Source organism: Zingiber officinale, chromosome 7A (assembly GCF_018446385.1).
Source record: "Zingiber officinale cultivar Zhangliang chromosome 7A, Zo_v1.1, whole genome shotgun sequence".
NCBI lineage: Eukaryota > Viridiplantae > Streptophyta > Magnoliopsida > Zingiberales > Zingiberaceae > Zingiber > Zingiber officinale.
The window spans coordinates 111228820-111300908 of NC_055998.1; the positions used below are offsets into that span (position 1 = coordinate 111228820).

General features: G+C 38.7%; 3 protein-coding genes across 3 annotated transcripts in view; 1 reads left to right on the forward strand and 2 right to left on the reverse strand.

Annotated features, from left to right (window-relative positions):
* Window positions 1–2606: 2606 nt before the first annotated feature.
* On the reverse strand, window positions 2607–34790 carry LOC122000379. Its single transcript, XM_042554789.1, has 2 exons — window positions 34274–34790; window positions 2607–3083 (listed from the first exon to the last, which is right to left on the reverse strand). The coding sequence occupies exons 1-2, from the start codon at window positions 34714–34716 to the stop codon at window positions 2924–2926; spliced, it is 603 nt and encodes a 200-aa protein (XP_042410723.1). The 5' UTR covers window positions 34717–34790; the 3' UTR covers window positions 2607–2923.
* Window positions 34791–43768: 8978 nt separating this feature from the next.
* On the forward strand, window positions 43769–45687 carry LOC122002006 (pentatricopeptide repeat-containing protein At3g12770-like). The gene has a single exon (XM_042557020.1). The coding sequence runs from the start codon at window positions 43821–43823 to the stop codon at window positions 45513–45515; it is 1695 nt and encodes a 564-aa protein (XP_042412954.1). The 5' UTR covers window positions 43769–43820; the 3' UTR covers window positions 45516–45687.
* A 25211-nt stretch (window positions 45688–70898) lies between these two features.
* The window catches only part of LOC121999611 (zinc finger MYM-type protein 1-like), a 1831-nt gene continuing 640 nt past the window's right edge, over window positions 70899–72089 (reverse strand). The window contains exons 1-3 of the mRNA XM_042554270.1: window positions 71479–72089; window positions 71262–71384; window positions 70899–71165 (exon numbers count right to left, since the gene is read on the reverse strand). The exon at window positions 71479–72089 is cut by the window's right edge and continues 640 nt beyond it. Of these exons, the coding sequence (XP_042410204.1) occupies window positions 70899–71165; window positions 71262–71384; window positions 71479–72089 (1001 nt within the window). The remainder of the gene's footprint in view (window positions 71166–71261; window positions 71385–71478) is intronic.

A 72089-nucleotide genomic window follows, 5' to 3' on the forward strand; every position in this document is an offset into this window, starting at 1 on the left:
GTGTCCTAACTTTGATATCACTTGTAAGTCCTGGCGAGGTCGACTAGAGGAGGAGGAGGGGGGGGGGGGGGGGGGGGGGGGGGGGGGAATAGCCCTGAAAATTAAGTTAGAAAAATCTCTTGCTATTTGAAATAAGCAAGGACATAATATTAGAAAAACCAAATAATTAACATAAAAGATATGACTAAAAGGTAAAAAAACTCAAAAAAATTACTTGATTATAACCTACATGGTTGTTAATTCAAGGCAGTTGAAAATCTCACTAAAAATGCTCCCTCGTTGAAGGTGAAGTAGCTTCTTACACACTTAGAAAGCTCAGGAATTAGAATTGAAATCAAAACAATTGTTGTTCGATAATTCCTAGCTCCAGGGGACTTTTTATAACCTCCCGGACTAAGTTATCATTGCTTGGAGGCGCCTCTAAAGCCATTCAGGGTGCCTCTAAGTAGATAGAACTTTATCCACTTCTCAATGGTCAGCCAACAACTATTGTTCATTGGAGGCACATCTATGGAAATTCCAAGGGGCCTCCAAGAGAGGTGCCAGGGCGCCTCCAAGAGAGTTCTAGGGCGCCTCTAAGTGAGGCGCGAGGGCACCTCCAAGTGAGGCACAAGGGCACCTCCAAGTGAGGCACAAGGGCAGCTCCAAAAGGGCTCCAGGGCGTTTTGAGCACTATTCATCCGAAAATAAACAATTTCAATCATTTGGGTGAAGCTCCGGTCATCTGGAGTTGAGTTCATCCAAATCAACTCCGATCTTCTCCTCGAATATGCTTCCTCCTCAGGTTCTCGTCCCTCAAACCCTCTGTGCGCGTCCTTCTCATCCATCGGTGTATTCTTTCGTAATTTTTCGTCCCTTGGATGCACCAAGCCTATTGACCTGTTTTCCTTGCCACCCTTTTCGCTCACTGTGTCTTCCGCTCGACTTCTAATATTCCTAAGCTCCTGCACACCTAGACATAAGATATCAAAATATTACATAACCTAACTTAACTCAATTGATCATATCAAAACTAACCCAGGGTACTTACAAAAAGATGTCAAGATTTTCAATTCCTACCAAATACATGATAAATCTAGTAGGAAAAAATTTATTTTCAAAATCAATTTTGAAGGGTTAAAAATTTATTTTATCTATTATTTTTAAAAATGTCAATTATTTAAATTGCTTGTGGTAAATTTAAAATAAAAGAACAAAATTTTGATTAGTATATCTTCTATTAGAATTTTTTTAGAAACAATTTTTCTCTAAAAGAATAACAGTATGATGTTGTTAAGTAAAATTTTGAAATTTTTGCCAATTTAGAAAATTTTAAATATTTTTCTAAGCAAAATCACATTTATGAAAAATAGAAAAATTCTGAAATTGAATTTTTAACAAAATTTATTTTTCTGACAATGTATTACTGATTTCTCATACTTAGAAAAAATTTCAAATTTTTTGGTTAAACAAAAAATTTTCTATAATTTTTTTTAAGTTCGATTTGGTTTATGATACATAAAAAATTATTTCAAATGAATTTTCACTGCAAAATTTTTTCTATGTTAGCATACAATGCACTAAATTCCTGGAAAATTAATCATATTTTTTTTTCTGATATTTAAAAGACTTTTGAAAAAAATTAACCCTAAATTTTTTATGTGTTCAAAGGGAGATATATTGAGTTAGAGGAAAAGAATGCATGAATGTATAACTCGAGGGGGTCAAATTTAATATTTAATATTTAATATTTAGAGTTTAGAGATAAATTTAATATTTAATATCCCAAGTGGTTGAGCTACGTCCGTTTTGATACGAGTTCAACTGAATTAAATTAGATTTTATGGATTTAATTTGTGTGCCTAAGTATGCAGAGATTATGGAAATACAAAAACATTCGAGATGGTAAAAGACACAAGCGGTCATGAAGGATGGCACGGAAAAGAGCTGACATACTTAATGCATATGAAAGACGAAAAGATGCAGAAGAGTACTTCTATGGGGCGAGGGCTCATATGATGCATCAGAGGGATAAGAAACAAGAAGGAAGACTGTTCAAAGAGAAGAACGGAATTGAGTTGGGATGAGCTCTATTCCGGCCGACTAGACAATCACCTAGGCGACTAAAGAAAAAAATTGTCAAGTCCAGACGTTAATCATTCCAACCTCGGAGTCCAGGCACTTGGAACATATCTAAGCTTCCGGATGCCATCGCCACGTTAGTACGAGTCATTGTGAAACAGATCAGGACAGCGCCCACATTAGCAGATTCTAGGTACTCCACCACTTCCAGGCGATCGGAAAGCAAGGATTCATCGAGAGCCATTAGTGGACCGTTGCTAGAGTGGATAGATGTCGACAAATCCAAACGCTCGGACCGCTAATTTGAATCTCGCATAGGAATATCATACATTCACGGTGTTCGAATCACTATGATGCTAGGCTCTTTGTGAGAATGCAACTGTGCTTCCCATATTTAGGAGCCATCTATGTTTCCTATATTTACTTTGATAGTCGATGATAAATTTTTATGGAATTGGACTGATCACTTCTATGATTAACCATGCGAATAACTGATAGCTGGATTAACAACAAAAAAAAAGTACCAACTTGCATCTTGAAAACACAGAAAATGTCAGTTCTCATCTACAATCATCCGTAAGCTATGTCTGATTACTCCGACAGATCACCAAATGGTCTACAATATTATCTCAAGCTTACAGTAATGCCTTTTATATTAAAGAAAAAGGGGGAAATATGTTTATAAGATACATTGGCACTGTGCATGGTTAAATTACAGCTCAAGTGATTGGTTTCCTGTTCCTTGCCTGCGAATAACAACTGCTTCTTGCTTTGCGAATGGTCATACGATCCCTCAGAATAAGCAAATCGTTCGTCTCCCATGTAAGGCATTAAGAATGGAGTTACTACACGTCCACTAAATCTAACCAAGAAGCCAGAAATTTTTGTGAGTCCTAGTGTTGAGGAGATAGCCACCATTTTGCCCCTTCTTCTGAACGCCTACGCAAAGGCATTCACTGTTCTCGATCAGGAATTCTGCAATGCTTGTCCCTTTGCTCGAGATGCTTCCACCTATCCTGCACCTGAGTTCAAAACGTTCATAAAACTCCACTTCTGTCAACTAATACTGAAGTTGCTTATTATCCATGTAGTGGCAAAGGAAATCATAGTTACTTATGCAAAATAACACTATATAGACTTCATAAAAGCAAACTATATTCTTGGTTCCCTATTTCTCATGCAATGTAAAACTTAATGGCTCATTTATTTTAGTTAGATCTTAGAAAAGTGTAGGAGGTATAAAGGGAAATGAGACAAGGATAATGTAACAAATTTCTTCCAAATAAAATTCTCTCGTTCTTAGTTCTATACTTAGTATCTCCAAGAAGTGATAAGTAAAGAAATCTTCTCTTATTTTGTGTGTTAGAAAGGTTAAACAAACTTAGGATATTTTAAAACAAAAAATAAATGTAGATATGCCATATACGGGATACACTTATACATGGATGAACGATATTGTTATTTTGGTTCAAACTAGACAAAGTGTTGAGTAATCCACCATGGCTACGAGCAGAATTCTTTTGGCAAGCAAACTTCCTACCACCGGGTTGTCTATCTGACCATTCACTATGTATACTCTCTTTCAGCTGGAGACACGAAGGCATACTCCTTTCTGGTTCTTCAACACGTGGACCAAACATTCAAATTTCTAAAATTAGGTAAAAGGAGGCATGGTGGCAAAAGGCGAATACACTCGCCCCCAGCGCCCCCGCCAACCCGTCCCAAGGCTAACACGGAGGAGGTAAATCACGAACGGTTACTAGCCTTTGGAATAGTGACTAGCACATACGGGAGACATTTACCTCGGCTATGTCGAGATTCAAACCCCAGATCTCATGGTGGCAACACCTTATGCGCTAGCCACTAGACCGTTCCAAGGGGGCAGGTAAAAGGAGGCATGGACAGCAATGAATGGGACTAAACAGTTCAGCTTGTGTGTAAAGAATTAATGACTTTAAAGGGTCCTCTTAAACTACTAAATAGGGAGCATTAGGGCCGCATCTCAGCCCGAGCAAAAGTTGCATCCAGGAACTCCCAAGAGTTGCAGATGCAATTTCGTGCACAACCTGGAAAAACACGACTGAGGGATACCACGGTGGAATTGAGAAGGAAAGCCTATATGCTGGGAGAAGCAGAAAGAATGTTATATCAACAAAAGGTCAAAAAACTGATTCCTAAAAAGCAGTGATAGATGCACGATGATTTTTCATGACCTGTTCAAGTAAAATGGGATACGAAACCAAGTGGTTTCCATGTACAAAGTAGATGGTGATCACATGTGCTCTCAACAAGAGGTTACTGAAGAATTTGTGGCTTTCTGTAGAACTTGCTGGGAACAGAATCAGACTGCACTGACTTTGATGAACAAGCTGTTGCTGCTAGACCAAAAATAAATTAACAACAAGCTGAAGATCTATGTAGGGAGATGGCAGCTAAAGAGATGAAAGACGTGTTATACAAATAGTAGATAACAAATCCTAGGACCGGATGGCTATTCTTCTTGCTTCTTTAAACAGTCAAGGGAAACTAATAATAATCACTTATTGACAGTGATGTTATAATTCTTTGCCTCAAGTTCACTGCTGAAACTCACAAAAATTGTGCTTGTGCCTAAAGTGAGCAATGCACAAGGGGTTGAGAATTATAGACCTATTGCATGTTGCAACATTTGATACAAAGTTATGTCCATGAGTATGGCTAGCCGGCTTGCCAAAGTTCTACACAAGCTGCTTTCATAAAAGGATGAAGCATTATTAATTATGTCCACTTGGCATAAGAATTGCTTAGACAATATAGCAAAAAACTTATATCCTTCAGGTGCATGCACAAGATTTGACGCCGAGGATAGAATACTGATTATTTTGTGGGCGAATTTTCTCAGAGGAATTGCAAAGAAAGAAATAGAAGGAAGAAAATTCAATAGGCGTAGAGGAGTCACCTCTAGGTTTAATCGAAAAGAAATTTTATTAAACCAAAAACAAGATGTCTAACATCAACCCAAACAAGTGTTTAAATAGTCTAAATATCCTTTAAAAAGTGAAACTAACAAAACAAACCCTAAAAGATCAAAATTAGGTCGCTTGGCGACCTGGTCCACTTGAACCATGGTAGTGCCACATGACCATGCCCTAAGGCACAATTGTGCCAGGGAACACGACCAAGCAATTTCGATTTGTCAAGGAACATAATGCAGCATGGTCGTGTCAAGGCTGGAAAACTCAATTTCACCTCGTAAGGACATAGAATGAAGCACGCCCATGACAAGGAATACGGGTTGGCCATGTTTGCTGCTGGAAACCTCGATTACACCTCGCCAGGGCATAGAATAAAGCACACTCGTGTCAGGGGACCATGAACTAGTTGTTCTCCTTGATCCTCTTGCATCAGTCATCCCAAGTTAAAGAGAACTCATCCTCGAGTTTAGGGTAAGGTCATCCACATCCATAGAGTAAGGACTTAAGTACTTCTCATTAAAGAGGTTAAAAGTCTTCAAATGGCTATGGAGGCGCAACCTATAGGCGTTATCATTGATTTTCTATAGAATCTCACATAGTCCAATTTCCATTCCTTGAGCTTGTTATCCTCGTCGGTAGGGAAAGGATCTCGGATTAATACAACCCAAACAAAATCACTAGCATCAAAAAGTTCCTGACAATGATGATCATCAACTCGTTCCTCGTATTTGGTATTGTTATCATGAATAGTCTATTTCACATGCTCATGAATATCCCGAATATGCTCTTCCATCTCATCTACTTTTGGATTAAAGTGTCTCATGCATGGAATGGGGGCTAAATCTAGTACCCTGGATGGGTTCCGTCCATAGACAACCACAAAAGGGCTTGAACGTGTAGTTTTGTTCTTTGATCGGTTGTAGGAAAATTTTGCTTGAGGTGATGCTAAATCCCACTGCTTTAGTTTAGATCCTGCCAAACATCTCAATAGGTTACCCAAACTCTGATTCATCACCTCAATCTAACCATCTGTTTGTGGGTGGTAGGCACTGCTAAAATTCAAATGTGTCCCCAATTTTCCCAACAGGCACTTCCAGAATTTACTGATGAATTTGGTATCATGATCTAAAGTGATGGATTGATGAATACCATGTAAATGTAAAATATCATTGAAATAGAGATGGAAAATCTGTACGACATCCATAGTCTTTCGGCAAGCTACAAAATGGATCATTTTCGAAAATTTGTTAACCACAACTAGGATAAAATTAGAGGATCATTGGGTGTGGGACAAACCCAATACAAAATCCTTGCTGACGTCAACCCACGAAGCTTCATGAACTGATAAAGAAGTGTACAAACCTGCATTGACGAGGGCTCTCTTAAATTGGCACACGTGACACTAATCCACAAAATGAGTTACATCATTGGTTAACTTGGGTTAATAAAAATCAAAAGAGATGAGAGTTAATGTCTTGTCTCGGCCAAAGCGACTTTCATTATAAAGCACACTCATAATCTGCTGTCGCAATGAACGGAATACACAACCATAATCCATGAAAAAGAAAATCATTATGTAGAACAAAACCATGGTGATGACCTTCTTTCACCTCCTGAAATATCCTTCCAAAGGAAGGGGTCAGCTGTATACATGTCGGCAAAAATCTCAAAGCCTATAACCCTAGTGCTCATGGTAGTAAGTAGTGAAGAATAATGACTCAGGGCATCCGCTATAGGATTTAAATTCCTTGTTTGGTGCCTCAGTGTAAAGGTGAATTCCTGCAAGTAAGCTACCCACTTGGCATGTCGCCTACTCATCTTGTGTTAGTCGTTGATGCATTTCAGGGCCTCGTGATCGGGAAATAGAATGAACTCTCTCTGTACAAGGTAGTGTTGTCAATGCTTCACGGACTGAAATATGACAAACAACTCCAAGTCATAGGTAGAGTAGTTCCTCTTGGAATCCGATAGCTTCTCACGAATATAACCCTTGTCTAACAACTCCAATATTTGTCGTTGTAATTCTTCGATTTCCTTAGGACTGAGTCGATACGCTGGTCGATTAAGCAAACTCAATCCCGAAACAAGATCAATCTAGTGCTGGATATCTCTCATAGGTAGTAGCCCAGGAGGAGGATCCTCTGGCATCAATTCTACAAATTCTTCGAGCAATTGTTGCACCTCTAGTGGTAAATCAAGACCCATAGCTATCGTATTGTACTTGTCAGGTCGTAAGGTATAGACAATATCTCCCTGTGCCACCTCATCTAAAAGTATGGATATAGAAAGGAGGTTAGTGTTAGAGGTTATTGGGATAGGAGTGGTGTCCTCTCGTCGGAGTGCTAGCGTGATTTTCTTTCCTTTGCCTAAAAAGTGTATGTGTTCTTCCTCCCATCGTGAATGATACTGCGATCATACTGCCAAGATCACCCTAACAATATATGATAAGCATCTATCGCCACGATATCACGCCAAGCATCGTCATAGTATCTGCTGTAAAAAAAAGGCATGAGGCGTCTCCGATCTACTATTACCTCACTTCCTTTACTCAACCACAATAACTTGTACGGTTTAGGATGGTGATCTATCTCCAATTGTAATTTTTGAATAGCTTTCTTTTACACAATTGCCACTGTCAATAATCATTTTGCAAACTTTATTCACTACTGTGTTGGTCGCGTGAAAAATATTAGTCCTTAGCCAATCATCCCTCACATCATTCTTGTGAGTTAGCAAGCTCTTACGAACGATTAACGTCACATGGCTATCACCATATGGAACCTCATCAATCTCTTCATCGTCATAAACCGGATAGCCAACTACTTCAGCCTCGTCGTCCACATCTTTCTCAATCAATAAATTCTTACCCCTTTGGCTAGTAAATTTCTTGCACTAGGTGGTCTTATGTCCCAGTTTACAGCAACTAAAATATTTGATAGGAGTTTTAGGATTAACATGTGGTGTCTATTGCATAGGACGTGAATCCAAGGGCGAGTTGGCCGACCGCTTTGATCACCTCTAATCATTAGTTTTAAATTTTGTTGTGTTTCAACTGCCAATGCACATTGATAAACCTCTAAAATAGTCCATAATGAATGAAGGCTGAGAATATCCTGAAAAGACTGGCGCAATCCTCTAAAATATTGTGTCACCAACTGTTACTCTATGTCATACAAATCATTCAGGGCAATGAATTGGTAAAATTCCTTGGTATATTCTCTTGCATCCTGCCTCAATGCATGAAGTCACTGAAAATATAAACTAAGTGTATCCAAAGGAAAGAAAGTGACCTTTCATCTTGTTCCAATCAGTGATCTTGGACTTTCTTTATTTCTCTCGTGAGTGTCGCAACTGTTCCAGCATGCGGATGCTTGACCCTTGAGTTTGATGTGTACCAACTTCACTTTCACACGATCGGGCACCTCCTTATAATAAAAAATTCTCTCAACTTCGTTGAGTCAATTAACAAATCCTTCCGCTTGTAATGTACAAGAAAATTCCAGTAGATCAACTCAAAAATCAAGCTCACGATGGTGATATGGGTTTTCGAAGACGGAATTAGAATCAAGATCTCGCATCGCTAAGCGCTGAGTCAATTATGCAATTTGTCTTTGTAGATCCTCAAGCATCTCGTCTTGTGCGCTACGATAATGGTGCAGGGATTCCTCAGCTAGAAGGGACCTTGGATGGGGATCCATTTAGATTGGGCATCTTGGGAGTCTTATATTAGAGCAGAGTTTTGCACATTCAAATCAGACACCTCGTCCGACATGGGAGTGCTTCTTCGATCATGCGACCTGTTGCTGATACTCCATGACTACTTGGTTGAGGGAGACCTGACACTGACCATCGAATATACACTCATACAGGACCTTGCTTCTAGCTGGAGCAGGTATTTGAGTCTTCTTTTAGGGTAGCTTGTTATTTTTTAGTCCGTGAGTCGAGAGGGTGTACATCTTGTTATAGTGATAGATATAGAGCCTCGTATAACGTTATTTTGTTTGACATGAGACCAGAGTTGTGAGAGGTGAGAGTATACATTTTGATCCAGGAGATGTGAGAGTATACTTCTTGGTTTTTGGTTGTGAGGGTATATGTTTTGTCATATTAATAGGGGTTAGGGTAGTGGCAGGTATAGAGCCTTGTATAGCCTTATTTTGTTTGTTGACACAAGGTTATTGAGTTGTGAGAGGTGAGAGTGTATACATCTAGGTTTGGGATGTGAGTGCATAGTGATAGGTACATAGCCTTGTGTAACCTTATTTTGATTGGCACAAGGAATACATAGGAAAAAGAATCAGCGGCATACATGAGCTGGCATCTAGATGTGCATGGAGTTTGAGGTTGGTCTACAGTAGTAGTGGTACCACTTTGTGGTGGAGGAGAGGATGAGAGGATGGACAGCTATGAATAATAGGCATCTATGTGGATGTGAGGATCAGAGGTATGTAGATGTGATCAGGGACACCTATGCTGAAATTCCACGATTATTAGAGGCACTTAGGCTGACCTTTAGAGGTTATTAGAGGCACTTGGGATGACCTCCAGAGGGGCATGGTGTTGGCCAAGGTTGGGGTGGAGGAGATTGGGAGGATGGTATACATTGCTAGCATACATCAGTTGTTATGGGTTAACTTTCATATGCACATGGAGCAGATGACACATCTCTTGCTATAGAGATCAACATTCCAATGAACATTAATCTCGGCGGAGGAGATGGAAGGCCGGGAGGATGACAAATGGAAGATAGTCGGATGCATATAGTCAACCGATAGATCAGTAGCAGATGGCAGACAGGATATCCATGGATGCGTTAGGCTGCCACTTGCACATGGCATTCCCTGAGAGATAGTTGGTGACACATGCCACAAGAGGCGACTCCATCACTTGGTGAGAGGATAGAGAGACCTACATGACCCCAACAAGTTATGATATACGGGCATCTTGCATTATGACTGCCTGGCTGTGAGAGTGGATGGGATAGGAGGATTATCTCAGATGGCCCAGATATACTAGATGACACCTGACTTGCACAGAGACTGACATCTGTTTTGTGTTGTTTGTATTTAGTGGGTTGTTTGATTGACAGTGTTCATTAGCAATGAAGCTGGTATTATGAGAGTATATGGTAATTATGAGGATACACACACATGTATCATTTCCCTTAGACATCTACTCAGATATGATATTTCATCAGAAATGAGCAACTATCTTTGGGCATATGTATGTTGTACATTTTTATGATATATATATTTACCTTTCATAAAAAAAAAATAAAGGCTCTGATACCAACTGATCTCAGGGATAGAATAGCGATTATTCTATAGGTAAGTTTTTTTCAGAGGGATTGTAGAGAAAGAAGTAGAAGGAAGAAAAGTCGATAAACGTAGAGGAGTCGCCTCTAGGTTTAAGTGAAAAGAAACTTTATTAACCAAAAACAAAATGTCTAACATCAACCCAAACGAGTGTTTAAATTGACTAAAAATCCTAAAAAAATAAAACTAACAAAACAAATCCTAAAAGACCAAAATTAGATCGTTTGGTGACCCGATCTGCTTGAACCATGGCGGAGCCACACAATCGTGCCAGGACACGGCCAAGCCATGTTCTTTGCTGGAACGTGCTGTTTCGCTTCGTTAAGGAATAGAATGCAATACGGCTGTGTTGGCACCTGGAAAACTCGGTTTCACATCGCTAGGGCACAAAATGAAGCATGCCCATGCCAAGAAACACGGGCTGGCCATGTTTGCTACTGGAAACCTCGATTACACCTCGCTAGGGTAGAGAATGAAGCACACTCATGCCGGGGGTCACGAACTAGTTATTCTCCTTGATCCTCTTGCATCAAGATTGATCTGCGAAAACTCTATGACTAGTAGCTGGGGAGTTTTTTCATGAGGTACTCATCAATGTTGGGCTTCCAAACAAGCTCATTCAGTGAGTAATGAAACGTGTGACCACAATTTCGTACTCAATGGCAATAAATGGAAGTTTATATGAACATTTTTCAGGCAAGAAGGGAGTACAGCAAGGAGACCCACTATCACCAACACTCTTTATATTATGTTTGGACTACTTCTCTAGATTGGTGAAACTAGACTATGAATTTTGAGTTCAATTACCACCGTATGTGTGTTGAACTGAAATCACGCATCTAGCTTTTGCGAATGACTTAATACTTATGTCTTGAGGGGATGTTACATTAGTTGGGATTCTTCTAAAATGCCTTAAGAAATTTGGAGAGATTGCTGGACTGAGTGTTAATGTGATGAGATATTTGCTTTACATAGTTGGTATTGTTGGGCCTAAGTTGGAGGAAATCATGGAGTTAACACAGATTTCGAAAGGTACTATGCTTTTCCGATACCTAGGTATAGCTTTAGCAGCATAGAAAGCTCAAAGTGGCACACTATGCTCCATTTGTTGACAAGATAGCTGCATATATATATATATACTTGGACCAGCTGAACTCTATCTTATGTTGCTAGAGCTGAGTTAATCTGATCTGTCCTTGAAAGAGTAGAATGTTTCTGGATGGCCAGATTCCCAATAACCATTTCAAAGATTACCAGGTTATGCAGAGTGTTTCTATGGGGAACAAAGAAACTCTTAGTGGTATGGAAAGATGTGTGCTGTCCAAAGGAAGGAGGATTGGAAATAATGGCGTTATTCACAAAAGTTTTATGAAACATACATGCCAAGGACTCCTTGTGAATTCAACGGATCAACAGTGTATACCAAAGGTCAGTCAGTGTGGACATGGGAACCAAAGAAAGGGGACTCCCCTTTATCAAGAGGGAAGCAAAATTCAGAAGAATAGTCTTTTTGAAGCAGCTGGAAATGAATTTGCCATAATTCAATTACTGTCAAACTAGTGTAAGAAGGTTGGAATTAATAAAGTGAAGGCTTATGATCATTTTAGGCCAAAATGCAGCAAACTAGCATGTGTGACAGCCACACAAAACCCCCACTTTATCCCCAAACACTCATTTGTGTTATGGCTAGGAATCAAAGATTGGTTACACAGGACCACAAACTATTGAAGTATGAGTTGTACAACTAGGAAGCAGACACAGGATCATCTAATTTTTTGGTTGTGAACTCAGTAGCACCATATGGAATCAAATCAGGCATTGGTTGGGTATTAGTAGACACATGACAATGACGAACAACTCTCTCAAATGGTTGAAAAAAGAAGCTAGAGGTACCTCATGGAAGAACAGAGCCAAAAAAGATTGCATTTGCCTATACACTATATCAAATTTGGCATGCTCACAAAAAATTGATTTTTGAAGCAACCCATATCCCCATGAACAACATCATACATAAGATACAAACAGGTTTTGTTTATCTCATACCCTGAGTTCCAGAGGTTTTTTTGACTAAAAGACAGCTAGTTCACGCTAAGTGGTTATGGAGGGTGTAAAGTCATATTGATTGTTTCATTTATTATGCATTGTACCCTGACCCTAGGATAGTGTAATCATTCTGTATATAATTTTCTTGAGAAATGAAAGCCACAATATGGAAAAGTAACTTTCATGAAGCTTCAAATATTCTGGAAATATTTGACAATGCTAATTTAAGACTTTCTCAAAAAAATCATGAATTTTTTTTATCAAGCTAGAGGTCATAGAAATGTGATTAAAGGAAAACATGAATTTTCTTCAGGGTAGTTGCTGCAATGGAATAACCTAAGGAATTATCTATTTACATTTTTTATAAACTAGTATAAGTTCCTCAAAAAAACCAAGTTGATCAAGATTTCAAATCAACTCCCTAGATCAAATTTTCCATCCCCAGCCCAATATTGGAGCCAAGAAGAAATGATACATGGAAAGGGGAAGTTTTTATCCAACGAAGTGACAAAATAAAAGCAAAGAGAGGAATTATAAACAAGAAGGATATCAATTATATAGTGCTTTTCCGTCACATTGTTGCATAAGAAGACAAATAATGAGTCGAAAAACTATAAATTCATATGAAAAGATGCAATTTTTCAAATCAGTCCATTAAAATTGTAAAGAAGTGTGCTCTAAAGAAGAGGGAGACAAAGTTTCTCTTGCATGACTGAATAACAAGAAGTTGAAATTTTGAGATATTTGGACAATGGTTGTGATAGTCATGTGATGGTAAACACAAGCTTTTTTGTCAAAGTTGATGACAACTTCGCATCATGGTGTTGTCACTTGTCAGATCCAAAAGCAGGACTCATTATTGTCAACAAAAAGGAGGTAACAAGAAATTTATAAGTGATCATCAGTTCCTAAGTTGACCCATAATTTTATGATTGTTGGACTGACATTCTATTATCTATAATAATAACAATCCACAGAAATTTATAAGAAAAATACTTAATATTGCCAGAATTTTAATGAATTCAAATAATTTCTATTCTAAATTAAGAATACAACCATTGCAAAAATAATTTGAGCTAACTAAATCCAAATTAAAATTTTAATTAATTTTTAGTTTTACCCATCAAATTTAATTGTGAAAATTATTGTTAATTTTGTAATTGATATCTCTAATTTATTGAATAAATTAACTTTTAATTTATTATAATAGAATAATTAGCATTATTAATTCTTATATCTGATTAATTAATTATGATAACTTATCTTAAACCCTTCAATCAAACTAAATGCATCATATGTCGAGGTTTTTAATTCTCACCATGTTACTATATAGGTTTTTAAACATAATGGCAATGGCAACGAGAGATCAAACTATTTGATACCACATGAATATCTTTTTCATTGATTTAGGTACACAAGTTTTGATTGGCCTCTAGCAAGACATCAAGCAATTATTCTAAAAGTGATCAATCCAATAAAATCTTTTGGTCGAATTATTGCCATATATATAACATATTCACCTTATCATCTCACATCAAGATTTGACCTTAAAACTTGGATGAGTATTTGTCCCATGTCCAAATGACCATTTGATATACATAATCCACTAGAAGGAGAACTAACTTGAGAACACTTTTTAACTTTTTTATATTGGGATTGCAAGGTTACAAACAAAGTCTCACATTGAAAATACATGGGAAAGATCATGAGTTTATAAGGGAAAGATATCTCATTGGTATGAGGCATTTTGGGTAAAGCCAAAAAATAAAACCATAAGGGCTTAGGCCCAAAGTGGACAATTTCATATCACTGTGAAGATATATGAATTCTTTTGAACCCAACATTTTACACTATACACAAACTTGTACAAAGTGATCATTGATCAAATCAATCATGCGTGTTCTCCCTTTTACCAAGAGTGATAAGTCTTTGTTAGAAGTTGAATTAAATTTGAATACATGAACCATAATAAATGTTTGATGTACATGAACCAAGTGAAACTTGAATCTTATAATTCATGTATCTAGATAGAATAAGTTCATGTATCTAATTGATGAAGCATGGTCTAGTAGTTTCTATTTAGTATAAATAGTCATGTAGTGTAAAGTTGCAAGACAAATCATTTTTATAATACAAGTCATTATACTACTATTCTCTTCCTAGTAAGCTATTTGAGATCCCACCACCTTCCAACAAAGTGGTATCAAAGTCAATGACATCAAAATCCTTTTCTTTCTAATACCCCCAACTTACCAAGCTCAACTATGAGAATTGGTCACTTCGAATAAAGGTTATAATCAGATCTCAAGGAGTGTGGGATATTGTTGAAAATGGTTTTGAAGAGTCCCTAGATGTGGCAACTCTACCTCAAAACTAAAAGGATGCTTTGGATAAAGAAAGAGAGATCAATGTGCTCTTAGCATCATCCATCAAGGTTGGATGAAGACATGTTCAAGAAAATAGCCAATGAGACAACATCAAAGAAAGCATGAGAGATGCTTCACAACTCTATTATGGGAGTGGACAAGGTGAAGAAGGTGCAACTTTGAACTCTAAGGGATGAGTTTGAATCACTCTTTATGAAGGTAAGTGAACATATCTCCAACTATTTTACAAGAGTTTTTGTTATTATCAATCAAATGAAAAGACTTGGAGAAATCGTGCCTGATGTTTGCGTAATTGAGAAGGTACTATGCTCTCTTAGCACAAAGTTTAATCATGTTGTTGCAATTGAAGAGTCTAAAGATTTAAAGATTATGACCATTGATGAATTAAAAGGATCATTATGGGCTCATGAAGAGAGATGAATTGTGGAAAGCAAGAGCAATTAGAACATGTATTATAAGCAAAGACCAATTTGAAGACCAAAGGAGGTGTTTCTAGTAGAGGTCAAGGCCGAGGTTCAGTATGTGGTCATGGTCAAGGGAGAGATGAGCAACCTTCTCAATTTGATAAAAGAAATCAAATATTTGCAAGTAATTATGCAAGGTATGATGATAGAAGAAATAAATCTCAAATTTAATATTATTCGTGTCATAAGTTTGGTCATTATGATTGGGAGTGTAGTCAAATATGGAAAATGAAGAGATAAATCTAACGGAGAACAAGGAAGATGATAGAGAACAATCCTTATTTCTTACACTTAAGTAGGACTATATTGGAAAAGCAAAGACAGGGTATCTCAATAATGGAGCTAGCAATTATATGCAGATGACAAAAGTAAATTTGTGGAGCTTGATAAAATAAGAAAGGTTTTGTAAGCTTTAGAGGCAACACAAATGTGAAAATTGAAGGCAAAGGTACGATTCTTCTTGAAACAAAGAATGGCGGCCATAGAGTCCTTTGCAATGTTTATTATGTTCCAAAATTGACTAGCAATGTCTTAAGTATTGGTTAACTTTTAGAAAGAAATTACAAGATTCATATGAAAGATTGATTATATGCTTTGACTACGAGATCAAGATTCTAACCTTGTTGCTAAGGTGTCTATGACTAAGAACGAGATGTTCTTATTGGATTTGAAAAATTGTGAACTGATGTGCTTGAAGACTTATATCCAGGATCTATCAAGGATTTGACATATGAGGTTTGGCCATTTGAAATTTGATGGACTCAAAGCTTTGAGAGATCACAAGATGGTAAAAGGGATTCAAAAAATTGATCACCCTGATCAATTATGTGAAACATGCTTACTTAGCAAGCATCCAAGAAAGAGCTTTCCAAAGTAATCCATTTTGAGAGCAACCAAACCACTCCAACTTTCCATGATGATGTTTATGGTCCTATTAAGCCTCAATCTCTAGGCAAAAGCTATTGCTTTGTGCCCTTTATTGATGATTTCAGTAGAAAGACATGAGTTTATTTTTTTGAAGCAAAAATCTGAGGCATTTGATGCATTCAAAAGGTTTAAAGCTCTTGTTGAAAAAAAAATAGATATCAAATTCAAGCATTAAGAATTGATAGGGGTAGTGAATTTACATTTAATGAATTTAACAGTTTTTGTCAGTTGCATGGAATTCGTCCTAGATCACCCTAGCAAAATGGATTTGCCAGAAGAACATGACAATACTTAATATGGCAAGGAGTATGTTGAAGTCTAAAGACATGCCTAAGGTGTTTTGAGTTGAAGTAGTGGTATGTGTTGTGTATATTTTAAATCGATCTCTAATAAAGAACTTGAAGAATGTAACACCTCAAAAAGGATGGAGTGGGTGGAAACCAACTATGTCACATCTATGAGTATTTAGATCCATTGCATTTGAACATGTCCCTGAACAAAAAAGATCTAAGTTAGATGATAAACTTTTTTAATTGGATATAATGAAAATTCTAAGGGGTACAGATTGTACAATCCGCAGAAAAGTTATGATTAATAGAGATGTAGAATTTAATGAAGATGCATCATGAGATTGGAGCTCTAAGAAAGAAGAAGGGTCTTATGATTTCACTCCTTACTTTGATGTGGAGAAAGAAGTCCAAAAGTAATCTACTTCATCATGGGATTGGAGCTCTAAGGAAAAAAGAAGGGTCTTATGATTTCACTCCATACTTTGATGTGGAGCAAGAAGTCCAAAAAGAACATACTTCATCATGGGATTGGAGCTCTAAGGAAAAAAGAAGGGTCTTATGATTTCATTCCTTACTTTGATGTGGAGCAAGAAGTCCAAAAGGAATCTACTTCACCGACAACTTCACGTGCACCCGGGTTATCAATCACACCGAGATCATCTTTAGGAGAAAAAACTCCAAAATATTGAAGCCTTGATGATATCTATAATGAGACTCATGCTATTGATGAAATGAGTTTGTTTTGTTTACTTGCAGATGCTCAACCTTTGAGCCTTGAAGAAGCAAAAGAGGATGAGAAATGGAGAGGAGATATAGATTAAGAAATTCAAGCCATTGTGAAGAATAATACTTAGGAGTTAGTATCTCTTCCAAAAGACCATAAGACTATTGGAGTAAATGGGTGTACAAGATAAAGAGGAATGTCAATGGAGAAGTAGAAAGGTATAAAGCACGACTTATTGCTACAGTCTACAAACAGAAAATAAGATATTGATTATGATGAGGTATTTGCTCCGGTATTGGAGATAAATCTCTTGTTGATATCTCTTGCCGCTCAAAATCATTGGAAGATTTATCAGTTGGATGTTAAATCTGCCTTTCTTAATGGTTATTTTAATGAAGATGTTTACATTGAGCAACCTATCGGATATGTGTTAAGGGGCATGAAGATAAGTTCTTGAAGCTAAAGAAAGCACTTTATGGGCTTAAGCATGCACCAAGAGCTTGGAACAATCGACTTGATAAGTATTTGCAAGAAATGGTTTCTTGATATGCACCCATGAGTATGCATTCTATATGAAAGAAGAAGGTCAAGGTTTCTTACTTGTTTGCATCCATGTGGATGGTCTCATTTTTATAAGAAATAATCAAAAAATATTAAAGAATTCAAGATAGTCATGAGTCATGAATATAAGATGACTGACATGGGACTCATGACTTATTTATTGGGAATCCAAGTAAAGAAAATGGAGGATGGAACTTTATTTCACAAGAAAGCTATGCAAAAGAGGTTCTCAAGAAATTCAATATGCTTAATTGCAAATCAGCTAATACCCTTATGCAATTTGGAGCACAACTATCCAAAGTGAAGAAAGGAGAAAAAAAGATTGATCCAATTGCATTTAAAAGTCTTATTGGGAGCTTAAGATACTTGACCTATATGACCTGACATTTTTTTAAAGTTGGAGTTATGAGACAATTTATGAAAAATCCAACTGAGTCTCACATGTTGGCAGTTAAGAGGATACTTCGTTATATTAAAGGTACTCTTGATTATGACATTCTTTACTCATCTTCTAACAACTACAAGTTAATAGGATATTGTGATAGCGATTTAGCGGGAGACATTGATGATAGAAAAAAGTACAACTAGTTTTATATTCTTTTTGGAAAATAATGCAATTTTGTGGAGTTTAAAAAACAAGAATTGTGACACTTTCTAGTTGTGAAGCTGAGTATGTTGCAACTACTTCTTGCACTTGTCATGCTATATGGTTGAGAAGATTGTTAAATGAACTTCATATGGAACTAGAAGATGCTACAAAGTTCATGATGGCTCAAAGTTTGGAAAAGAATCCGATGTTTAATAAATGTAGCAAGAATATTGACACAAGATATCATTTTATTCAAGAATACATTGCAAAGAAAGAAGTTGAGCTAGAATATGTGAAGACTATCTGATATTTTTAGAAAGTCACTCAAATTTGATGATTTTTCAAAGATTGAGGTTCATGCTTGGAGTAAGGACGATTCAAGTTTAAGGGGGAGTATTGGAACTTGAATTAAACTTGAATACATTAACTATAATAAATGTTTGAAGTGCATGAATTATGCAAAATATGAATCTTGTAATTCATGTATCTAGATAGAATAAGTTCACGTATCTAATTGATGAAGCATGGTCTAGTAGTTTCTATTGAGTAGAATAAATAGTCATGTAATATAAAGTTGCAAAACAAGTCATTTTTATAAAACAAGTCATTATACTACTCCTCTTCTCTTCCTAGTAAACTATTTGAGAGTCCACCATCTTCCAACAGTCTTTTATTGATTAATCTCTTATCTTCATAAGATTAATAACACAGATAATTTTAAGTGTATATGTAACTCATTCAAGAGACCAACCCATAATAGCAAAGTATATTGGTATTCCTATGAGAAGATTAGTCATATCAAGTCTAAGGACCTATTATACTCATCTATATCAGACCTCCCATAGATATTAGGCAAACTATCAAATGGGTTCTCATGGCTAATTACGTCCAATAGATTGTTTTATAACAATCCATATGCATGCTAGTCGAGATATCAACATGTCTACAAACATGAAATTGTTAGACCAAAAGAATTCACATATCTTCACAATGGTATGATATTGCCCACTTTGGGTCTAATCCCTCATGGTTTTATTTTTGGGTCTTACCCAAAAGTCTCGTACAAATGGAGATATCTTTCCCTTATAAGTCCATGATCTTTCTCATATGTTTTCAATGTGGGATTTTACAACCTTGCAACCCAACAATCTCCCCTCAAATGAAGGACCACAAGACCCCCTGAAAATCTATCCGTTTGACGTCCGATCTTTGACCCACCAGGTCTTTCTGGCCCTCAGTCCAACCAACCTACTAGGTTTTCTTGCCCCTCGGTCCACCCGACCTACTAGGACATTCTTACCCCTTAGTCCAACTGACTTACTAGGTCTTCCTCCACCTGGACTTTCTGCCCGGTGTCTGGTCCTCTTGATCCGGACATTGATGCTCCCACTTCCTTTGTTCAAGGTCAATATTCTACTCACATGACTCAATTAGACCATAGCTCTTGTGCACAATCGACGGTTAGACCTTTTGGCAATCCGGGCTCTGATACTAAAGAATTCACATATCTCCACAATGGTATGATATTATCCACTTTGGGCCCAAGCCCTCGTGGTTTTGTCTTTGGGCTTTACCCAAAAGGCCTCATACAAGATATCTTTCCCTTATAAACCTATGACCTTTCCTGTGTGTTTTCAATGTGAGACTTTGTTTGTAACCTTACAATCCCAACAGAAATCACATGTTATCATATAATAGAAACATAACACGTACTAGTTGTACCATAGTCAAATCTCATTCTCAAAATCACCAAGATGAAGGATCATTTCAATAACATTGTCTTGTGCTTTCGGATAGTCTCACATCTATCTTGAATCTTGATCCATCATTAAAGCAACAATATTCAATCTACTGATTACCAAAAAAAAAAAACAAGATCATCAATAAAAGCATAATTTTGTTAATCAAGTACAACCTTTTATAGTGGTTTCTTTTACATTTGATTGCTCCAAGGCACTATTCCTCCCTTATAGTAGGTTTAATCATATTATTTTGATGATTTGACAATATGATTTAAGATAAGTGTGTATTTTATATGGTGCATCATTTTAGCATGCCAAAATGGAAGATTGTAGATCAAGCTTAGATGTAAGGCTTATGATATTGTATCTTGGGTTAAAATTGTAATGACATTATGGTTGATTAGGTAGAAATTTGAGTACCTAGGGCATGTTGCACTCTTACGACTTTAAAGTGTGCACAAATTATGTTTGTAAACCAACTCAAGTCTTTGATGTCATGTGGGATTAGGGAGACTATCCAAACAATAGCAATTGATTGAGGAAGGATTTCTAGTTGACTTAATATAAAATTTGAAAAATAGAATAGCCGAAAGTATTTCTAGCCGGTTGGAAGGATAAATAGTCAACTAGAGAGATTTTTTAGTCAATTGAAAATAGTTGTTGTATATTCATTTTGGAGCAACAAATGATTGGAACAAGCTTTCAGTTACTGGAGGTGTTTTTTTTGTACAAATTGGCGCAAAGGTTATACAAGCTCTCAGAGATCTTTTGGGTACTTAAACACTTATCATTCTATATTATAGTTTTTTTGTGATTTATCAAGATAAATTCTAAGTAGTTTAAGAGCTTGGACAAGGATTGAAAGTCTCATCTCCTATCAATCTTTTGTAGTGTCTTCTCTCTTTAGGTTTTCATTTCATCTACGAGGGAGAGTGTGAGATTTGTTATTGAGAGGTTATTTTCTTATAGAGGTCATCTAGAAGTTTTGTCGTTTGCATTGGATTTTAATCATTCTCTAATAAGGTATTTGGTATCAATGGGAGCTCCATTAGGATAACTTTTGTGGGTTTTGAGAAGTAGGAACAATCTCGATGGTGGTTCTTGGGTATGGGGAGTTCAAAAGTGTTCTCAAAAGTGTTGAACTAGTAACAGGTTTAAATCAAAAGTGTTCTCAACTAAAAGACATCTAGTTGAGGGTTACAACCTAGGGCTCTAAAGCTCATGGTTCTGAGGAGTTCTTGGAATATATCATTCATGAGCTTATCCTCATTACATCATTTAAAGGGGTGAGGTAGTGGATCATTCTAAAATGATGTGTTGGACATGTCATAGGTAATGGAATATGAACTGAATTTCTGAACCACATTACATATATTTGTTATTTATTTATTTCATTACATTATTACCATTTTGATTAATTACACATGTTGATTTAATATTAATAATCGTTGAACTTGCAAAATCAATATCATCTATTCATCATTCTAGTGAGACCATCAAGTTCCAACAATAAGAACTTCTCATTGAAATAAGAAATATTTTAATCTTTTTTAATGTGGCTATAATTTTATATATGAAAAATTAGAAGCTTTCATTATTTTAAAGCTCTTTATAAAAATTAATGTAGTTACATGATCAAAACAATAAGAAGTGATAGTGGAAGAGAATTTATGTACACATCATTTATAGAAGAAGATATTCAAAGGAAGAATACCACAATAAAATTGAGTAATAAAAAGGAAGAATCGTACTATTCTAGAAATGACGAGAAGAATGATGGAAGGAAATGATCTTCTATCTACTTTTGGGCTTAGTAGTTCATTAAACAATCTACCTAAACCCAAACACTAATAAAATTTATGAGGCATCAAATATTATATAAACCATGAGCATCAATAGTTGGCAATCTAATGATAAATTTTATGAATTGCATGATGATAAATTTCTTATTCTCATATTTAAGATCTAAAGAAGGTTAAGTTTTATAAAAAGAAAAAAAAAATCCATTAGTGATAAAATCAAAGCACTTATTGTTTGTGTTGGAAATTCTATCATTAAAGTCTTAATTTAGTTATAATTGTAGGAATATTCCAGGATCATTTCTTATGCAAATATAAATTGTAAAAGATATATAAATCAGGAAAAAATAAGAAAGGATAATTCGTCAAATATTAGCTTTGATTAGTTTCCGTATTAGCTTTATTTAGTTTCTTTTTCATTAATTTCCTTTCTATTGTAAATTCTCTCTATAAATAGGAGAGCCTTGTACCAATTCTAGAGTGTGTGAGGAAAAAATTATTTTCCCTCATATTTTCTAAGTTGGTATCAGAGCTGCATTAAAATTATAGTAGCCATGTTAGAAGTCATGTCCAAAACCACTACAATCCCTACCACTATAATTGTCTCGCAAGACCTTTCCAACTCTCATTCAGTCTAAATCACCACCATCCGCCTGAATGGTGACAACTTCCTCCGGTGGTCACAAACCGTCCGAATGTATATCCGCAGGCAAGGGAAAATCGGTTATATTATGGGTGACAAGAAGGCTCCTGCTGTTAATGATCTGTTGCATGCCATATGAGACGCTGGAAACTCCATGGTTATGACATGGCAAGTCAACTCCATGGAGGAGGATATAAGTACCAATTCCATGTACTATCCTACTACAAAAGAGTTGTGGGATAATGTTAGTCAGATGTATTCTGACTTAGGTAACCAATCTCATGTTTTTGAATTGCTTTTAAAGTTGGGAGAAATTCGTCAAGGAGATGATTCCGTCACCAAATACTTTAATTCATTGAAAAGGTTGGGGCAGGATCTTGACCTCTTTGGCACATACGAATGGAAATCTGCTGATGATTGCAACCACCACAAGAAAACCATGGAAGACGGTCGTATTTATAAATTTCTTGCTGGTCTCAACATCAAATTTGATAAAGTACGAGGAAGGATTATTGGGAGACCTCCTCTCTCATCCATTGGTGAAGTATTTGCCGAAGTCAGAAGAGAAGAAAGCTGAAGGAGTGTCATGTTTGGAAAAAGGAGTGTCAGTTAGCCAATTGAAAATTTTGCCTTATTTACTGATGCTACCTACAAGGCTGTAAATTATCAGCGCAAGTTTGATGATAAGCCACAGGTTTGGTGCAATTTCTGCAACAAGCCTCGTCATACACGTGAGACATGTTGGAAAATTCATGGCAAACCTACTAATTAAAAAGCAGCAAGCAAGGAGAGAAAAATCGTGAAATTCCTACTGCCAATGAAGCCGACTCAGGTCCCTTCAACAAAAAGCAAATGGATCAACTCTTAAAGCTAATAAAATCCAACTTCTCATATGGTATTCCTAGTGTTTCCTTGGCACAAATAGGTAGCAATCAAACTTCTCTTCTCTCCTATTTCAAACTCCTCTCCATGGACTATAGATTCTAGAGCCACAGACCACATGTCTAGTTGCTCTCACTTATTTGATACTTATTCCTCTTATTCTGGAAATGAGAAAATTAGAATTGTCGACCGTAGTTTTTCACCTATTGCAGGAAAAAAAGACTTATTAAATTAACTGAAAAAATCAATCTCAATTATGTTCTTCATGTTCATAAATTAGCCTGCAACCTTTTGTCTGTTAACAAACTATCTAAAGATTCTAATTGCCGTTTATATTTCTTGAATCACATTATGAATTTCAGGACCAAAACTCGGGGATGATGATTGGACATGCTAGGATGATTGAAGGTCTTTACTGCTCGGGTGAAATACCCGTTAGTAATAAAAAAGTTCAGCGCTATAACAGTATCAGTTCAAACTCAGTTCGAGAAAAAAATAATACTATGACACTATAGACTAGGACATCCTAGTTTTCCTTATCTAAAACAATAACAACAACCAAGCCTTTTCCCACTAGGTAGGGTCGGCTGTATGAATCCTTTTACACCATTGAGCTCTATCTCCTATTATATCATCATTTATATTTAAATAAATTTTATCTTGTTTTGTTGTTGCTAACTAAGTCTTTTCTGGTCTTCCTCTTCTTCGTTTGATATGCATGTTTATCATAGTTTCACATCGCCTAACTGGAGCATTTATTGTCGTCTAAGTACATGTCTGTACCATCTTAAACGTGTCTCTCGAAGTTTTTCCTCAATAGATGCAACTCTGGCTTTCTCTCTAATGCTCTCATTTCTTATTTTGTCCATCTTCGTATGTCCACACATCCACCTTAACATCTTCATCTCTGCAACTCTCATCTTCTGCTCATGTACTCGAGTCATAGCCCAACATTCAGCTCTATATAACATAGCAGGTCTAACTGCGGTTTTTTAAGTTTAAGAGGTACTTTACGGTCACATAAAACACTCGACGCTCCCCTCCATTTCACCGATCCTGCTTGGATTATATGTAAGACATCTCTCTCAATCCCTCCATCATTTTGTAAAAATGATCCTAAGTATTTAAATCTCTCGGTTCCGCGTAACTCGTCCTCTCCTATCTTAACAATTGTTTCATTACTTCTAATATTGCTAAACTTAAATTCCATATATTCTGTCTTTAATCTACTAAGCTTAAAACCTTTCCCTTCTAGTGTTTCCCTCCAAGATTCTGGTTTAGCATTTACTCCTTCACGTGTCTCATTTAACAAAATAATATCATCAGCAAACAACATGCACCACAGTACTGTGTCTTGAATGTGCGCAGTGAGTTTATCCATAATTAGTGTAAAAAGATAGGGACTTAGAGCTGATCCTTGATGTAACCCTATCTTTATTGGAAATGCTTCAGTTACTCCGCCTGAAGTATTTACTCTGGTCGTTACATCCTCATACATATCCTTAATTAGTTCAATATATGTTACGCTAACACCTCTCTTTTTTAAAATTTTCCATATAATTTCTCTTGGGACTCTATCATAAGCTTTTTCTAAGTCAATGAATACCATGTGTAGATCTTATTTTTGCTCCCGATATTTTTCAATTAATTGTCTAAGAAGATGTATAGCTTCTATTGCCGACCTTCCAGGCATGAACCCAAATTGATTTTCTGTTAATGTGGTTTCCTTCCTTAATCTTTTTTCTATTACTTTTCCCAAAGTTTCATAGTATGACTCATTAGTTTAATACCCCTATAGTTTGCACAATTTTGTACGTCTCCCTTGTTCTTATATAAGAGAACTAGAGTATTTATCCTCTATTGATCAGACATTTTTTTCGTTTTCAATATCATGTTAAATAATTTTATAAGTCATTCAATACCCTGTTTCCCTAAGCAATTCCATACCTCTATCGGAATATCATCTGGTCCAACGGCTTTTCCATTGTGCATCTCATTTAAAGTTTGTTTTACTTCTGAAGTTTGAATTCTATGATAAAAATTAAAATTTCTATACTCATTTGACCTAATTAAATTATCTAAGTTAAGTTGGTTACCTAAACTTTCATTAAAAAGTTGATGAAAATACCCCTTCCACCGCTCTTTTATTTCTCCATCGTTTACTAATACCCTATTACATTTATCTTTAATATATTTTATTTGGCTAAGATCTCTTGTTTTCCTTTCTCTCACTTTAACTATTCTATAAATATCTCTTTCCCCTTCTTTTGTATCCAATTTTTGATATAACCGTTCAAAAGTTTCATTTTTTGCTTCACTCACTACTTTGCTTCTTTTTTTGGCTATTGTATATTTTTTTAAATTGTCTTCGTTCTTACAAATATATAATTCCTTATAAGCTATTCGTTTTTCCTTCACTTTCTCTTGTACTTTCTCATTCCACCATCAAGACTCTTTACTTAGTGGTGCATGTCCTTTTGACTCACCGAGTACACTCTTAGCTACTATTTTCAACTTTGATACCATCTTATCGCATGTTGTATTAGAGTCATCGTATATTTCACCTAATGCTTGTACTTCTACCTTCTCATAAAATATATTTTGCTTCCCATCCTTTAACTTCCACCACTTAATTCTAGGAATTGTATATATTTTCTTTCTATTGATACTATGTTTGAGGCGTATATCCAACACTACTACCCTATGTTGGGTAGTTAAGCTTTCTCTAGGGATGACTTTGCAATCTTTACAAATCTTTCTATCCTTCTTCCTAACCATAAGAAAGTCAATTTGCGATTTATTATTCTCACTTTTGAATGTGACTAAGTGTTCTCTTTTCTTAAAAAACATATTAGCTAATATAAGGTCATATGCTATCGCAAAATCTAATATAGTTTTCCCTTCCTCATTCCTCGTTCCAAACCCATAACTTCCATGTACTCTCTCATGTTCCTCATTTTTCACTCCGACATGCCCATTTAGATTACCTCCTATTAAAATCATTTCATTTAGTGGAATATTTTGTAGTATTTTATCTAAGTCCTCCCAAAACCTTGATTTGGTAGTTTCATCTAATCCTACTTGTGGTGCATATACGCTAATTATGCTCATAGTTTCTTTCGTCACTATTATCTTAAGGGTTATAATTCTATCCCCTTTTCTAACTACTCCTACAACTTCATCCTTTAACAAACTATCTACAATAATACCCACTCCATTTCTTGCTTTACTCTTTCCAGTGTACCATAACTTAAAACCCGAGTTCTCTATCATCTTTGCCTTCTCGCCTGTCCATTTTATCTCTTGTACACACAAAATACTAATTTTTCTCCTAATCATCATATCTACTACCTCCATTAATTTACCAATGAGAGTTTCTATGTTCCATGTTCCAAATCTTAGATTATTAGTTTTCCTATCATATTTGTTCTTATCCAACCTATGGTGTGAGAACTCTTGCCTATTTAACACTACACCCTAGTTCTCATGGAGATGTAGCGGTCCTTGCTGAGACGTTACAGTCGGACCCTGTAACACGAACTCTTGCATATTTATCACTACACTCGAGTTCTGGAGATGTAGCGGTCCTTGTCGAGACATTACAGCTGGACCCTACAACGCGTTCCTTTCGAGGAACAACCTAGCATTAGCACAATAGTTGAATGAATTCATTCATTGAATATTTGCCATAGTTTGACGCTGGCTGGTAATCTAACGCAACCCTCCTCCTTTATCCGGGCTTGGGACCGGCCATGATCGGTCGTCATAGGTGGAGTTCTAGTTTTCCTTATCTAAAACCCTTATTTCCAGAATTATTTAAAGGCATTGATTATTCTTCTTTTATGAAACTTGTTTTTTTTTTGTAAAATTTCATCATTTAACTTATTTGTCAAAAAAATTTACTAGGCCTCCAAACCTTTTGGGGCCATCTAAAATTACTATTCTTTCTAGAAAAAGATAGTTTGTAATATTTATTGATGACCATATACGTTTATGCTAAATTTATCTGATGAATAAAAAATCTGAAGTGAGAAATTTGTTCAAAAATTTTTACACTATGATTAAAAACCAATTTCAAACCAAAATTTAAATTTTACATTCTGACAATGGAACAAAATATTTTAATGAGCACTTGGATATTTTTTGAATGAAAAAGGCATTTTTCATCAATCTACTTGTCGGGATGCCCCTCAACAAAATGACCCTGTAGAACAAAAAAAAAATATTTACTTAAGTAGCACGTGTCATAATGTTTTATATGAATGTTCGTAAGTATTTATGGGGTGAAGCAATTTTAACAGCCTCTTATTTGATAAACAGGATACCTACTAAGGTGTTAGAATACAAAACACCTCTTGATTGTCTTAAAAAAAAATTCCTAAAATTAGATTGTTTTCTTATTTATCTGCCAAAGCTTTTGGATGTACTGTCTATGTTTATGTTCCATGTCAATTTCATTCAAAACTTGAACCACGTGCTATAAAATGCATATTCTTGGGCTATTCATCAAACAAAAAGGGGTATAAGTGTTTTGATCCTCAAATAAAAAAAAATTTGTGAGATGGATGTGTCTTTTTTAAAAACAAAACCCTATTTTACCAAAAATTCTCTTTAGGGAGCGACAAGTGAGGTAAAAGACAATTTTTGGGACATTTCTATCCCACTTACCATTATCATTTTTCCAGCCAATCTTGAAAATAATTACATACCTCTAGTGCCTAGTATTGGAGACTTTCGATTAGGGGGAGAAATACTACAAACTGATCACTGTGATCTAAATTTGAGCTTCAAGTTTATACTAGGAAGAGATTTCATCTACGGAATAAAGACTCGAATGTCAAACCTGCACAACACCGGTCTGAAAATTCAAGCTTTGGCACCGAATTTAAGGTAACCCTATCACAAGTCCAACTTTGATTCCTCCTATTGTGTCTAATTATTCATCTACTATTTCTGATCTTGATGTTCCTATAGCAATTAGAAAAGGTGTCTGAAATTGCACTAATCATCTTATTGCAAATTATCAAAGACGGTCACAAAAACCATAAAGCTTTCACTTCTAGGATTTCACACTTGTTTGTTCCAAGGAATATACAAGAAGCGTTGGATGATCTGAGTTGGAATTTAGCAGTCATGGAAGATGAATGTTTTAAGGAGAAGTGGCACTTGGAAGATAGTTGATCTACTCAAAGGCAAGAAACACGTTGGGTGTAAATGGGTGTTTACAATAAAATACAAAGCTGATGGAAGCATTGAAAGATACAAGGCTATACTAGTGGCTAAAGGCTTCACTCAGACTTATGGGAATGACTATCAAGAAACTTTTGCTCCAGTTGCTAAGATAAACTCTATCAGAATCCTATTATCTCTTGCAATAAATTCAGATTGGCCTCTACATCAACTTGACATTAAAAATACATTTCTCAATGGTAATCTAAAAGAGAAGGTGTTCATGAGCCTATCACCAGGATTTGAGAAGAGACTTGGCAGTGAAAAAGTGTGCAAATTAAACAAGGCATTATATGGACTTAAACAGTCACTAAGAGCATGGTTTAAACACTTTGGAAAGACTGTTGTCAGTTATGGCTCCTTGCAGAGTCAAGCAGATCATACAGTATTTTATAAACATTCAAAAAAGGGTAAAGTTGTTGTTTTGATTGTTTATGTTGATAACATTATCCTAAAGAAGAAACTCACAAAATAATTTCAAATTAAGGATCTAGGAATCCTCAAGTATTTCCTCGAAATGGAATTTGCAAAATCTAAGGAAGGTATAATTTTTAATCAAAAAAAATATATTCTTGATCTCGTTGGAGAAACAAGTTTGCTTGCGTGTAAAATGGTTGAGACTCTCATTGAGCCTAACTTGAAGTTACAAGCTGCTAAGGTTGAAGAAGTGAAGGACAAGGACCTATATCAGAGACTCGTAGGAAATTGATTTACCTGTCTCATACACGACCTGATATCGCTTTCGCAGTTAGCATGATAAGTCAGTTTATGCACTCACCAGGAGTAGAACATTTCGAGGTCATCTATAGGATATTGAGATATTTGAAAGGAACTCCAGGGAGAGGTTTATTATTCAAGAAACATGGACATCTTCAAGTCTAAGTCTATATAGATGCAGACTAGGTAGGGAGTGTTATGGATAGGAGATCAACATCAAGCTATTGTTCCTTTGTTGGTGGGAACCTAGTTACATGGCGAAGTAAAAAAATAAAATGTGGTAGCCAGAAGTAGTGTTGAAGCAGAATTCAAAGTTGTTGCTCATGGAATATGTGAGGTGATGTGGATCAAAAGAATTCTTGAGGAATTGAAGTTTTCTTACTCAACTCCTATGAAGGTTTATTGTGACAATAAAGCTTAGCTCATAATCCTATTCTTCATGATCGCACAAAGCATATAGAAGTGGATAAACATATCATCAAAGAGAAAATCAACACTCGAATAATATACATGACATATCTTTCAACATATGAACAATTAGTTAATGTACTAACGAAGGGGCTACACAAGAAATAATTCAATAAGTTGACTAGCAAACTGGCTATGGAAGATATCTACAAACAAACTTGAAGGGGAGTGTTGGAAATTCTATCATTAAAGTCCTTGATTTAGTCATAATTGCAGGAATATTCCAGGATCATTTCTTAGGCAAATATAGATTGTAAAAGATATATAAATCAGGAAAAAATAAGAGAGGATAATCTGTCAAATATTAGCTTTGATTAGTTTCCTTATTAGCTTTATTTAGTTTCCTTTTCATTAGTTTCCTTTCTATTGTAAATTCTCTCTATAAACAGGAGAGTCTTATACCAATTCTAGAGTGTGTGAGAAAGAAATTATTTTCCCTCATATTTTCTAAGTGTTTGTTTAATCCTATCAGTAATATGATTATTGTCTTGAGAGATGATATGATGATAAAATTGTAGCTTTGAGTTTGTAAGAAAGTTCGTCATATTCTTGATTTATAAATGAATTTCTGGAGACTACATTAATGTATGATTAATCATCTAAAGCTTCCTTGCCAACTCCAATTCTATAACTGACTCCAAGTAAAACACTAAATTAAAGTTCATACAAGCAATATTCAACTATGACACTTCATTAAGAAACTATGAAATCTTTACAAGATATTTATGAAAATTGTGAATTTATTTTCTTCCCGGTAGAACCACAAGATTTCAAAAGTAGTAGCCAAAAAAGAAACATGGGATAAATTCATGAGTAAATGGATATTGATAATCAAGAAGAATAAGATGAAGTGTGGATGTACAAGACAAAATTAAATGAAGATACTTCCATCAATTAGCACAAAGAAATGCTATCCGTCAAAAAAGTATTCTCAACTCCTAGTGAGAATTTCATTAATGTTAGTGGCTTGGAGGTCTATGGAGATCAGAAAAAGTCATATGAGGCAATAGAGGGATCATAGATCAAGAAACATTGAAGTGGTGTTGGAGCAGCTCATGGAGCATGAATTGACATAGCCAAGTCAATAGATTGGTGGATAGAGCTTGTAGAGATTTGAAAAGGATGATGTAAGACATTTAAGGGACACAACACCAGAATCATCAAGGCACAACGTTGATGATAGCCAAAGGAGGCGAACTAAATAGATAAAGAATGAAGATGGCATGTGGGGCAAGCTAATGGCTTGCTGTAATCAAGAGACATGTAGCCCAACAAGCGACGATTGTGGTGAGAAAGTCGAGCTAAGGAAGGTAATCTCTATATGTGAGCTATGAAAGTTGGGAGACTTGTACTCTTGGAAGATGGTAGTCTTCAAATTAGGCAAGACTCAATCATTAAGATGATTTGAGTCAGAGTTCCAGATCAATTGGAACTGAGTCAACATGACTTGAGATCTGAATTAACTAAGGAGTCAACTCAGGGTGATCATCCAACATACAGAAAACTTCTATTTGGGGTTGAGTCAACTAGATAATTGACTAACCTATGATCAATTGATTTATGATAGGATTCAGTTGACTTATGCTACATTGGGAAAACCAGAAAGAGTGGTTGATCAAATAAAGTTGCATCGTAATAGTCAGATAACCTAAAGGTTATAGTGGTCCAATTCATTAAAGTAGTCATTGGCAGACTCAGGCTAAATTCATTAGAGGAACCAATTGATTTATGGGTGGATCTAGTCAATTGATCATTGACAAATTAGATGACAACAATTAAAGATTGAATAGGGATGAAGCTATAAAAGAGGAACAACATAGACATTTGAAGGCTAGTGAAATTAGATTAGTTAGATCTTATTGAGCCTCTTCCCTTGAGCATTCCTCTCTAATCTTATTGTAGTTCATGTTGTAATAGGTTTCTCAACCTCCATTAGTTCATCATGAAGGAGAAAGATAGTGTGCTTTCTTGGAATAACTGACTAATGAGTCATAGGCCATGGAGTAAGAATGAGCATTCGAAACTACGTTATATAGCATTGTTGTATGCTTGAATTCTTTGTATAATTTTTCCATTAATAGTTATCTTGTGTGAGTTTACTAGTGTTTTAGCAAGAGTAAAAACAATCATTTGTAGGTATCATCAATATTCACCCCCTCTAGCTCATCTATCTCATTCATACACATTCAATCCCCCATAACCAAAACTCTTGTTCTAATTGCTAGAATGGGGAATGTTCAAGTTATTCTTGTTCTTGCTACCCAACGTGATCTAGAAATTTATCAACATGATAGTAAATTAGTATTTTTAAAATAGATAATTAGAAGAAAAAGTTTATGATGAGCAACTGTTAATGCAATTATGCCCTAAACATGTAGTTTCCATGTGGTTTGATAGTTTAAGTTAGGAGATATTGTGATTTTACATCTATGTCAAGTGTGCAAGTGTAAGGAACTTGACATGTATTACATTTAAAAAAATGAAAGACCAAGTAGGCCGATGAGAATTGGATACTTGGCACAAGAAAGCCCAAGTAGATGAGAATCAAATATTTCGCATGTGGAAATCTTGGAAGGTTGGGAACTAAATTCTTAGCAGCATGAACTGGCAAGTCAGGGAGACTAAATGATGAAGTTCCTGAGGCAAGGAGTCTCTAGGCGTGGAAATCCCAGAAGCTAGGAAACTTCTTGGTACGACGAACTCCTTGAGGCATGGAAAGCCTATGGCATGAAGGTAATCTCCTAATGTGGAAAGTTGAGTGCACTTATATTTGGTGTATAGGTGGGACTAGACTTATGAGTGGACTCAACCTTAAAAATAGTTATAGAAAATTGTTGACTGAAAGAGTGTTCCAATCGACTACTATTTGAGTTGAATAGTTTGTCAACTCAAGATTAAACAACAAATAGTAACTAATACTTTAAAGCAATCAACTAATTAGATCTTATATTTCAAACCACGAACCATACAAAGTCTTTTATTCAGATATTAAATAACTAGATAGTATTAGTCGACTAATATTCAAGTTAGTCAATTGATTCTTTAGATCAATCAACTCAACACTGAAAAAAATGAACAGAATGTTATGTTCGAGAGTCAGTCAACAAACCAATCCACTAAATTCATACCAATCTACTAGATGTCTAAAGCAGACGACTAATTTGTAACAAAAAGAGTTATTGGTTTGACAATAATGCCTTGCAACGATTTGATTCCTACCGAGTATTGTTTAAGTAGTTAATTGATGAGTCAACTAGTTGACTGAAGTATCTATTGTGATACAGAAGTTGATAAATTCAAGTTACCAGTCGACTGATGAAATTGATCATGACATGGAAAAATAGAACCATAACAAAACAGAAGTTGAGGGCTTAAGGCTATAAGTACAAGACTTTGGGGCTTCAAAATGGTTACCGAAATTACTTATATTTGTGATCCAATGTTCATATCTCTCATCCTCCAAGTGCTTACATTTCCTTTCTTCTTCCTTATATTTAATTTTCTATCATTGTAAGAAGAAGTGTAAGATGTTTCTCCACCTCCAGAATCTTGCCAAGAAAGACAAAAGGTAGTGAAATTTCTATGGATGATCCGCTGATGGATCATATGTCGTGGAGTAGAAGCTTAGAACTATCAAACCATGTAAAATCACTTGGGTTACCTTGTTTGTTATCTTTTTCTTTGAATTTCATTTGCTTGTTTTTCTGCTACGCTAACTCTTCATAAAGACAAAATAAATTTGAAGCAAAATTAAAGGTTATTCAACCCTTCCCCCTCTAACAATTAACAACAACCACAAGGTTATCAAGTTCTAGGCCAAGAATATAGCTGACACCTCTATACAGCTCTATATGACCTCTAGACCCCTAGAAAATTCTGAGGGAATGGAATAGGAAAAATATTAATGGACACTGAAAGATTTCCTTTTTATTTGTTTGTATGTTAATTATCTTTTCTCTAAGAACAACATGAAGATGGCGAGAAAAAAAATTAATTACAAAATGATGAAAAAATTTCACATAACAAATTTATATTTTATGAAATACTTTTTTGGTATTCAATTGAAGAAAATACACGAAAGAAATCTCCATCTCTCCAGTGAAGTACATATTTGTTTTTAATGTTTCCAATGGATAAGTGCAAATCTATGGCTAAACCTAACCTTAAATGTTGTTAAAGCAATATGGATTTGATGATTCAAAATTCAAACAAGGTTGATGCAAATGAATCAAGAAGTTTGCAAAAAGTGATAAAATATTTGCAAGATACCAAATAACAAGGAATTAGCTGTGAGATTCAAACTTAATGTGTCATCTTAAATTATCTGGATAATATATCTAGGATAATATATAAGATTCATAATAAAAGAAAAGTGTGAATTTTAATTATATTGTCCACTAATAAATGTTGGCAAGATAGAATTTAAACTATTGAACAAAACAATGGGGAGAAAAAGCTTAAATTAGTGAGTTAATTACCCGCACAAGATGGCGGAGCTCCGGCGTTGACCGATGACGAGAAGGTCGACGAGGAGCAACTTGGCCTGCGCAAGGATGGTGGCCGCCTTGTCATTTCCTTCAATCTCCGCCCTCTGGATCAGTACCTTCACCTTCGGCTGCTCCGCCTCGCACTTGGCCCTCATTGCGTGCAAGAAGTTGAGCTCGGCCTTGCCCTCTCCATTCTCGGCCCCGATGGGCGAAACCGCTGAGGATGGCCTGCAGAGGAAGGAAGAAATCATGGACGGGGGCGAGGATGAGCGACGCGGCGTTGCGCTCCCCAGATGGAGGAGAATCAACTCGTCGTGCTCCAGCAAGGCGTGGTGGAGGGTCCATTCAAGCGCGCCGTTAGACACGCGTCGTGAGTCGGTGAGTACCATCACCCTCCTCTTGTTTCCTGCCGGCGAGCTCCAGCCACCGTCCATATGGCCGCTGCCACCACCTCCGTCGACGCCACTTGTATATGTATGTATACGAGGTCGGTGGATATCGAAGGAGGATGGAGGTTAAAATGGTGGAGAAGAGGAAGCGCGTGAAGAATTTAACGTCGACGCTGTAAACTTGCTAAACGGTCGTGTCATCCGACGACTCGGTCAACGACGGGTCATCAAATGCACGTGGTGGGTCGTAACGAACTGAGACCACAAAAAACAATCATTTGGGACTTTTTCCCCATACTGTTTACTGTCAAGGGCATAGATAGAGGAAGGATGGATAATTATTAAAGGAAAATAATCAGCAAAAATTTAAAAGAGTTTTTTTTAATCATAAAAAGGATATATTTTTTTATTAATTATTAAAATAGTACCTCATCCTATTTTTATTATCTCAATTATCCATACTTATTCAGCCAATCCAAATATATAAAAATTAAAATATCGTCAACTAATAAGGATTCCAATCTAGTGTTGAGAAAATCGAATCAGAACGGATCGGTCGGTCTAACCGGTTGAACCACGAATCAGCTCTTGATCAAGTCCGGTCATCCATTAAAGTCGAAAAAAAAAAATGATCAAAATCATTTAAAATCGGTCAAAATTACTTAAATCCGGTCCAAATCGATCAAAACCGTTCTAAATCGGTCAAAATCGTAGGTTTAATTAGGATTGAAACATGAGTTTTAATTATTGAAGCATGATTTATATATATATATATATATATATATATATATATATATATATATATATATATATATATATATATATATATATATATATATATAATAGTTGAATTACCGGTTCGATTGGTCAAATTTTAAAAACCTCGATCCGATCATCTCATCGGTTTAATGACCTCCTATTTTCAAAACATTTTAAACATTGTTACAATCAACCGAATAACACTTTTTTTTACAAATCGTGCTTATATATATAGAGTTAGTATGCAGCTAAATATGCACAACAACGTAAGTAAAATATAAGAATAAAAAATAATGACACCTAGATTTATGTGGTTCGGTAAACCCCTTGGGTTCCGATTCCACGGGTTATACCTTGATCGCATGCCACTGATTATTTTTTTCTTTTTTGGATTCCATTTGGAGGTAGAGAAACTCTTTATAAATTGATAAATAATATAAATTACATCCATCCTGCACTTCCGAATAGCAACACGAGCACTTTGAGCATATGGAAGAGAACGTGTGTAGCTGAATTAATATTCTAAACTTGAACTCCTAGTCTCCTTTTATAAAAATCGATCGGGTTGTCGACTTTGCACCTTTTCAGTGACTTATAACAACTCCAGTCACATAGACTCCGTTAACTCAACTATCAACTTCATCCACGAACAATTTAATCTAGCTTACGAAATTTCGAACATTTGGACCATCTCTAGTGGCTTGGAAACTCGGTCTAATCGGATCTCTAACAAACTCACTTGGATCATCTCAATTTAGACTTCAGGTTGCTCGGACAACTTTTAATCACTCGAACCTTTAGGTCACTCGGAAGCACTTAGGGTCACTTAGTCCCGAGGAATTTGAACCTTGGGAATTCAAGTAATGAATTTGATTCTTGGGAATTCAATATTGATCGATCCAACTTGATTAATCAACCTTTATTTTAGGGACTCGTGCTTGGATTCGTTTTCTATCAGTTTGATCAACTTGAGTTTTCAAAGTGGAATTCTCTTCCTCAAATTATTGAACTTGAGTTGAAGTTTTATTTTGAATTTGATCAGTTGAAGGACTTGGTTAATCCTCTCCTTAAGGGTTTTTACCTCCTTTAAAAGTGACTTGACTTAAATGTTAGTGCAGTAAGCATCCGACGATCGAACCTCAGTTTTGATAATGGCAAAGGGATTCAAAGTTAAGATTCATTGTTATCTAACGTGGTTAAATAAGGTTTCAGGAAAGTCCTAACTGTGGTTAGGCAAGGGAAAATCCTAAGGGGGGGTAACCTTAGGTCCTAAGGGGTGGTAACCCTAAGTGAAAGAAAATCCTAAGGGGGGGTAACCTTAGGTCCTAGGGGGCGGTAACCCTAGGTGAAGGAAAATCCTAAGGGGGGACAACCTTAGGGCATAGGGGGCGGTAACCCTAGGTGGAGGAAAACCTTAAGGGGCGGCAACCTTAGGTCCTAGAGGGCGGTAATCCTAGGTGGAGAAAAATCCTAGGGGGCGGTAACCCTAGGTCCTAGGGGGTGGTAACCCTAGGCGGAAAGTCCAGTCGGTCTGGAGGACCGGACTGACATCAGGTAATCTCTCCTGAGGGGAGTAGGTGAGGATGCGTTCCCCGTAGAGGGAACAGTAGGCGTCGGGTCGACCTAGGGTTTCCGGTTGGAAATTCGAAGTCAGACTCGGATAGTCCGGAGACTGTCATAAACATTCTTTTATTATTCATACTGTTATTTTGTGCTAATTTTGTGTTGCAGGATATTGTTTGGAACTAACAAGTCTTGCAGGTACAAAATAAGATAGTTTTCCCTCGGATGAACAGTGTCCGAGGTGCCTCCATGGAGCTTGGAGGCGCCTCGGGTGCAAAGGATGAGCTGGCTGTGAAGCACCATTGGAGGCGCCTTGAAGAAGGCAGAAAGCGCCTTGGATGGCGCCTTGAGTGAGGTTTAAGGCGCCTTGAATGGATGAAGTTCGACCAGATCAGATTTGATCCACGCGGAAGACCAGGCAGCATGGAGGCGCCTTGAACAGCCTTCAAGGCGCCTTGAACACCCTTTATAAGGGGGTTTCGACCAGCACTTCACAACAACGAATTCCAAGTGATCTCTCATCAACGTGCTGCTCCAAAAGACACTCCGAAGTGTTGCTACAAGTGCCCGACGACCCGAAGCTTCAGATTTAGCATTTCTTGTTGTCGGTATAATACTTATAGCTTTTAATTGTACTCATAATTGTAATCTTTTAACGAGCTTATAGTTGTTACCTACCGGAAGCGATCAAGGATCGCGGGCCTTCGAGTAGGAGTCGCCTTAGGCTCCGAACGAAGTAAATCTCTGTGTCCTTCTGTTTGTGTTTGTTTGTTCTTTAATTCCGCTGCTTTAATTACTCTAACGCTGTTTTCGATTCCGATACGTACGAAATAGCCACGAGCGCTATTCACCCCCCCTCTAGCGCTTCTCGATCCAACATTAAATATTGGACTTAGCTAATTTTTGAGTCAAACAAGCAATCATTTCATATAATTTTTTTATTAATGAAGAATTTACCTCGATGTTTGGTTCATCTAAAACGGATACAGATATGTGGCTTGACTCTAACTCAGGTTCAGACTCTGACTTAGGTTTAAACTCGAAATTGGACTCGGCCACTTGTTCTCTTATTGTCGGCGCCAGGAAGCTTGCTTGAACTTATTCTTCTTCATTCGATTCTTCTGACGAAGACTCATCCCACATTGTTTTTAATGTCTTCTTTATTCGTTGCTTTTTGGTCTCCTTTGTGTTTGGACATTTAACCTTGAAATATCCTTTTGGATCATACCCGTAGTAAATCATCTCTGACTTGGCCTTCGTGGTTCGGTTCAGGTCTGGTTGCTTGTTCTTTAATTGGATCACCTTTTTGATTTCGCGCTTGGCGAATCCTTTTATCTTTTTGAATGGTTTATGAACTAGGTTGACTAGTTCGAAGGTAATTTTCTCGTCGTTTTCTAAATCTGATTCATCTTCGAATTTAGGTTCAGGTCAAGACTAGGGCTTCAACTCCTTGTTCTTGATTTTAGCTACAATCAAGGCAATAGCTTTCTTGGCTGGATGTGTATTAAACTGTTCATGTAATTAAAATTCTAAAAAAAGTTAGTTTAACTTAACTTTTGAAAGATCTCAGGAAACTTTGTAAGCATCTATCGTAGATCCCCATAATGTGTTTCTTGGAAATGGTTTTAGTGTGTACTTGATTATGTCCTGGTTCTCGACTTGTTATCTGATTGAGTGGAGTCCGTTGAGGAGGACCTGAATCCAGGTGTGTAGCAGACTTGTTAACTCTCCTACCTATATTTTAATATTATACAATTTTTTTAACAGTAAGTCACGCTTGCAAACCTTAGTGTTAGAAGTCCCTTCGTGTAGTTTGATTAGTTTATTACATAGATCTTTTGCACTGATGAATGGATCGACTCGGTTGAGCTGTTCCTTGGTTAAGCTGCACTGGAGGGTCTGAGTTGTTTTGGTGTCGATGTCGATTTTCTTTTTGGTGGAAGCATCCCACTTATTGCATTCGAGTGGTACTCCTTCATTGGTGGGGAGCGTGAATTCAATTTGGATCATGATTCACATCTCCATTTAGATCTTCAAATGGAACTCCATTTGGCCTTTCTAGTAGCTGAAATCATCTCTAGAAAATAAAGACGGTCAAATTATGTTGTATCCTTCTTGATGGGTCATTCAGAAAACATGTACAGATAAATATAGAGTAAATGTACTAAGACTTGGTCTTAAATTAAGAGAAAAAGAATAAATGAAAAAACAACCAACTAAATAAAACAAAAAAGTGCTAGATTGGTGGTTATACCAATTCAGAACCCCCACCCTGATACCAATTATAGGATCAAATATAAAACTAGAGACGAAGAATTAGCACGAGTTGCTAGTTCTTGTTTAAAACTTCTTTTTCTCATTTTCAAAGATAGCAGCGGAAATTAAAAAACACAAAGAGACAACTTTATTTTTTACTTGGTTTACAGCTTGTGACTGCTAGTCCAAGGGCCACAAACTTTGTTCACTTTCAATATGCAATCCACTAGAAATCTCTTTCTCAAAAGATAAAGAGACTCATTGTTACAAAGATTGAGGAACGGTAATACGTTTGTAATTCCTAGAATTTAAAGTAGAAAGACAATAAAGTAAAACAAGATATACTGGCAAAAATAATAGTATGAAATAAAAGCATAGTTGTTGGAGTAGTAGTGAGTTATGTTGTCGATGTTTTGGAGCGAGACGAGAATGGAAGCATTTGAAAATTGATGAAGAAGCCTCAATTCGAGGGCTTCTTTTATAGACCCAAGTCGGTCTACCGATCCGCTTATCGATATACCGATCACCTTAGAAATGGAATCCAGATTCGAATGATTGGTCTATCGATCATCGGGATCAATCTACCGATCCATCCTTGGCTAGTTCCCTTCCACCATGTCAACTTGTAAATGAAGATCCTCTGTCATGTTGGTATCGCGGTCCTTATGCTTGATTAGCTCCTTTGCCACATCAGTTGATCAACCTTTATCACTTCACCATGTCAACACGATGGTCTTTATCCAATGCCACATCAGCAATCTGGGACTCATCCAGTCCACATCAATACACAGGAGGACTTGGTTGACACATCAGCGTTTAGTCTAATGATCAAGCTGATCGATTTACCCATCTGTTCGATCTCCGATCCAGTTGATTGGTCTACCGATCATGTAAAACAAAAGTTAGCATAGTAATATTATAAGCGGGTAAAATAGATTTTGATAGTTGTCTAACTATCCGATCTCAACTTCGAAATTCGAGTGAATCCCTTAGTCGGACCATCACTTAAGGATGCCCCTATAAAGAGGGCATGTTCTTATTCGTTCTTCCTTTCGGAAGAACCACTTGATAAGCACCCGTGTGTCATACCATGCAGTGGCAGATCTAGGGGGGAACGGGGGTGTGCTTGAGCACCCCTTTGCTCTCGAAAAATTCCACCAGTATGCTGCAGTCCGAGCGACAGCGAGAAGGAAGACAAGCTCCAGCTTCCTTCTTTGAGCACCCTCTTCCTTTTTTTGTCTAGATCCGCCACTGATTACCATGACTATCAAACACAATTAAGTATTGAACTCCTCTACATTAATGTAGTATAGAGATTACTTGCCTCTCACAAGGAATATAACGGTAAAGTGATAATTGATAAACCTAGGATTGAATGTTATTGCTTTTGGATTTTTTGATATGAAAATAGGGGGTTTGAGTTCTAAGACTAAGAAATGAAAAATAATGCAAATATGAAATAATCATAATAAATGAAAAATAATGCAATTAATAAAAATTTAATTTAACATAAACTATGATGACAAGGGAATTGAAAGAAAATGAAGCTCTGGTTCTCCCTCTTCTAATCCGAAGATGGATGGATGGAGATGGTGGATGGTGGAGCTCTGAAAGGGACATCCGGTTCCTTCCCTTCTAACCCGAAGAGGAGGATGGTTAGATGGTGGTGATGAAGTGGAGAAGGGGTTCTTCTTTTCGAACCCAAAGAGAAGAGGTGAGAGAGAGGATATGGAAGGAGATTAATGGAGATGAGTTGGAGGAGGTTGACCAACCTTAGATGTCAATGGAGAAGAAGTGACGCTGGAAGAGAGTGATGCGAGGGAGAGATACGGTGGATGAAGAAGATGGGGTGGCCATCGGCCCTTGGAAGTGAGGAGATGGTGGTGAGAGGCGATGGTGAAGAAGATGATAGAGGAGGGTGGCATCGGTGAAGCTTGGCCTCCTTGTCTGAGATTGGTGTGAGGAAGAGGTGGTTGCTTGAGATTAGGGTCGTAAATGAATCAAATCGAACTGAATATGCAGAAAAATCTAAGGCTCGAATTCGTCTTGAAATAGGTATATTCGAGTTCGAGCTCGATTAGAAGTTTGAAATTTTCAAAATTTCTGGTTTGAGTTTGGTTCGAATTAGGGCTCGGGTTCGAGTTTGGCTCGAAAGATTTGAACATGTTCGCGAACTATTCAAATTATTGCTCGAAAATATGTACTCAAAAGGCTCAAAATTTATTTATTTAATATAAATTTAATTTATATTAATAAAATATTAAGGCTCACGAGCGGCTCACGAACTATCAAACAATATAATTTGGGCTCGAGTTCGGCTCGAAAATAAGTTCGAACATGTTTGATTTCGGCTTGAATTCGATAAATTCGAATACGAATCGAATATTTTTTGAGCCGGCTAGAAAAACTAGCGAGCCAGCTTGATTCATTTACACCCCTACTTGAGATCCTCCTTGGTGAACTGATAGCTCTTCCTCAAGTGAACCATCCAAAACTTGAACCAACTTCCCAATAAATCATCTCTAAGTTGATCAAACTCTCCAATTGAACCAAGTTAAATGTGAACCATTGATTAAGGGTTGTTGAATCAAATCTTTTCCTTCAATCTTGAACCAGACTCTAAATTGAACTGGCTCCAGTAGATGAACCGATTGATGCTTCAAGTCAACCCATCAAATTTTGGACCAACTCTCCTCAACCCTAGCATTAGGTTCATTTAATTTGATTCAAGCCTTATTCCATGGTTCATCTTCAATAACTAATTATTAGAGATGTTAAACAAGCAAACCCGTAGCAGGGCGGTTGACCCTTAGCTGGACGACCATTTGACAGGGCAGGACGAGTCAACCCGTCATCTTAGCAGATTGAGAAATTTCCAATCCAACCCAACTTAAGACGAGTTGCGGGCTCAACGACCAACCCATGAGCCCACCACAAAAATAATATATAAGATTAACAAGTTTAAGTTTGGATTATTTTTTTTTTTCAAATTGCAGGTCAACCCAAGCCCACAACCGGCAGACCCGTGCGGGTCGCAGGCCCAGATGAATCAACCCGCCTCAATCCTCCTTTAAATGAGTTAATAAAATTTCAATCCAACTCACTCAAATTGTTTGACTGGGTAGGCCAACTTGACGGACCCAACCTAAATTGATGACTTTACCAATTAAATTGAACCGGATTGAGGGTTTTGAGTGAACCTTCTTTAATTCCTTGCAAAATTATGAAATAATGACAAAATCTAGGGAAAGATTATAATGAGATCAAAAATTTATCCTACAAAATATAATATAAATCAATAAGTATAAGAGTTAAAATAATACATCAAAATGCTAGTTATCACTACTCCACTTTAGGAGTTTATCTCAACTTACCATTTGCCAAACCCTTGGTATTCCATACCTATTTGGGCTTCCTCGGCTCAGCACCCTAGGGCTTTCTGACTTGATCTCTAGTCCTCACTTACCCATCAAGTCCCTCCTATTAGATATTCAATCCGATGACCCATGTAGATTTAGTTGTCTAGTGTCCTTGATATGCTAAGACTTCCTTACCTAGTATTCAGTCCAGCTGACCTACTATAGATTTAACTTGCCTAATATCTAGTTAACCTGAACTACTAAGGCTTACTAGCTAGGTTAATTACATGCACACTTGATTAACTTTGCTAGATCATACTTAATTTTAACTTTGAACATTTATCAACATCAAAAATATAGATTTAATTTTCTAGTTTTCACTACATCAACAACGTCTCCTTCCTTGTTCACTATAAAAATATTCGAGCTTACCGATAGAATATTCCGTCGTAATTCCTTTGATAAAATATAATTCTATCGTAATTCTATTTGACGTCATTATTGTTACCGATAATATTATTACTTATTCTTGAAACCATTTTTTTTTCTATTTGTTTTAATGTGTGATGCTTTATAACTGACGCCCTCTTCGTAACTAATGCCTCTTAAATCTTGTCTTAATTCGAGCTAATAAAGGCCCATCTTAACCCACCCTTGTTAATACTGCATGGTGCCAATATTCTTCATCACGTTAATGTTCGATGCCTATTAGTGAAGCTTCATGCCTTGTTTTTTTTTGGCATTCATAGCTACAACCGTCAATTTAGATTTGGCCCGTTGTGTTAGCTCGTCTCATCAAACAACTTAAATAAATTTGATTGAAATTTTATTAATCCATTTTAAAACAGATCCAGATAGATCAACATGTTTAGGTCTATGACTCACGTGGATCAACTTGTGAAAGTTTAGATTAACTCGCGGATTAAAAAATAATTATTCAACAATTTAAAATTAGAATGGAAAACTCAGTGAGCTCGTGGACATGATCCACCTAAATCACAACCCATTTTTTTTTTTTTTTTTTAAAGATTTGTGGGTTGATGTATCTAACCTATAATTCATCTTGAATTGCCCATCTCACCTTGCTCTTGTTTTGTTATATGATGAGTTTTTAACGGCCCGATCCGTCGTTTCATAGGTTGGCCCTACTCGCAGCATAATGGTAGATTATTGAAGTACATTGGATTTGTAACTCACTGTAGTCGTAACCCGATGCCCCTCCCGGCCCGCATCGTCGCCGCCGTAGCTGCTCTCCCTCGTCTCTTCCACCAAGGCGATCATCGTTCCCTTCCTCTCCTGCTCAAATCCCACGCCCTTCTCATCACTCACGGCCTCTTCGACAACGCCTGCATCTTCTCTTCAATCATCTCCGCCTACTCGCACCTCCGCCTTCCCTCACTCGCCCTCCTAGTTTTTCGTCAACACCACTCCCATCACCTCCCCGATCTCATCGTTTACAACTCTCTCCTCTCTGCCTTTTCCCGCAACCACCTTTTCTGCCAAACCCTCTCCTTCTTCCGACGCCTCCGTCTCCGCCTCTCCCCCGACCATTTCAGCCTCTCAATCGCCGCCAAGGCCGCCGCCGAGCTCCTCGACTTGCCAACCGGGCGTTTCATCCACTCCCTCTCCACCCGCCTCGGATACAACGCCGACACGGTACTTTCAAATTCTCTCATGCTGATGTACTTCCGATGCGAGTGCCCACGCGATGCTCGCGTCTTGTTCGATGAATTGCCCCTGAAAAGCGTGGCTTCTTGGAATACTTTGATCTCCGAGTTGGCTGCCGGTGATGCTCTAGAAATATGTCAACTGGTGAAACAGATGCAAACGGAGGGCATCAAACCAGATTCCTTCACAGTTTCCACTCTCCTTACTACGTGCGGCGCCGATAATTGGAGTCAGAAGCGTGGAAAGGAATTGCATTGCTTTATTTTAAGAAATAGTTTCAATGGCGAGCTTGATTTTCACATAAATGCTTGCCTAATAGATATGTATTGTAAGGCTAGGCGAATGGATTTGGCGAAGCATGTCTTCAATGAGATGGACTTAAGGAATGTAGTAGCCTGGACAGCTATGATTGCTGCGCATGTTGAGCACGGACAGAATGAGGAAGCTATCAAGCTTTTCCGTGAGATGGTTCTAAGCAACGGCCTTCTTCCAAACAAGATCACTCTTGTAAGTGTCCTTCCAGCTGTTGCATCTCTTGCGAGCTTGCCAAATGGGAAACAGATGCATGGTTTTGCCATCAGGTTAGGGTTCAATACAGAGACCTCCTTGAACAATGCCTTAATTGACATGTATTCGAAATGTGGAAGCATTGATTCTGCAAGATGCATTTTTGATGACGAATCATGGAAGAAAGATGTTATCTCCAGGAGATCCATGATATCGTGTTATGGCATTCATGGCAGGGGAGACGAAGCAATTGCTTTATTCAGAAAAATGACTAGTCTTGATTTCAAATTTGATCACATCACAAGTTTGTCTGTCCTGTCGGCCTGTGCCAAGAGTGGCCTAGCAATTGAAGGGCTTGAGATATATAATGCATTGGTAAAGAACCATGGAATTACCCCCACTGTTGAAATATGTTCTTGCATGGTTGACATGTTAGGTCGAGCCGGCATGTTGGATCATGCTTTGCATTTCATACAATCAATGCAGTTTACGCCGCCTGCTAGTGTTTGGGGTGCTCTGCTTGCTGCTTCAGTGATTCACAATGATGAGAAACTGCAGCAACTGTCCTATGATTTCCTTCTTAAGTCGGAGCCTGATAAACCTTCCAGCTATGTGTCTGGCTCAAATTTATATGCTTTGTCTCAGAAATGGGATATTGTGGATCAGTTTAGAGCGAGGATGAAAGAACAAGGTCTGAAGAAAACTAGCGGTTCTAGTTGGATTACTTCATAATGACGGAAATAGGAGATGGTGGATTAATGTCCATATGCTATATTTTTTGTAACGTCTCCAGGTAACTCTTGTTGGAACTTCCCATGTTAAAGAACAAGCTTCGGAGTGTCAAAAATGACCCTATGATCCGATCCGAGTCTATACAAAAAAAAAAAAATCAAGTTTGGGTCGGAGATTTTTGGATTGGTTTAGGTTTAGGTTGGAGGGTTTCAGGTTGAAAATTTTTAAATTGGATTCGGGTCAGGTTCGGATTGACTTGAATTTTGGGATAAGTGGGGTTTTTTTTATTATATATATATATATATATATATATATATATATATATATATATATATATATATATATATATATATATATATATATATATATATATATAGTATGATAATAATGGAGTATCGAGATAAAAGTAAATAATTATAAGAAAAATAGTCTAAAAAAAAGTCGTTATAAATTGGGTTATTCGGGTCAAGGTTGGGTTGATTGGGTTCGGATTTAGGGTTTCGAGTTGAATTTGAGTTTGTGTATGATTAGGTTAAGATTTTTTTTTAAAAAAATTTCTGTTCTGAATTTGACCTCATCAATCCAAATTGATATCCCTAGGAGGTGCCCGAAGAAAACTAGTGGTTCTAGTGGATTACTTCCTATGTAGAAAATGTAAGTCATTAGTTAAGCATAAGTCACCTATGGGACATTAGAAATAACGTGGATTTATATTTCAAATGAGTTAGTAAGTCTACTAAAGAATCAATTTTTACATCATTAGGAGTTGAGAAAATTAGTGATACACGATTAACCTACCTTCTTTTTAACACAAGTACTTTATTACACAACAAAAGGAAACTTGACTAGATGTTGCTCATAGAAGGCCTATTTTGAAAATTAGATACAAGTCTTGCGTAGTCAATCAAGTATGAAAGACTTCTTTTTGGGTGCCTAATAATCGTGTGCCGAACTAGGATTATAAAAATCAATTTGATTTATCGAACCCCTTTATGCTAATGTAGTGTAGAGATTACTCGGGTCGTCTCTTAAAAAAAATATAATGGTAGAATGATAAATTTAGGATTCAATGTTATCGCGTTTGGATTTTTGATGTTTTGAATGGGGGTTCCGATTTTAGGATTAGACTATAAAATGAAATAACAATGAAATCTAATCTAAACTAAAATAGAAAATTAAAGGTAACATGAAAAAAGTAAAGCATTTAATGATCATAAAGCATTCTAGAAAAACCTAATCTAATATAATCTGCTTGCAGCTAACTTAATGATAAGAACAAACATCAACAAAACAAGCATTGCACAAAATTAAACTAATCTAATTGCAAAAAATTAAAATTTAACTAGGTTAAAGAAATATTTCATCAAACAAATTGTGGGTATGAATCAAATTAACAAAATATGTGCAATTCTAAACATAGAAGATCAATACAATACAAGTGTTAACATACTAATGATCAATCGGCACACAAAATAAAACAACCCAACAATAAGAAACAACAAAAGTGCACGTGGATGAACTCAAGCTTCGGAGCAAATGGAAAATGTGTGATGACTTTCCAAAGCAGGTTGATCGGAGCTTGGATAAAGGAGGACCTCTTGTCTGCTAACCCAAAGAGAAGAGGGCTATCGTGGAGAATGGAGGAGCCATGGAATCGTCGAAGAGCTGCCCTCCTCTTTTAACTTGAAGAGGAGAAGATGAATTGCTGGAGTGGAGGAGAGGCTGGAATTCAGAAGGGGTTGCCGGATCTCCTCTTCTAACCCAAAGAGGGAGATGGTTGATCGGATGGATAAAGGAGGGTTGTTGGTGCAATGGAGAGTGGAGCTCCCCTCTTCTAACCCGAAGAGGGGAGGATGAAGATGGTCAGCTTCTCTTCTTCTAACCCGAAGAGGAAGTGGTCAAACGGTGGATGGTGAGGAAGAGGTGCTTCAATTCCTTCTCTTTTAACCCGAAGGGAAAAATCGAAGTGCAAGGGTTACCGATGGTTGAAAGGAGGAAGATAAGAGATGAGCTCTGGTGAGGATGAAAGATGAGGGATGAGGATATGAGGTGGATCAAGAAGAAGATAAGGGGTGATGATGGTGAAGGTGGGCATGACGTCGCCATCCCCTTAATGGTGGAGATAGAGGAGAGGAAGAAATTGTTGATATAGGGAGTATTAGAATCGAACATATATTTTAATATTGTTAAAGGTTTAAAGTTAAATCCTGTTGTGATCTAATATGTTGACTAAGTGTACAGACCTAAATTGATTTGATAGATCTAAAGGACCAGACATCATATAGAAGTCTAATTGGATCAGAAGGAGTAGACAGCTGGCAAGAAGCCCAAATTGGTTAGGAAGGATCAGACATCTAGAAAGGAAGACCGGTTGGGTTAGCAGAACCAGATAACTAGTAGGAAGACCTAGTGGGTCAAGAGATCAAAAGTCAAAGGAGGTTTGACGACTAGTAAGCAAGTAAACTAGTGTGGAGAGATCTAGTGAAAATGCATCCCAATTTGGGATGACTTAGACATTGATCCAACTTAGAGACAAATTGAAAATCTAAGTTAAAGATCAGACTAGATCCTAGATAGAATCTAAATCACAAATACTTATCATACATATGTCTTTCTAACTTTGTGTTGCAAGGACATATTATTTTTAAGCTAACACATGCAGAAAAATTCACTCTAGGCCCCTTGGGTGAACAGAGGTGCCTCGAGTTACTGGAGACGCCCTGAAGAGGAAGCACTGAAAGCACCTGGGTGAACAAAGGCGCCCCACGCTAGATAAGCTACGAGGATAAACGCCAGTGCATTGGAGGTGTCTGGGAACACTGGAGGCGCTTGGAAGAGGATAAACACCAACAACATTGAATCATATCAATATGCATGGAGGTGCCCCGGATGATACAAATAGGATAAAATCATAGAAATAGGGAATTGTCAAATCCACAAGAGTTTTACATCAAATCTTTATTACAAATACTCCCTCCATCCTAGAACATAGAGATATACTCCATAGAACAAGGAAAGAAATTCGAAAACAAGAAGATTATAAGCATCTTGATCCCTAAATCCAAGAAAGAAAGAGAAGAAAGGCTTATCTACAATGAAGAACGGTCTTCGAATCCAATCTTTGCTTCCGGAGTCGAAACGATGAAGATATGCCCTTAGATCGTCGGAAAATCCCTCCAAGAAGGTGGAGGAACGCCCCAAAACTCCTTTCCCCCCAAAAGGGAGAAGATCCTCTTTCAAATCTTGAAGAAGGCCTTATATAGAAGGGGGGTTTGGGCGCCACACGACCCCGAGACACGACCGTGTGAAGCTCACATGGCCTGTGCTACTCCCTTCTCTGCCTATCTCACACGACCGTGTGTGAGACACGGTCGTGGCTTCCTCTGCCACTGCTCCCCTTGCACAGCCGTGTATATCTACACGGCCTGCACTGCCTCCGGCTCTGAAGCTCCTACATAGCCGTGTGGTGCACACGACCAAGGCATTCTTGGCCTCTGGAAATGTTGCACAGCCGTGTAGATCTACACGACCATGCACTGCTTCAGTTTTGGAGGGCTTGCAGGGCCATGTGGTGTACATGGCATGGCCCTGTTGGCTTCAAAACTTGGCACGATCGTGTGAAGCTCACACGACCATGACCACTCCCTTTCCTGCTGTAGCCACACGGGTAGTGATCCTCACATGGCTTGGGCAACCCCCCATGGCAGGGTCGTGTGGCACACAAGGATGGTGCATTCCTCCTTTGGTTTGCTTGCAGATCTGGCCACGATCATAGATCCTTCACCAAATACGACTCCTGTGTACAGAAAATGCACAAAAGCAGATATTCGAATAAAAAGAGTAAATATATATGCTAAAAGCAAAGTTGGAAGTACGAAAATGCATAGATAAAGCATGTGCAAAGTATGTGAATGTGCGTCAAAACATACTAAACAAGAGTATACAATCTACGCACATCATCGAACTGATGTTGTTTCTTATTGCGCCTGACCGGGTGCTTGAGCTTGCCCGGCTGGGAGTGGCAAAACTCTTGTTTGTAATTCAACCATCCGATATTCTAGATCGAACGGGCTATTTTACCTCAGATACTGTCGGTGATTCGAGGTTGGAGAACACCTCCAATATTAAGGATTATGAGCTTGCTGATTCTTCAGAGTATAACAATTTTATGTATTGTGAGTATTCATTTGATGATATGTGCACTATCTTCGTGGGATTTCTTAACTGACCCCCCACGTGTTGCACAGCTTGAGGTTGCGGTTTAGGATGCCATTGGGGAGGAATTGCATGAGGTCCTCTGGGTCGCTGAGCGAGCATCACCGGATGATCCACATTTGGAGCGAGAGTAGGAGTGACAACTTCCTTTATCCGAGCGGCTTGAGCTTCTTCTACATTGATGAACTCAGTCGCTCGTTCAATTAATAAATCAAAATTGGCTGGAAGGTTTATAACCAAATACTTAAAAAAATCATTATCATTAAGCCCTTGAGAAAATACACTTACCAAGATTTCGATGGTAGCCGTAGGTATGTCTATGGCTACCTAATTGAACCTCTTAATATAGGCTCTAATAGATTCCTTCGACCCCTGTTTAATTGAAAAGAGATTTCAGGGGGTCTTGTGATATTGCCGGTTGCTAGAGAAATGATGAAAAAAAAATACCTTGCAGAAATCCTTGAAGCAACGAATAGAATTATTTGGTAGCCGCTTAAACCACCTCTAAGCTGCTCCTCCAAAGGTAATAAGGCATATCCGGCATTTGCCACCATCAGTGAATTGTTGTAAAAGAGCAACATTCTCAAATTTAAGAAGATGATCTTCTAGATCGGTTGTTCCAGAATACTCTCCGATATTTAGGTTTTGATAATACTTTGGCAGAGGATCATCCAACACTCGTTGAGAGAATGGAGTAACGATCTTCTAAGGAGAACTATCGTTGGCTACGATCTTCCCTTTATGTTTATCCCGCATAGGTGCTTCTCCAGAAGATTCTTGGGAAGCCTCCCTCCATCCTCCTTGCTCAACAGGCATGCGAAGAAATACTCGAGGATGTCGGATCAGGGAGAGAGGAGTAGGAAACAAGCAAGCAGGATCCCCTTCCTCACCTCTTCTCTCACTTTGACAAGCAGTTGTTGATGTCGCCGGATTTGGAGCCATGGGCAATGTACCACCAGTATTGACTTGTTGTTGTTGCTGCAATAGCTTCTATACTCTGGCGTTGATGAGCAACTCCATATCTTCTTGCGTCATAGTCATGGTGTTAGGTTTTCCAGCTTCTTCCATCTCATAGCTTCAGATTCAGGTGAAGATTCTCATAGACGACGTCAAATTTGATTCTGTCTGAAATCTACGAGGTGGCGCACTGGCTCCAGTGAACGATGGTTCTGGTGAAGATGCACTCCTAGAGATTTGAAAGAACTCCTCAACGGTCCTACACACAGTGAGACGAGCCAACAAAGCATTAGTGACCTAAGACCAAGGTGGGGATCCTGGGCTAGGCCCTCCGGCGCTCAAGTTAGTTCCTCTCTCTCGAAGGTGGAACAGAAGAATAAGAAGTACAATAATGAGAGTACTTAGAAACAGAGTTTTGGATGCTAGAGTATGCGTACCTTGCCCACGGAGAGGATCCCCCTTTATATACTACCTCATATAACCTCCATAGTCATGAGGTAGTCCCCGGTTTGTTAGAGTTTATTAGAAGATGAAGTCACACTTTAAGCTTCATGTAATACTCCTTTAAGAAATCTTTTTTGTACCTCAGATGTACTTCTTTTGTCGTTTATGACTCATATTCTTGATGAAGTGTGAACAGGAATATATTCCTATAACTGAAGAAACTTTTGGAGAATATTTTCCGCTAAATTCGCCGAGCTGTCATAAAGTTGTTCACTACTTGTATGTCATCTCCTGTTAAACATGTCTTGGTCAGTCATTTAAGTCGGTCGTGCATATATTGAGAATACCTTCTGTCAAGCATGTCTCGGCCGGTCGTTCAAGCCGGTTGTATATATATTGAGAATACATTCTATTAAATATATCTCAACCTGTCATTCAAGCCGGTCGTACATATATTGAGAATACCTCATGTTAAGCATATCTCGGTCGGTCGTTCAAATCGATCGTATATATATTGAGAATACCTTCTGTTAAGCATATCTTGACCGGTCGTTCAAGCCAGTTGTATATGTATTGAGAATACCTTCTGTTAAGCATGTTTTCATCCAGAATGTATTAAATGCTTTATAAGATTAAGTGCCCTAAAGTTCGGTTGGGCTTTGCCCGACCGAGCACATATAAGCACATTGGTGCCCGCTCGTTCGGTAATATACTAAAGGCTGTATATAAGGTTAAGTGCCTTTATGCTCGGTCGGGCTTTGCCCAGCCGAGCGCATGTAAGCACATTGGTGCTCACTCGGCCTTCACTCGGCTGGTAATATACTAAAAGTTATATAAGACTAAGTGCCTTTACGCTTGGTCGAGCATAGCCTAGCCAAGCGCCTATGGAAAACCTTTTATTTGGTCGGTCATTATCCTATTAATCATGCATTCACCTAGCTATGAGCCTCTCCTCTCTTTCTCGACCACAACTTCTACGTCATCCGACAGGTCGACCTATCATAACCCATATCAATGAGTATACAAACAAATATAAATGTTTGACACCTAGATATGATTTAAACATATTTGATCTAAGAGTTTGGGATAATCTTGATACAAAAATGAGAGATTTACTTATGGAAAGAGGTCCTAAAAGAGAAGATATTTTCAAGTTTCCTTTAGATAAAGAATCTCAACACTATTCTCATACTTACTATATTCAAATGTTACCAAATGGTTAGGCTCATGATAAAAAATAGTCAGTGTACTCAAAGGAGTTGGACAAAGTATTTTGTATTTGTTGTAAGTTGTTTAAAGTAATACACATCAAAAGTAATTTAGTAAGAGAATGAGGTAATGACTGGAAAAATTTATGTGACAATCTTAAACAACATGAAAATAGTGTTGAACACCTCACTAATCTGAGAGTTTTTGTTGAACTACAAATGAGATTAAAGAAAACATTGACAATTGACAAGGAAATGTAAGAACAAATTGAAAAGGACACAAAACATTGGAAACACGCTATGCTAAGAATAGTTGTTGTTGTCAAATGTCTTGCTATACATAATTTGGTATTTTGTGGTACACATGACAAAATTTATGAAGATGATAATGGTAATTTTTGGGTCTATTTGAAATGATTGTTGGTGTAGCGGGGGCTAGCAAGAGGGGGTGAATTACCTAAAAAAAAATAACCCCTTCTCATTTTTTTGATTTGATTAGACAAGACAACTAAAATAAATAGAATAATAAAATTAAACAATTAATGAAAAAAAGGTAAAGCAATTTACTTGGTTACAATCTAGGTGGTTGTTAATCCAAGACGATGAAGAAAGCTCCACTAATAAACCTTTTTTGTTGAAGGTGGAGAAGTCTCTTACACTCTTTTTTAAGCTCAAAAAATACTAGAAAATTGAATATAGGATTTGTAGTTCAGTTATTGAATATTTTCTAGCTCCAGGGGTCTTTTTATAACCCTTGGAAGATCTTATACATGGGTAAAAGATGCCTTCAAAAGGGTTCAAGGCGCCTTCAAGTGGATAAAATTTTATCCACAACTCAACGGTAACAAATGGTCATATGAGGTTGCCACTATTCACTGAAGGCGCCTCTGATATTGTTTATGAAAGACACCTTCTAAGCCTTTGAAGGCGCCTTTGATACTACTCATGGAAGGCGCCTTCGGAGCCTTTGAAGGTGTCTTCAACACTGTTCATCTAAAAATGGTTAACTTCCATTGTTAACCATTTTTCGCTCCGCTCACTTGGGTGATGCTCCGGCTGTCCGAAATTGAGCTCACCCGAACCCAGCTCCTGCCATCTGGAATTGAGCTCACCCAAACCTAGCTCCGACCTTCTCCTCGAGCAGCCTTCATCCCTAGCTTCTCATTGATAACAAGTATTTTGATGCATTTCAGCTCTTAGATTTAGCATTTTTACCTTCTCACATGCTTAATTTTGTGTTTATATTGTGTTGTGAGTGTTGGGACCGAATATGTAGCTAGAGGGGGGGGGGGTGAATAGCTCGTCACGTGCTCGTGTGCTTCGTTGCTTGTTTCTTCAAAGATGTGCAGCGGAAATACAAGAAACAACTACAACAATGCTAACAAATGGATTTTACTTAGTATCCACCTCACAATAGGTGACTAATCCAAGGATCCACGCACACACACACACCTCCACTAATAAACACTCGAAGGCGGAGAAGCCCTACAGGCTCACACTACAAGAAGAAAGGGAAAGGGAAACAAAATACAACACAAGTTTACAAGAAAACCCTAACCCTAGCTTTCTTCTTCAGTTGTAGATCCGTCCAAGAACCTTCAAGAACTGGCGATCTGAACTTTGTGGAGAAGCTGTGGAGTTGCTGAGATGAATCGTATGAGCTCTCGGAAGTTCTTCTCAGTTTTACCGAAGGAATCGAGCGCCTGCAGCTAAATACGACGCCAACGGTCGGATCCCGATAGATTGGATTGCTCCCAATCGATTGGGGAGGCTTTGGATCGATCAGTGGATCAATCCAGAGCGCCTCTGTGCTCTGCGAAATTTGCCTGGATCGATCGGCTGATCGATCCAGGGCTTATCACGCGAAGTCGCAGCTCCCAATCGATCCACTGATCGATTGGGGGTTTTGGATCGATCGGCTGATCGATCCAGGGCTGTTCTGTGCGATCGCGCACTCGTCCCAATCGATCCACTGATCGATTGGGAGGAGGCCTGTCGCGAAGACTCGCCCAATCGATCGGCCGATCGATTGGGCATGAGCCAATCGATCGGCTGATCGATCCAGCTCATGATTTTCTCCCAAAATCAAGTCTAAAGCCTCCTAAACCAACATCCGGTCAACCATGACCTGTTGGTTCATCGTACCTAGCATCCGGTCACCCTTGACCTGCTAGGACTCCCTCACCAAGTGTCCGGTCAATCCCTTTGACCCACTTGGACTTTTCCTCATCGTGCCAAGTATCTGGTCACTCCCTTGACCTACTTGGACTTTTCCCTTCTTGCCAAGTATCCAGTCAATCCCTTTGACCTACTTGGACTTTTCCTCATCGTGCCAAGTATTCGGTCACTCTCTTGACCTACTTGGACTTTTCCCTTCTTGCCAAGTATCCGGTCAATCCCTTTGACCTACTTGGACTTTCACCAGATGTCTGGTCAACCTTGACTCATCTGGATTTTCCCGTGCCTGGCTTCACTCACCAGGACTTCCCTTTTGCCTAGCTTCACTCACTAGGACTTCCCTTTTGCCTGGCTTCACTCACCAGGTCTTTCACCTAGCTTCACTCACTAGGATTTTCACCTGACTTCACTCACCAGGATTTTCTTCTGTCTGGCTTCACTCACCAGGACTTTCACCTAGCTTCACTCACTAGGATTTTCACCTGGCTTCACTCATCAGGATTTTCTTCTGCCTGGCTTCACTCACCAAGTCTTTCACCTAGCTTCACTCACTAGGATTTTCCTTCTGCATAGCTTCACTCACTAGGTCTTTCACCTGGCTTCACTCACCAGGATTTTCCTTCTACCTAGCTTCACTCACTAGGTCTTTCACCTGACTTCACTCACCAGGATTTTCCTTCCGCCTAACATCCTAGTTAGGACTTCCCAGTCAAGTATCTGGTCAACCTTGACCTACTTGACTCTTCTTCAATCAACCTGATCAGACCCTGATCAGAAGAGAATTGTACCAAATAATCTCCCCAAATGAACAACTGCACCTGCACTTGTCCATATCATCGAAGTCTTGTATTGTCAAATATTGAAATCCAAACCAAGACTCAAGCTTGGTCAACCAGGTCAACCTTGACCTGAGGGATATTGCACCAACAATCTCCCCCTTTTTGATGTTTGACAATACCTCATTTAAGTTAGGCTAATCTCATAGCCTAAACTTCCTTCATGCCACTAGGTAATGAAGACTTAAGTTAAACCCTACATTTTCCTACTAAGAAGGCAAACTCCCTCTTAGATAATGCAGGCCTAACTTAAACCCTACATTCTCCCCCTATTGGCACACATCAACAAATTCACTTGTTGAAAATTTTCCCCTTTGAGACTCTCCCCCTAAAGAGTTGCTCATCGTTGTTCACAACTTCACTCGTTGTGATCAACACGATAATGAAGGTCCCATACCCTTCATTATCAACCCTACATTCTCCCCCAATGTAGTCAAATGCTCAACCTTGAGCATTTACAACTTAAACAATGAAGATATCCACTCTCCATTGTAATCCAATGCTCAACCTTGAGCATGTTCTTAAAAGAAGGTTAATCACCTTCCAAGGTTCATGAAAAATAATTTTCATGTCTTTAAAGAGTACGTCCCCCTAAAGACATGGTCGTACCTTCTGTCATTGCACCAACAATGACTTGGAATCCCTAAACCTTTAGGAAACCCAAATTTAGAAGTTTTGAGATTCAAAAGTTCAAAATTTGAATCAAACCTCAACCTAAACTTCAACTTAGTCTTCCTCAACCAATCCATCCTTATTTTCAACATGAAAACATCCTTTTTATGTATACAAATATATTTTGAGGGTTTAGGAATGATTATCTAGACTAAAATACGTTCAAAATGCTGAAAATAAGCTTTCCTAGCCAAAATCAGCATCTTCGATCGATTGGAGTTGGGTTCCATCGATTGAACTAGCTTGAATCGATCCACTGATCGATTTAGAAGGGCTGGATCGATCCAGACGACTTCTGTTCGCGAGAAGCCTACCCTCAATCGATCGCCCGATCGATTGAGACCCTTCAATCGATCGGGTGATCGATTGAAGGCCTGATATTTCTGAAATTCACTTCTAGTGAATTTCAGAAACCCCTAGAAAAATCTACAAAATTTCAAAAATTGTGAGAATTTGTGTAGACATTATTTAGGGTATAATTTATCATGGAAAAATAGTTTTATATGAAAATACATCATATTTTCAAAGATTGACACAAACTTGAAAACATGCAAAAGCTTTAGTGTTTTCTTCAAGTTTGTATCTAACTATTTAATGGTGATTACTATCAAAAGATAGCCTTCACCAAGGTTTTCCAAAATTATTTTAAAAATATTTTCAAAACCAATATCCCACCATGTTCCTTAGGCTTAATGCACATGACTTGTACATTAGCTTTCCCAATGATGGAAGAACACATAACTATGTGTTTTGATGAACTTAAAAACTCAAAGAAATGCACTAAATCAGCATGTTGAGTTTTGTTCATTATCCTAACATCTCAATTGTATCTAATGTGTACTAAAACACATACAAGTCACCTTATAGGTCTTTGTGAGATGTAAAATTTGGTTTTGCCCTAATCTAGGGATCATGCATATCTATCTAGGTATTTTGTGGATATTGGACATCCACCTAGGATGTCACTTGTTGAAACCACCTGTTAATCAATGCCATTTGTCCTTATTTTAAGGAAATAAACATAATGCATGATAATGTTATGGCATACATCAAAATGAAATAATTTTCAAAAGAAAATTTCCTATAACTACATGATGTATGTATGTCATGACATGGTATTTTTGTATTTTTATAATAAGGCATGAATGCAAAAATAAAATATGATGTCATGGCATATAATGAGCAAACAATCATGGCAAGGTTTAGCATAAATAACATATACCTAGATTATCTATCTAAGTATCCTTAAGCTTAGCTAATCCTAAAACTTAAACCCTAGATTGCCCAAAGTGCTTCAAGAAAGTGCCAAAACCTAAATTGGCATTTCTAATTCTCTTGATTAATTTATGACAATTAAAAATTAAGCATATTCCTCAAGTGTTGGCATATTTCATTATTCACAAGAGTAGCACTTTAAATTAAGGCTTAGATTTGCCTTAAATTACTAAGAAAATACCAAAGTCTCAACTTGGTATTTCTTATGTTTTCCCAAATTGTGCCAATTAAGATTAAAATCAATATCTTCAATTTTGGCACATTTTGCTCTTCCAAAGAGTAAATGATAAATCTATTTCATTTTCAAAGGTTAATAATAACCTTGAAAATGCTCCTTGAGTGTCAATTTCTTCAAAATTGGGTTAACTACCCTTCTTCTTAGAGTTGACACTCTCTAACCCATCTTTGGGGTAGAGAAGATGCTCTTAGGAACCCAACACCTATTGGTGCTCGTTGGATGCTCTAGGTATTCACTAGGGATAACTTCCCTAGATACCTTCCTAGTGACCTTGTTTGGCTTCTTAGAAGCCTTGGTCACTTTTTCTAAGTCAACCCTAGGGATTGCTTCCCTTGTGACCTTGTTTGTGACTTTCTTAGACTTCTTAGAAGTCTTAGTCACATTTGTTGTTGCAAAGATACTTCTAGGGATAACTTTCCTTGTATCCTTGACTTGACCTCTAGACCTAGGGTTGGTTCCATAGCTATATGGAACCCTATGGTAAGAAATTACATCCTTCTTGGTTTTAGGTTTGTATCCCAAACCCTTATGACCATTGGATGACCTTTGTAGTACTCTTAGACCTAGATTTTGCTCATTTTGCCCTATTAGGATATTTTCCATCCTTTTTAGGGCCTTTTCCATTTTATCAAGTCTTGACCTCAAGACTTGATTTTTCTCCTTCTTAGGCAAATACCTATAATTCTTAGGGTTCTTGCCTAAATTCCTATCTACCTTCCAAACCCTAGGTGTGGTAGTTTTAGCATGAAAAGCTACATGATCTTCCTTAAAGCTATCATGCTTTCTATTCTTATGGTAAATAGCATTAAAATGGTATAAGTTAGAACTAGCATGCCTTTTACCATTGTTCAAGGGAGTAGGCTCAATAAAGGTTACCTTTCTTTTTACCTTGGAGGCTCCCCCTTGAATTGAGCTTCCTCCTTGAGCCTTGACCACCTTCTTCCCCTTAGGGCATTGACTTCGGTAATGCCCTTTTTGTTGGCACAAGAAGCACACAATGTGCTCCTTGCTCTTCTTTGTTGTGGGGATGGTCTCCTTGAGCTTCTCCTTGCCCTTTTGTGCCACTTGGCCCTTCTTCTTGACCAATTTAGGGCATTTACTTTTGTAATGCCCTTTTTCCCTACACTCAAAGCAAATGATATGATTTTTATTATTTTCTATTGAAATTGCTATACCTTTGCTTGTAGGGGTGGCATCTTCTCCTTTTAATCCGGAGGTAGAAACTTTCTCTTGATCCGAACTTGATACTCCTCTAATAGATTTGACTTGACTTGTGGAGGCGGAAGTTTCTTCATCATCTTCTTTTTTTGACCCGGATGTGGAGGCTTCTTCTTGCTCCGGGGTCAATGATCTACTCTCCCCCTCAATCCTAGAGGTGGAGGTTTCGTCATCTTGTACATGGAACAAGGAGTATGCTCCCTCCTTGTTCCCTTCATTGCATTCCCTCGAAGATGAAGCTTCTTCTTGGACTTCTTCTTCAGAAGTTGAGCATCTCTCAACTTTGGAAATCTCCTCCTCTTGTTCTTCCTCCAATGAGTCGCCCTCTTTGGATTTTTCTTGGGTTGGTGGAGGGGATCTCATGAATTGATGCCAACTTGCTCCAAAGCTCCTTAGCATCCTTGAATTCTCCAACTTGAGCCAAAATGTGGCTAGGCAATAGATTGACCAAAAGCTTGGTCACTTTATCATAGGCATCACATCTTTGGATTTGTTCTTGGCTTCATTTACTTTTCTTGAGGACTTTTCCCTTGGAATTTGTTGGAGCCTCGAAACCTTCCATTAGAGCAAACCATTGCTCTATCTCCATCATCAAGAAATTTTCGATTCTTGATCTCCAAGAATCGAAGCTTGTCATTGTGAATGGTGGAGGCACCCTTGTGTCAAATCCAAGTCCATCTTGGAATTGCATCTTGAAGTTGAGCTTCTTGAATTCTTTGACTTTGATAATTCTTGCTCCAACTTCTTCACCCTCTAGCTCTTCTTGTTATGTTTGCCCCTTCCGGCGATGATTCCGGTGAAGAGCGACCTCGCTCTGATACCACTTGTTGGGACCGAATATGTAGCTAGAGGGGGGTGAATAGCTCGTCGCGTGCTTCGTTGCTTGTTTCTTCAAAGATGTGCAGCGGAAATACAAGAAACAACTACAACGATGCTAACAAATGAATTTTACTTGGTATCCACCTCACAAGAGGTGACTAATCCAAGGATCCACGCACACACACACACCTCCACTAATAAACACTCTTTTTCGGTAACTACCGAAAGCGGAGAAGCCCTACAGGTTCACACTATAAGAAGAAAGGGAAAGGGAAACAAAATACAGCACAAGCTTACAAGAAAACCCTAACCCTAGCTTTCTTCTTCAGTTGTAGATCCGCCTCTTGACTTGGAAAACCTCCAAGAACCTTCAAGAATTGGCGATCTGAACTTTGTGGAGAAGCTGTAGAGTTGCTGAGATGAATCGTATGAGCTCTCGGAAGTTCTTCTCAGTTCTACCGAAGGAATCGAGCGCCTGCAGCTAAATACGACGCCAACGATCGGATCCCGATCGATTGGATTGCTCCCAATCGATGGGGAGGCTTTGGATCGATCAGTGGATCGATCCAGAGTGCCTCTGTGCTCTGCGGAATTTGCCTGGATTGATCGGCTGATCGATCCAGGGCTTATCGCGCGAAGTCGCAGCTCCCAATCGATCCACTGATCGATTGGGGGCTCTGGATCGATCGGCTGATCGATCCAGGGCTGTTCTGTGCGATCGCGCACTCATCCCAATCGATCCACTGATCGATTGGAAGGAGGCCTATCGCGAAGACTCGCCCAATCGATCGGTCGATCGATTGGGCATGAGCCAATCGATCGGCTGATGGATCCAGCTCATGATTTTCTCCCAAAATCAAGTCTAAAGCCTCCTAAACTAACATTCGGTCAACCATGACCTGTTGGTTCATCGTGCCTAGCATCCAGTCACCCTTGACCTGCTAGGACTCCCTCACCAAGTGTCCGATCAATCCCTTTGACCCACTTGGACTTTTCCTCATTGTGCCAAGTATCCGGTCACTCCCTTGACCTACTTGGACTTTTCCCTTCTTGCCAAGTATCCGGACAATCCCTTTGACCTACTTGGACTTTTCCTCATCGTGCCAAGTATCCGGTCACTCCCTTGACCTACTTGGACTTTTCCCTTCTTGCCAAGTATCCGGTCAATCCCTTTGACCTACTTGGACTTTCACCAGATGTCTGGTCAACCTTGACCCATCTGGATTTCCCCGTGCCTGGCTTCACTCACCAGGACATCCCTTTTGCCTAGCTTCACTCACTAGGACTTCCCTTTTGCCTGGCTTCACTCACCAGGTCTTTCACCTAGTTTCACTCACTAGGATTTTCACCTGGCTTCACTCACCAGGATTTTCTTCTGCCTGGCTTCACTCACCAGGACTTTCACCTAGCTTCACTCACTAGGATTTTCACCTGACTTCACTCACTAGGATTTTCTTCTGCCTGACTTCACTCACCAGGTCTTTCACCTAGCTTCACTCACTAGGATTTTCCTTCTGCCTAGCTTCACTCACTAGGTCTTTCACCTGGCTTCACTCACCAGGATTTTCCTTCTGCCTAGCTTCACTCACTAGGTCTTTCACCTGGCTTCACTCACCAGGATTTTCCTTCTGCCTAACATCCCAGTTAGGACTTCCCAGTCAAGTATCTGGTCAACCTTGACCTACTTGACTCTTCTTCAATCAACCTGATTAGACCTTGATCAAAAGGGAATTGTACCAAACAATCTTCCCAAATGAACAACTGCACCTGCACTTGTCCATATCATCGAAGTCTTGTATTGTCAAACATTGAAACCCAAACCAAGACTCAAGCTTGGTCAACCAGGTCAACCTTGACCTGAGGGATATTGCACCAACAGTGAGTAGGTATTCATTTTAGACTTAATCATAAATTTCCTACAAATTATGGAATTTTATATCATGTTTTTATTATGGTTTTGTAGGAAATCAAAAGAGCCATGAATTAAGGTTTGATCAAATCAAATTTAGCTTGATTTGGAGGTTAAACAGAGGAGATCAAGCTGAATCAATATGAACCTTTGATCAGATCTAGAGAGATCTTGTTCCTTCACTTAGATCTAAGTCATCCAACCTTCCATCCAAATTTAAAGCTATCTGGACTGTCCATAGAGATCATCCTCATTCTAAAAGAGAAGAGCCCAATTGTATTCAAGAACCCAATCCTCAAGTCCACTCTCAAAGCCCAATTCCAAAAATACAATTTCACTTCTCTTATTAGATTCAGATTCCTCTCCTCAACCCATACCCATATCCCATCAACCTAATGAGAAGCTACAGTTCCCATTTGATGGCACAGTGCATGGCAGCATCCGCTTCATCTTTGTTCTTCATTTTCTACTAGGGTTTGCGTCAACCTCCAAGTCACCACCTCCTTCTTCTCTCTTTCTCTTCGCAACTGGCCGATGACGATTCTCCTTTCCGTCATTGCCACCGACCGACCCTCCACAGTCCCCACTTCTCTTCTTCTTTCTTCCAGGCGGCAAGCGACAACAAGCATGTTGGTGCAAGGAGCACTAAATGATCAAACCTATGTTTTGATTATGGAAAAGGGTTCAAAAGGTAGGATATCTTGTTATCTAATAAGTGTGAATGAGCTTGCAGGAAAGTCCTAATTATTCTTAGGCAAAAGTCCTAGTAGATCCTAGGCAGGTGGAAAATCCTAAGGGAAGGTAACCCTAGGTCCGAGAGGATGGTAACCCTAGGTTATCGAAAGTTCTAGCTGCGGTTAAGCAATAAAGTCATGGTCTGGGAGATTAGGTGAAGTCTTGGCGGGTCGAGGGCTTTGGGCGAAATCCTAGAGTCGAGGACTCTAGGTGAAAATCTTAGTGGTCACGGACACCAGGTGGAAGACTAGATGGGTCGTAGAGCAGAGGTCCAACATGAAGTTCTGAAGTCTCGGATGCTTAGCAAAAGTTTAGACGGTCTGGAGGGCTAGTCTAGTAAAAGGTAATTTCTTTTGAGAGGAGTATGTAAGGATGCATTCTCTGAAGAGGGAATAGTAGGCGTCAGTCTAACCTAGTGCTTCAGTGAAATTTAATGTTAGGACCGGACAGTCCAAAAACTGTCAAATCTTATCATTCTTTACATATTATTTTCCTGGACTAACCTTGTTTTGCAGGAAAAGATGTAAGTAGAAAAATGTGGTTTGGGTGCCTGGGGCTGCTCCAGGTGCCCAGAGCTACTCCAGGCACCTAGAGCTGCTCTAGGCGCCCGGAGCTGCCCCAGGCGCTCAGACCGCCAAAAGTCATCTTTTCGCCGAGCTAGAGCTGGAGCAAGAGGATTGGTTGGAGCTACGTCATGGTCCGGGCTCTAGGAGGTGTATAAATTTTCCTGGATCGAGGTTTAATGAGAACACGCCATGTTAGCACGGTCCAGGCACCCAGGAGGGGATCTAGGCACCTAGAACAAGCTATAAAATAAGACTTCGATAAGCAGCTTAATAATGATAATCTAAAGAAGTTCTTCTCTTGCTCGTTGCTCAGAAAAAACTTTCACGATGCTCAAAAGGTTCCGACGATGACTACGTTGAAGATTTCATTCTCTAAAATCGTTAGTATTTTTATTATTAAAATTACTTGTAATCATTCAAAACTATATTTGTATTCTTCGATTAATTAGTAATTGCCCAACGAAAGCACTCTCACGTGCGGACTTTAGAGTAGGAGTCATCACAGGCTCCGAACTAAGTAAAACTTGGGGTTTGCGATTGTTTATCTTCTTCTTTATTTGGCTACCTATCTCTCAAAGTTTTAAAATGAGCGCTATTAACCCCTCCTACCTGTTAGGACCTCCGGATGCGGCTAGAGAGGGGGGGGGGGGTGTGAATAGCCGACCTCAAATTATCGTTTCTTCCTACAATTTAGGTTAGCGCAGCGAAAATACAATGTAGAAACGAAAGTGGAGAAGATCAAACCTCAAACACGATGATGTAACGAGGTTCGGAGATGATACTCCTACTCCTCGGCGTGTCCGTAAGGTGGACGAAGCCTATCAATCCGTCGGTGGATGAGACCCCGGATAACCGGCTAATATGAACTCCTTCTGGGTGGAGAAACCTCGCCACAATCTCTCTTGCAACAGCAAGTATGGAGTACAACCAATAGAGAAAGAAAACAAGAACAATATAAATGTAAAAACACTTTGCTTGCCTTCTCGTTGACTGGAGTTCGATGAAGCAGCAACTTCACGATGTCAACAGCAGCTGATCACCCAACGAGGGAAGCTCACACGAAGCTTCAGGAATAGGAGCTCAGCAAGCTCGGATCGCAAGAGTGAGGAAGAAGTCCGTGTGTAGAGGCGCTCAACTGATTTATATCTGCACTGCGAAGAAGAAGACAAAGAACAACAATTCAGCTGTGTCGGTGAGCTCGACCGATCAGGCTCCACCACGATGCTCGGGAGGCTCTGATCGATGCGTGGACCGATCAGAGGCTCGATCGGTCCCGCACCGATCCCCATACTGTTCTCGTTTCGATCGCTTCGATCGGTCATGGACCGATCGGTAAACTCTGATCGGTCTGAGACCGATCGGATAACTCCTGATGACCTCTGCTTTGGTTACCGATCGGTCACCGGACCGATTAGATAAACAAGATCACTGGATCGGTCACCGACCGATCCAATGCCCATGTGGTTTAGAGCTTCTCATCCCTAAATCCTAAGACCTTCCTGGTCTTGAGAACGAGCTACCGAGCCCTCTCTGACCTAGTCTGGAGAACGAGCTACCGAGCCCTCTCCGACTTCCATGTCCGGTCCAGAGAACGAGCTACCGAGCCCTCTCTGACCTAGTCCGGAGAACGAGCTACCGAACCCTCTCCGACTTCCATGTCCGGTCCAGAGAACGAGCTACCGAGCCCTCTATGACCTAGTCCGGAGAACGAGCTACCGAGCCCTCTCCGACTTCCACGTCCGGTCCAGAGAACGAGCTACCGAGCCCTCTCTGACCTAGTCCGGAGAACGAGCTACCGAGCCCTCTCCGACTTCATCCGGTCCAGAGAACGAGCTACCGAGCCCTCTCGGACTTCCCAGGCCGAGCTTCCAGCCCTCTCCAACTCTGTCTGGTCCAGAGAATGAGCTCCCGAGCCCTCTCTGACCTAGTCCGGAGAACGAGCTGCCGAGCCCTCTCCGACTTCGTCTGGTCCAGAGAACGAGCTCCCGAGCCCTCTCTGACCTAGTCCGGAGAACGAGCTGCCGAGCCCTCTCCGACTTCCCATGCCAAGCTTCCATACTTGGACTTCTCCCGTGCCAAGCTCCCTGCTTGGACTTTTCCGTGCCAAGTCTCCATACTTGGACTTTTCCCGTGCCAAGCTCCCTGCTTGGACTTTTCCGTGCCAAGTCTCCATACTTGGACTTTTCCCGTGCCAAGCTCCCTGCTTGGACTTTTCCGTGCCAAGTCTCCATACTTGGACTTTTCCCGTGCCAAGTCTCCATACTTGGACTTTATCGAATCAGGTCAACTCAAGTCGGGTCAACCAGGTCAACCTTGACCAAAGGTTGCACCCACAATCTCCCAAGTTTGTATTCTTGTCAAACATCAAGATACAACTTTTCTATTCTCGTCAAACATCAAAATACAACTCGAGTCGGGTCAACCAGGTCAACCTTGACCTAAGGTTGTACCAACAATCTCCCCCTTTTTGATGTTTGACAAAAACCATAATTAAGTTAGGTTAACCCGATAACCTAACTTAGGTTTTCCAATAGTTCTCCAATCAATGTTCTTCCTTGAACATTCTCCCTAAACTCCAATGTTCTTCCTTGAACATTCTCTAGACATTTCTCCCCCTTTTTGACACACATCAAAAAGAGTGAATTAAGGTTAAGAGTTTCTTCCTAATGAAAGTCCCATACCTTTCATTGAAACCCTTAATTTCCCCCTTGATACTAAAGACAATAATCAACTTAGTGATAATCCCATATCACTCATCTTGATCGAGTAAAAACTCCCCCTAAAAGTCAACTCCCCTTTGACCAATAGGTAAAACTCCCCCTAAAGGTCAACTCCCCCTTGACCATTGCACCAACAATGTCTTGGAGAGTTTCAATCCTTTAGAAATCTAAAATACCAACTTCCAGCTGAAATTTCAGACAATCAGTCGAAAATCAGCATTTTGGCATGCTCAGCCCTTTACTGGATCGGTCACCAGACCGATCCACACTTCCCTGGATCGGTCCAGTGACCGATCCAGACCTCCCTGGACCGATCAGCATCCCCTCTGATCGGTCCACACATCTCTGATAGGGATTTCTGATTTTTCTCCCGAAATTCAGAAACCCCTAAAAAATCACAAAAAATTCCAAAAATTGTAAAATTTTGAGGATACATTCCTCATAACATATATTATCATGGAAAAATAGTTTTCTATAAAAATAACTTCCATTTTTAAATCTTGATACAAAGTTCGAAAGTCTTTGAAATAGTTCAAGGTTAATCCATCTTTGTATCAACTTGCTCAATGATGAATGCTATCACTAGAAAAGCTTCATCAAGGTTTTTCAAATCAATTTTGAAATGATTTTAAACCATTCAATTTAGGATCACAATCTTAGGGCTAAATGTACATGACTTGTACACAAGCTTTCCCTATGATCCTCAATTTAGAATTAGACTCATCTAGGTACAAGAGCTATGCACCTTGATCCTAACTCATAATCCTAATATCTCACACACATTTAAGGTGTATCAAACACATCCAAGTCAATTTTGATGTGAGATACGAGTTTAGGTCATCTTAAGCTAAGTTCTCATGCATTTTCTAGACAACAATTTGATTTCCATATCAAATTGAGTTTTTATCCTTAAATCAATTTAATTGATCATAAATGCAAGAGATGATGACATGCCATAAAATAATATCATAAGTGAACATATGTGCCAATGTCATGATGTCATGGCATAAAGTATGAAACTTAAATAAGGCATGACATATAACTAACCTATGCATTATCATGACATTTCAAATGACAATAAACTAAATATGATGTCATGACATGGCATATGGCAAACAATATATGACAAATAACATATAAAGGTATAGAAAATACATAATTCTAGCCTTAGTTGTCATTTTGATAATTTTGATCATTTTGCTATAAATTCTATATTCCTAAGTGTAATAGACCTAAAATCATATGCTAAAGATTTTTAGATCACTATGTGCCAATTAGATTGACCCTAGAAAATTCCTCAAATGTGGTTGGCACATCCTAATCACCTTAGGAATAATTTTTTAATTTCATTTTCAAGGCTTGGTTATACCTTGAAACTTCCTAAAATGCCACCTTTTGCCATGATTAGGTTAACTACCTATCCAAATAAGGTGGGCACACCCTAAACCATCTAGCGTGATGAAATCACGCTCCTAGGAACCCAAAACCTATTTGAGCTCATTGGGTTCACTAAATATTCACTAGGGATGACTTCCCTAGCAACCCTCCTAATGACCCTCCTAGGCTTTAAAGCCTTGGTCATTTGGGACTCATCAAGATCAACTCTAGGGGTGACTCCCCTTGTGACCTTGGTGATGGTCTTCCTAGCCCTAGGTCTTGTTCCATAATCGAATGGAACATTATGGTAAGTGGGCTTGACCACTTGAGACTTAGGTTTGTGACTCAAACCTCTCATGTCCTTGGGCTTTTGCTTTTAACCCTTAGACCCTAGAATTGACTTCTCCAAATTCTTAAGAGTCTTTTCTAAGGTGTCAAGTCTTGACCTCAAGACTTGATTTTCCTTCTTTAATACCTCAAGTGTTAATTTGTCATTTTTCTTTGAGGTATTCCTAGGCATATGTCTAGTTGTTTTGGGATTCCTATCTAGGTTTTCCTTAACCTTAGATGAGTTAATTCTAGGGTTGGCATTTCTAGTATTATCCTTACATAGACTAACATGTTTGACACCTAAGCACATGTATCGGATTCTATGGTTATCATGCTTATCATCATTGGCAATTGCAATAAAGCTACTAGCATGTTTCTTATTAGAATTGCAATAATGTGCCTTAAAGGGTACCTTAGGGTTTGCCTTAGCTCCCCCTATAGATGTGCTTGGTCTCTTGTCCTTGTGAGGTTGCCTCCCCCTCGGACATTGGCTCCTATAATGTCCCCTTTGCTTGCATTGGAAGCACACCACGTGCTCCTTGCCCTTGCGTATCGGGACTCCGGCTTCCTTGACCTTTGGCGCCGGTGGAGTCTTCCTAATCCTCTTTGGACATTTACTCTTGTAATGCCCATATTCCCTACACTCAAAGCACATTATATGTAATTTATTTGAAATTAAGTTGCTTGAGTTACCTAGGGTTGAGGATGGATATACGCTCTCTTCTTCATCCCTTCCGGAGGTAGAGGTTTCTTCTTGCACCAATCTTGATGAAGAACTCTCCTCCTCTTCTTCCTTAGATATTGAGTAGCCCTCAACTTCTAATTCCATACCTCCATGATGTGAGCTACTTGGCTCACTTGACTCCTCTTCATGACTTGAATTGGAGCTCTCCTCATGGAACTTAGCCAAGTTGTTCCACAACTCCTTGGCATCGTTGTATCCACCTATCTTACACAAGACATCATTAGGTAATGAAAATTCAAAGATTTTCGTTACCTCGTCGTTGATCATGGATCGGTGGATTTGTTCCTTCGTCCACTTCTTCTTCTCAAGAGGTTCTCCTTCTTTATCCACCGGAGGAATAAAACCTACTTGTACACAATTCCAATTTACTAGGTTAGTCATAAGAAAATACTTCATTCTTACCTTCCAATACGCGAAGTCGTCGCGATCGTAGAAGGGTGGAATCGTGATGTCTTCTCCAAGTCGATCCATTCTCTAGCTTATGCTCCCCCGGGTGTTAATCCGTCGAAGAGCAACCTTGCTCTGATACCACTTGTTAGGACCTTCGGATGCGGCTAGAGAGGAGGGGTGTGAATAGCTGACCTCAAATTATCGTTTCTTCCTACAATTTAGGTTAGCGCAGCGGGAATACAATGTAGAAACGAAAGTGGAGAAGATCAAACCTCAAACACGATGATGTAACGAGGTTCGGAGATGATACTCTTACTCCTCGGCGTGTCCGTAAGGTGGACGAAGCCTATCAATCCGTCGGTGGATAAGACCCCGGATAACCGGCTAATATGAACTCCTTCTGGGTGGAGAAACCTCGCCACAATCTCTCTTGCAACAGCAAGTATGGAGTACAACCAATAGAGAAAGAAAACAAGAACAATATAAATGTAAAAACACTTTGCTTGCCTTCTCGTCGACTGGAGTTAGATGAAGCAGCAACTTCACGATGTCAACAGCAGCTGATCACCCAGTCGAGGGAAGCTCACACGAAGCTTCAGGAATAGGGAGCTCAGCAAAGCTCAGATCGCAAGAGTGAGGAAGAAGTCCCGTGTGTAGAGGCGCTCAACATCTGATTTATATCTGCACCTGCGAAGAAGAAGACAAAGAACAACACAGAAATCTAGCCGTTGTGTCACAACGGCTAGGCCTGGACCGATCAGGCTCCACCCTGTTCGGTCTGGGAGGCTCCTGATCGGTCTGTGGACCGATCAGGCCCTAGGCTGATCGGTCCCCAGACCGATCCCCATACTTGTTCTCGTTTCTGATCGCTTCCTGATTGGTCTGTGGACCGATCAGTAGGCTTCCTGATCAATCTACAAACCGATCAGATAACTCACAGTGACCTCTGTTTGGTTACTGATCGGTCACCAGACCGATTAGATAAACCCGAGTATCACTGGATCGGTCTGCTGACCGATCCAATGCCCATGTGGATTTAGAGCTTCTCATCCCTAAATCCTAAGGCCTTCCTGGTCTTGAGAACGAGCTACCGAGCCCTCTCTGACCTAGTCTGGAGAACGAGCTACCGAGCCCTCTCCGACTTCCATGTCCGGTCCAGAGAACGAGCTACCGAGCCCTCTCTGACCTAGTCCGGAGAACGAGCTACCGAGCCCTCTCCGACTTCCATGTCCGGTCCAGAGAACGAGCTACCGAGCCCTCTCTGACCTAGTCCGGAGAACGAGCTACCGAGCCCTCTCCGACTTCCACGTCCGGTCCAGAGAACGAGCTACCGAGCCCTCTCTGACCTAGTCCGGAGAATGAGCTACCGAGCCCTCTCCGACTTCATCCGGTCCAGAGAACGAGCTACCGAGCCCTCTCTGACCTAGTCCGGAGAACGAGCTACCGAGCCCTCTCCAACTCTGTCTGGTCCAGAGAACGAGCTCCCGAGCCCTCTCTGACCTAGCCCGGAGAACGAGCTCCCGAGCCCTCTCTGACATAGTCCGGAGAACGAGCTGCCGAACCCTCTCCGACTTCGCATGCCAAGCATCCATACTTGGACTTCTCCCGTGCCAGGCTCCCTGCTTGGACTTTTCCGTGCCAAGTCTCCATACTTGGACTTTTCCCGTGCCAAGCTCCCTGCTTGGACTTTTCCGTGCCAAGTCTCCATACTTGGACTTTTCCCCGTGCCAAGCTCCCTGCTTGGACTTTTCCGTGCCAAGTCTCCATACTTGGACTTTTCCCGTGCCAAGTCTCCATACTTGGACTTTATCGAATCAGGTCAACTCAAGTCGGGTCAACCAGGTCAACCTTGACCAAAGGTTGCACCCACAATCTCCCAAGTTTGTATTCTTGTCAAACATCAAGATACAACTTTTCTATTCTCGTCAAACATCAAAATACAACTCGAGTCAGGTCAACTCGAGTCGGGTCAACCAGGTCAACCTTGACCTAAGGTTGCACCAACACTACCATGCATGGATCCTAGAATTGATATCAAAGTGAGGCCGCTCTGAATTGGTGAAACCACCAATCGAGAAGGGGGTTCCTTTCATTTTTTCCCTCTAAATTTTTTGAAAAAATCCGCTTTCATTTTTTCACCATTAGTTAGAGTTGGTGAAATATTGCATTTAACAAAATTTGTCATAATATTTTTTTTTTATTTTTTTCTCAAAATTTATGAAACACCCTTATTTTATTTTTCTCCAACATTACTAATCCTAGACCAAGTCTTGGGATATTTGTCATTTTGTTTATTGTGTGCAGGGGCGGATCTAGAAATAAATTTTAACGAGGGCTAACAGAATATCTTTTGTAACATAATAAATATATTTAATAACAAAAAGTTAAATTTGACATCATAAAAAGATAAAATACTAAATTAATAAATTACAATTAGGCTATTGCTTATTGGTATTGGTTAACACTTGGTGATATATCAGGTGGTCGTTGGATAAGAAAAAGAAGGTAACTGCATTCTGCGGCTTTTCATCTTTTGAAAATGCTGCAATATTTACTCATTTTCAATTGTTGAAAAGATATCTTTCTCGATGTATACAACTAGACTGTCATTCATCCATTCGTCTCCCATTCTGTTACGTAAATCAGTCTTTATCGTCTTCATCGCAGAAAATACTCTTTCAACAGAAATGGTCACAACTGGTAAAACTAATGCCATCTCAATCAGACGATAAACCAATGGATAAGCTTGATTTTTTAGAGTTTCAACAATTTTCTGAGCAAAACTCCCCAAATCTTCAATTCCAAAAATATTTGGATCCTGTCGTATATTATAAATGAAATTCTGAAGTTATTGTTCAATAACTATACAATCATTTGTTGAGAAGTCCTCAGGATATAAATCACAAAGTCGAACAAGTTTCTGAACATTGAATTCAGAAAAAGAATTTCTTGGATGAAGACATGCTATACAACTAAGCAATTCTGTGTCAACTTCTGAAAAACGAGTATTCATCTCTTGTATAACTGAATCAACAACCTAACATTGTAATTTGCAAGAATAATAATTAATAAGTAAAAAAATATTATTGATGGATATAATAATAATAAAATTTCTTTTTTAGAAATAATACCTGATAGAAAATCTCCACACGATAATAATGCAAATTGGTGATGACTTGTCTTCTACGTCTACTATGACCACCAATCAAACAATTGTCTTTCATATCCGGCACTGGGATCTCATTCAACTCATAAAATATGTTGACTTTATCTATAATTATATGCCATCCGTCTTCCCTAAATATTTGAAATTGATCTTTCACACTCTCAATCAAACTTATGGCTTGGACAATATTTTGATCCTTTTGTTGTAACACAAGTGACAACTCATGTGCCATTCCCAATATCATCTTCATCAAGTGCAATATGAAAACAAACTCATAATTCTCCATTTTCTGAATCAAACTTTTGGCAACCCCTCTACTATCAAAAGAACTAGAATCATCACAAATATTCTCCAACACTTGTATCACTGAAGGCCACATAGATAATAGACGACCCAATGTCAAGTAGTGTGATCCCCAACGAGTGTCTCCTGACCTTACTAAATTAGTTTCTTGATTTTTGCCACTGCCCGTACTAATGTCTCCACCCTCCAACATTGCAACAATCCTATTATGTTCAATTTGCCTAAGTTGATCTCTCCTTTTACATGATGCTCCCGTCGTATTGACAATCATAG

What these genes read in the sequence shown, in the direction of transcription:
- LOC122002006 (XM_042557020.1), top strand. Translation starts at nt 43,821, where the DNA reads ATGCCCCTCCCGGCCCGCATCGTCGCCGCCGTAGCTGCTCTCCCTCGT.
- LOC122000379 (XM_042554789.1), bottom strand. Translation starts at nt 34,716, where the DNA reads ATGGACGGTGGCTGGAGCTCGCCGGCAGGAAACAAGAGGAGGGTGATG. An exon ending in AGCTCCGCCATCTTGTGCGG is followed by an intron (nt 3,084 to 34,273) that starts GTAATTAACTCA and finishes TTTTGAACTCAG; the next exon opens with GTGCAGGATAGGTGGAAGCA.